A 60,467-nucleotide genomic window follows, 5' to 3' on the forward strand; every position below is an offset into this window, starting at 1 on the left:
TATTTTTAGGTTTAATTATTTAATAATCTGATGAGTTCGACTTTTGCTTTTTAAAACACCAGAAGAATAATTTTGAGGTTAAGTAGATATGTTCTGTAGAAACAAACGTGAATTCATATGTGAAGTGTCAGAGGATTACAAAGTATATCAACAGGGTATGATGGCAATTGTCATATGTATGATTGTAGTTGCTATAAATTTTGAAATGATAATACTGTATTGTTGACATTTTATACAATAATTATTGACATAATGTGAGCTTGTTTAAATGGCTGTGAAGATAGTTATATGGTTGATATAAACTAGATTTGTTCTATTTAGAAAGGATTGTTTATGTTAAACAACATATGACTGCACTTGTCATATATAGGGGTGTAGTTTCTATTAATTTTGATATTATATTACTGTATTGTTGACATTTTTATTGTACTTGCTTTTTAAACCAGAAAAAAAGAACACAACAAAAAGAAAAAGAAGTACATCAATTGATGAGGATGAGTTGATTACATCTGAGATTAGAAGTAAAAGAAAAAATGACAAGAGAAAATTAATTGTTTTTGAGACTAGAAGCAAAAAACAGAATGAAATGTATACAGAATCTAAGGAACAGAAAAAGAAAAGTAATTTCTTTTCTAAAAGGCTTCTAGTCAAAAGGAAGACGTGGTATTTTATTGAAACACTGAGAAAATTGAATGAGGCCCAGATTAATGCTGTCAAGGACATGGGTTTTGGGAATGTTTTTCATTTCAATATCGCTTACATTCCTACCTATTTGGAATTTGAATTGGTGAAATGTTTTGATGAAAAAGAGTGCATGATAAAGCTAAATAATAGGAGGAGTGTTAGTATAACAGAGGACGATGTGGAGATGGTATACGGATTTCCGAGAGGTAGGATAAATTACTCCAGAGATAACTGTAAAAGTAATGCGTCTTTCATGAGAGATATAGCCAAACATTGTGAAATAAAAGAAGGACGAAATGTTAGCCATAAAGCTGTGGAAGAGCTTATGTTAGAAGATAGTGAAAGAGGGCCATGGTTCAAAAGATTGTTCTTGTTACTATTAGAATCGGGATTGATTGAGCCATCAACATGTGGAACAATAAAGTCTAAGATTGGCGAAATAGTTGACGATCTGGACAATATTCGAAATGTCAACTGGTGTTCGTATACATTGTTTGTTCTGAAGTTTGCAAAGGAAAATTGGTCAAAGAAAAAGATGAATGCTTTTGCAGGACCACTTCCTTTGCTCATGGTATGTTTTACGTTTCACATTAAAGATTATTAATAGTGAATATAATGTAAACATATATCAACATATGTCGTGACATATGTCACTGATTTAGCATTTGTTGATATATGTTTCTCTTAGTTGACACTGGATTACTCCTACAGTTTACAAAGTAAGCACATAATGTTGTATATGTAGTTGATATAGGTTATAATTGTTATTGATATGTATTTTATATGCAGCTCTCCTACATGGATAGAGTTTTACAAGCCAAACGTTCAGTTCCTCGCACATTCCCATTAATGAAAGGCTGGACAAGCACACCTCTCCAGGCTAGGGAAGATCGGGAGATAGATGTTGGAATATTTGGTAATGGAGTTATGTTCAGAAGATATATCCATGAACCAGAGCAGGAGCCTCAACAACAGATTCCCCACGTAGTTGACAGTGGGGTTGGGTCTTCCCAAAGTGTTGTCCCAAAAGATATCATGCAGAATTTAATGAAATACATTCAAATCATGAACTATGGGAAGACCAATCTAGTAAAAACCTTTGAAGAAGTTCCTACACATGTCAAAACTAATCATCTATTTGGATTAGTGTGTGATATTGCTAGATCTGCAATTGGAAGCCCAACAACTTCCGTTCAATCTGTGGAAGACAAGTGTGCAAAATTGGCAAAGTCATTTGTTCAAGAAAAAGATGAGGCATTCGACAACTGTAAAACAATATGTGAATCACTAGTTACTGTCGAAAAGAAAAAGGAAGCACTTGAAGATTTGACAGAATTTCCAACTTTCAAATGGAGAGATTGCTATAACAAAGTAAGTACATCATTTTGTTTACATACATTTTCTCTAAGTTGAAATTAATTAATTTAATATTAATTATAAATTACTATTTCAATAGACTACTGAAGAAGAAGTACATGAAGAACAACAAAGTGAAGAACAAGAAAATGAAGAACGACAAGGATCAAAAGAGGACAACACATGTGGCGTCAATAATGAATCAGCGTCTCCTATATCACCACCTGTAATAGAATCTGATAACAAAGGTAGCGAGACAGAAAATCAGAAAGATCTTGAACAGGTAGAATTTACAATAACTATATTAAACTATAAAGATATTCTGCATATTGTAGGTAAAAATATAATTGACATAACGTAATATATTTCAATTGAAACAACAGGAAGATAAGGAGAATCAAGATGACACAAACGTTGAAACAGAGAGAGAAAAACCACTGGATAAAGAAGATAATATTGTTGAGGTAACTAAAACTAAAATTAAACAGTATATTATTTTTATAAAATGAGTGAAATGTTGTTGACATGACTTGATAGTGTAGTTGATATGAGTTATAATAATTAATGATATGGCTTCTACGTGTAGTTGACATAACTTATAAGTGTAGTTGACATGGCCTCTATGAGTAGTTGACATATTATGTACCGTAATTGACATAACTTATAAGTGTAGTTAACATGGCCTCTATGAGAAGTTGACATATTATGTACCGTAGTTGACATTACTTTTATGACAAGATATGAACCGTAGTTGACATGGCAAGAATTTGTAGTTGACATGAATTTTATGTCCACTGAAAACATAATATTGCTTCATTATCTGAGATTGCACTTCCAGAAGATAAAAACAAATCAGAACTCAACACAGCAGAAGTAAATGATGTTGATATACTGCCATACCTCGAAGTTCATGAAAGAGATCTCTACTACTACATAGTAGAAACTGGAAGAACAGATGAGTATGTATAATTTAGTTTTCTAAACAGTTGACAAGATTTATGATTGTTGTTCATATATTATTTTATAACTTCATTTCAGGAATACATGTGTGTATGATGATGATTTTACTTGGGCATCCAAGGAATTGTTCAACTCACTGAAGCCCCATGAAGAAATCAAATCTGGTGTTATTGACTCATGGGCTTCACATTTGAACAACATTGAAAAAGAAAAGCCAACAACTTCACCTGCACGCTTTTTCATGACAACATCTCCAACCGTAAGTAATCTAAAAATTTATATAAAATATTTGAATTACAGATCTCCTTAACCAAATATGTTAATTGCAGAATTTCAATGTTACAAATCGGCTAGATAGTTGGAATACTATGATGGCTACGAACAAATTCATTGATGAAATAGAGAATGAGATTCAAAAAAGACTAGAATTTGATTGGAGAAACATTGATTTGGTAATTAGATCTAACAATTAAATTTTTGAGAAAATATTAGGATGTGTTCTTTGAATGTAATTTTATCTTCAATGTCATATAGGTCTTCTTTCCAATCCGGGAACACCGACGTTACTACCTGGTAGTATTTTGGTTGAAACAAAGTAAGATTGAGATCATAGACAACAAAAAAGTTAATGGCATGGAAGCATTAGAGGAGTATGGACATGAAATTGGTTTACTGGTATGATTTTTTTTATATTATTGAAACAGTCTCTACATTCTGTTGATATAATTTATGCACAATGTTAAAATGTTTTTTATTTGTAGTTTTATTTATTTATTAATATATTTGCAGAAAGATATGTTGGAGACATACTACAAAAAGAAGAACTTGTTAGAGATATTCGAAAATATTAATAAGTCTTACATTGATATTCTTTCCTTGAAGTGGGCCAGAAGCAGTAACATAAAGGAGTGTGGTGTCTATTTAATGAGACACATGGAAACTTATGTTGGAAAAAAAGATAGTGAATGGAATGTTGGCTTCTCTGCACGCAACATAAAGATACTCCAGGTACTGCGTGGAAGATATTGCTACAACTTGATTGCATCAAGTTACAACAACCAGAGAGTGCCCATTTTAGAAGTAGCTGATGCATGGATGGAAGAAAACAAGCACAGATTGAATAGTTTAAACAACAAATACAAAAAGTGGTTTGTTAATAGAAAGTAGTGAAACAAAATTTGGGATGTATTTAACGTTTAATGTTGTTAGCTTTCTTGTTTTGGGATGGATTTCAAAACAGCTACTACTGTGGTTTCTAACTTTTGAACTTATGAAAATGTATATTTTCTGTTAATTTTGTTATGATTCACATGACTTATTATTATTGTTGATATGGCTTACAATTGTTATTGACATGACTCATAATTGTTGTTGACATGATTCTATAGATACTTAAAATAGTAAATAATATAGTTGACACGGCTTTAACGTGTAATTGACATGACATTTATGTATCGTTGACACTATATGCACCATAGTTGATATAATTGTTATTAACATGACTTATAATTGGTGTTGACATGGCTTATACTTATTGTTGACACAGTTCTGTGCATAGTTGACATGACTTATAATTGTTGTTAAAATGATTCTGTGCGTAATTGACATAGTATGTAACGTAATTGAAATGGGTCTATACGTAGTCGACATGACTGACATGATTCAATTTGTAGTTAAAATACTATGTAATATAGTAGACACGCTTGTATGTGTAGTTGACACGGCTCTAACGTGTAGTTGACATGAATTTTATGTACCGTTGAAACGATATGTACTAAAGTTGATATAATTGTAAAACTAATATAGTTGACATGGATTGTACGTGTAGTTGACATGGCTTAAAACATAGTTGACATGACTAGTATATGCCGTTGACACGAAGTTCACCATAGTTGACATAATTATATTAGTTGTTGACATGGCTAGTACGTATAGTTAACATGGTTTGTAACATAATTGACATAACTTGTACGTGTAGTTGACACGATATGTAGCGTTGTTGACATGACTGTTATGTGCCGTTGACACGATGTGCATCATAGTTGACATAATTATATTATTTGTTGACATGGCCAGTATATATAGTTGACTTATTTTTTAAGTGGTTGACATGTGCACATTAAAAACATGAAGGAGCATAAAAGCAAGGCATGTCCAACTTGTATTGAAATGTCAACAACTTATAACCAAATGTCAACACTTTGTATAAAGGTGTACAACTCAGAAAATAAATCTTAAAATTAAAAAAACAGAATCATAAATAGATGTCAATAGAGATTAAAATCAGATATAAACAACAAATGAGAAAATGTCAATAATTTGTAGTCTATGTCAACAAATAAAAAAAAACCCCTGACTATTAAAAAAAAAACAATCATGTCTCCTTTCTGCCACAACTTCTAGCATTATGATCAGTAACTTTGTGACACTTTCCACAACGCCTATGAGGTTTATTTGCTTTTTCAATTGCTTTCTCTATGATTGACTTAATCCTGCTTTTCTTGTCACTTGCACCTCCTTTTGTACTAACCACATCTGGAGCATGGACAGTTATTTCTTCAGGAACAACAATACCATATATGTTCATGATTGAATCATTTTTATCAAGAGAAGACGATCAAGCACAGTCATCTTTAAAGATTTGAGAACCAATACCCGCAAGCAAATTATCCAAAGCAATCAAATGATCTTTATTTCTAAAAGCACGCTGATATAGACCAAAGTAACGACCATGACACCTGTTAGGAATCTGTAGTTTGTCATCTTTGTTAGAACCTGCGCACATATAAAATGTTAACAGCATATATAAGATGTCAACAGTCTATATAAGATATGTCAACAACTTAAACAACACATGCTAAAACTTAAACTGAAATATGTACAGAAAACAGTTTGCATACCTCTGTCAGACGCACTTTCATCAATTGTGAGACCATGAACTGCCTTTAGTAATTCACTTTTAAGCCAACGGTTACCAACATATTTCTCTGGAATATTGTTGACATCTTTGTTTCTGAGGATGAAAAAAAGGTGGCTGCATAGATAACCACACCTTAAAAATAGTTTACACTCACATTCATATGACTCAGTCTCTATCTCATGTCTAACTGTAAAGATCTTCTTTCTAGCATCAGAAACTTTGAAGACCTCGATGTTCTCCAATGTGGACATAATCATCCGACAACTCTTATCAGCCTCAACAATCAAATCTTGTACCACTCTAAACATCCTATCTGTGTAAACAGATCCCAAATGCTTCTCAAATGCTAAATCAGTGACATATTTTGGAGTGATTACAGAATCATAATAGTCAAGCCTTTCAGTTTAATTCCTTTAAGCATCAATGGCATTGTTATACTGAAGAGTGAAGTCAGCAAAATTGAACAACGGTTTTGAGTACCTCTTAAAAAAACTGTTTTCAGATTCTGAAAAAGATGTTGTTCTCATTAAAGAACCCATAGTAACATCTCTAAAGAAGGCTGGGATCCACATCTGTCTGATCAAAAACATATCCTTAAACCACTTATGATCTTCTACACTATATTTTTCAACAATACTAGTCCATAATATATCAAACTCCCAAACACAAGACTTAAACTCCTTACTAAACTTTTCTCTATCAGAAATTGATTTAGGTATCTTCTCAAATAACTTGCTCATAATATGCCACATACACAAACGATGCCTTGTACCAGGTAATACCTTCTCAATGGCAAGCCTCATTCCCCAATCTTGATCAGTGATTATGATTCTTGGAGCAACACCCATGCATTCAACAAATACAGTGAAAAGCCATGAAAATGCATCACAATTCTCACCGGATACGAAACCAGCTCCAAACGCAATAGGACACCCATTATTGTCTTTCCCGGTAAATGGACCAAACACCATACGATACCTATTGAACAAATACATCAACACAAAACATCAATAATGTCAATTATAGGTATATGCTATGTCAACTATTAAATCAGAAATGATGCAAAGTACAAATGTATCATATGTCAACTACCATATCAACTACTATCTATGTCAATTACTAAGTATAATAAATAAACTACCTGTTTGTTGAATATGTTGTATCAAATGCTACAACATCTCCAAACATGTGGTAATGCTTCCGAGACTCAGCATCAGACCAGAATAAGCTCACTAACTTATTATCTTCAGGTGATAATTGATATTTGTAAAAAAAGCCTTCACAAATTCTCTTCTTCTCTTGCATCTGATTTAGGACCATTTGCACATCCACTTCTTTTAATTTCTCTTTAATATCACGTGAACAATTCCTAACATCAGTCAACGTACACCCAACAACATCATAACCACCGAAAAACTCTTTTAATAAGTTAAAAGTAGAGGTAGGACCGATGTTAGCTTTGGTGCAATGTTCAACAAACTTGTGATGAACATCATTCAAACTCCGATTACCTTTCATAAATCTCTTATGATCTTTGTCAACCATAGTATGATTGTATTCCTCAACAAACTGATGCACAAGGTAATACTTATCACTAAAATCAGAAAAAAAAACTTATAACTAATTCTCGCTCCACATCCACACCTTTTGGTGCCACGTCTACGTCTCTTCTTTGAAGATACTTCATCATCATCAGACACATTACCATCCTCAGATACATTAACATCAACATCCAACGAATCTACTGTATGAAATCCTTGTCTATTGCAAACAATGTACTGAAAAATAACAACACCACCACTAGACCTATTTCCAAATCTTCGACAATCAAAACAACACTCCTGAGCATACTTTTCATAAAATGAAATTCCTTCCTCAAGAGAAGAAAATTTTTGACCTTCATAAGGCCTCAACTCAGGCTTGCAAATTGGAATAACAGGCCCTACAACATAGAATATTTACCAAGGAACATAAATCATGTCAACAGATTTTCAAGTCATGTCAACAGAGAATAAATCAACAACATAACAGCTTTAGTTATCTTTAAAGAGGTGGCTGCACTCTTGTAAAATTCTTAGACAATTGTTATAAGTTATGTAAGCCAAAATATCAGAACAAGCTTCAAATTACCAGGATCAAAATGTCCAGTTTAATTAGAATACACCGATTGAAACAAAATATTTAACAAGTACACATAAATCATGTCAACAGAGCATAAATCACCAACATAACACAACAAAATAATGTTAATGAAACAGAATGTCCACAAAGAGCATAACAACAACACAGAATATTTACCAACTAACATAAATCATGTCAACAGATTTTCAAGTCATGTCAACAGAGCATAAATCACCAACATAACACAAAAAATCATCTTAATGAAAATCAAACCAAACTACCTCCACCATTCATAAATCATGTCATCAGATTTTCAAGTCACGTCAACGCAAATCAAAAGACTTACGTAAATTACCCCTATAGTTATCTCTAAAGAGGTGGCTGCACTCTTGTAAAATTCTTAGACAATTTTTATAAGTTATGTAAGCCAAAATATCAGAACAAGCTTCAAATTACCAGAATCAAAATGACCAGTTTAATTAGAATACACTGACTGAAACACACGATGTCAACATAATGATTAACAAGTACACATAAATCATGTCAACAGAGCATAAATCACCAACATAACACAACAAAATAATGTTAATGAAACAGAAAGTGAACAAAGAGCATGGCAACAACACAGAATATTTACCAAGGAACATAAATCATGTCAACAGATTTTCAAGTCATGTCAACAGAGCATAAATCAACAACATAACACAACAAAATAATGTTAATGAAACAGAATGTCAACAAAGAGCTCATAACCCATACTTTTCCCTTGAAAGCTCACAACTGATTAAGAAAAAAGGGTTAAACAGTCTACACCTAAAGTATCCATAGATTCCAAACTCAACCATGTTTCTGAACCTTCTAAGTATTTATGGTCTTTTGCTTAGCCAATAACTAACTGATTTTTTTAAATCAAGTTAAGGACTCTGATTATGGTCATATCATATGGACTTTTACATTAAAGAAAATCCAACCAAACATTGATCCACTAAGACTAACATTTATTTCCTCAGTTAAGAATTATTGAGCTGATTTCTCAAGTAGCTTCACATAAATCAGAAATAAATCAGAAAATTACCCCTATAGTTATATCTAAAGACGTGGCTGCACTCTTGTAAAATTCTTAGACAATTGATATAAGTTATGTAAACCAAAATATCAGAACATGCTTCAAATTAACAGGATCAAAATGTCCAATTTAATTAGAATACACCAATTCAAACACACTATGTCAACAGAATAATTAACAAGTACACATAAATCATGTCAACAGAGCATAAATCACCAACATAACACAAAAAATTCATGTTAATGAAAATCAAACCAAACTACCTCCACCATTCGTCGACGTAGACTCGGAATAAGATGAAGAATCCATCAAATAACACTTAGCTGTTGATTATGAACTGAAATCGAACCTGAAGATGAGAAAATAAAAAAAAACTAATTAGGAACAAATTTAACTGGGCATCAACAAATAAAGGATAAAAACAGAATAAAAGTGGGTATAATCGACCGAAAAACGTCAAAATCAACAGAGAAATCCGTCGAACAGGTCGTCTATTTTTCGAAAATTGAATCGCAAATCTGGTATCGTTGAAATCGTTGAAACCGTCTGAGTCTAATTTTGCAAATCAATTGAATCATAAATCATTAAAATAGATTCAATGAGAGATATGATTCAATCCTTAAATCTCACCAGAATCGCCGACGAAAAATAAAATCTGGTGAAGAACCCTAAATTAAAACGGGAAAAGACAGTTTTACCCTTTCATATTAAATTAATCTAATAATATTTATTGTTTGGCAAAATCTGGACCACTCATTTAATAAAAATGAGTGGCTGATATTGCATCTCATTTCTCAATTAGCCTAAATAATCTCAATTGATCATGATCCTATATATATATATATATATATATATATATAGGGGAGCATTAAGGTCCTATTTCCCCCTTAGTGTCTATTTCCTTCTTAATATCAACCATTAGATTAGAATGATGGACGGACTAGATGAAGCCTCACAAAATCATCCCGTGTTGCATTATTAGGTTCATTCTGTGCATTATATGGGTAAAATTGTAAAACAGCCATGAATTAAAACGGCAGGAGCGAGATTTAAGCAATCCTTCTATATGCTCACTCTCTCTCTCACTCCAAACGTCTCTTCCCATCAGCCCACGATTCTCAAATCGTCTCCCCCATTTCCAAATAGGAAAAACCCTAGCCGCTACTCAAATTGAAGAGACACCACCACTCCCGACGATTTTTCGCCGTGAAAAGCACCGCCGGTCGACGATTCATAGTTCTAATGTGATTCCTTCACCGCGCGATGATAGATTTACAGTTGACAACAAGGCGGGTTTCAAAAGTTCCGATTTTTGGTAAGAAACACTGCTAATCGTCAATTTTCGTCATTAAAACAGTGAAGATTTTGTCACACATTTGGTCGACACATTTAATGATTCAATTTTTCGTAATACCCACTGTTAATCACCTATTTTCACAGCCGACACACCACCTAATCGTCGATTCAATGTTTTCTCCTAAACAATATCACGTTTTTCACACTTGTTTTGGTCGAGATTTTCGTAAATCGTAAAATCGTGTTCATTTTTGATAGGGTTCTGTCCATTATTGAAGTATGTAGTGAATGACTGGTTTCCAATTGTGTATTGGGCGATTTGGTAGATGAAATCGTATCTGGGTTGATTTTTGGTTTGTCTTGTGTTTGCCTTTATATTCATTCGTGCATTATTTGATGCAATGTGTACATTATTGTAGGTAGTGGTGTGCATTACTTTTTTGATTGAATCTACATCAGTCGGTTTGATAAAATTCCTGAAAATTGAGTGAAATTTGTATTCATATTTGCATTATTTGTTGCCATTTGTACATTATTGTAGGGAGTGGTGTAAATTATTGTATGGAGTGGTGTACATTATTTTTTTTGTTTTACTTTAAATGCATTGGTTTTATAAAAAGGTCAATGGTTGATAGAATGTAATATTCATTGGTGCATTATTTGCTTACTTTTGTACATTATACAGTTAGTATTGTGCATTAATGCGATACATTATTGATTTTTGGGCAGCGGCGAAGCAACCTAGGTTAGATATTGACGAAGCGGTGGATGATGTTCTTCCACTTGCGATTGCGCAAAAGTTCAGGGAGAGGTTGGTTGAGCAGCAAAGGTCCTATTGCCTCCCGTCTGATTTCCAAGAGGGAAAAGGCTATAAAGGAGGCTACTAGGCCTCTTAGACGGTGCAAGGCTTGCGATGAGATGAGACATCACGACTCTAGAAACTGTCCAATGTTTAAAGAGATGGCGAAGGAGAAAGAGCTTCATAAGGGCAAGAGGAAATCTTGATGTATCTTGTACCTAAAAACATTATTAGTTCTAGTTTTCGGTTTAGTCTTAGTTATCATTTCGTTTTGAATGTTATTAATCCTACCACTGTCAACAATTTATGCATAATAATTTTACATTTTTAGTCTGTTAATGTACATTATTAGTAACGGAATTGTACATTATTGTCTACAAGCACTTAACTTTCTGTACGTAATTATTGAAGTAGAGTTCATTATTAGACACATTTTGTACATTACACATAATATAATTCCATTATTAAACTGTTAACATACATTATTATTCATGAAGATGTACATTATTGTACGCAATGACATAACTTGGTGTATATTACATTTCTGGGGCAGTTCATTAATAAGCACATTCTGTACATTATTCATGTAATTTCATCCATTATACAATTTCTTGTTATAGCCTAGCCCCATGAGTTGCTAAACCCAAGGGGAATGATTCAAACTCTCTGCCCTTTGTGATGGTTCTGTTTGTGAGTGGGTACTACAACCTACCCCCATGGATTGTTAAACCCAAAGGGCATGAATTCAACTTCCTTTCAACATTAATCTATTCAATCCGTACATTATTCACTGATCCGTGCACATTATTAGATACTATTGGTACATTATTTACTGTACCAAATCTTAAACGCATTAAAAAAATGAAATTTAACTCATGCGGTGGTGCTATAGCCTAGCCCCATGGGTTGCTAAACCCAAGGGGAATGATTCAAACTCTCTTCCCTTTGTGATGGTTCCGTTTGTGAGTGGGTACTACTAACCTAGCCCCATGGATTGCTAAACCCAAAGGGGAATGGATTCAACTTCTGTCACACATTAAACCCATTGTAATGTACATTATTCAAAGCTTGCATATACATTATACAACCATAATCGTACATTAATACAATCTACATTATATACTTAATATAGAACATTACTTGTCGAAAATTTACAAGCTGTAACTTACGACAAGAAAACACTAAAATCTGTAAATAATGGATGATTTCATGAAAATAAAACGACAATTGATGCAAATTAAAACTAAATACAACAACGAACTAATCACAAACAAATAGAGAAAACCATAGAGGTCAATTACACACTTAATACAATAACTTTCTACAAAAATTTATCAATAATCAATAATCAAAATAATATCAGACGTCTTCAATTGAAAAAAGACGACATCAATTTCTTGAGAAGTTCTTCAATGGAGAAAAAACGATGAGGGAGAGAAGAAAGATTGTAGCGTCGACTCTAGCGCCAACCTCGACGGCTTTCTTCCTTATGGAAGCGGCGGAGATATCATTTTCCCATTAAATTGGACTAGAACATTGAAATCAATGAAGAAATACTAAACTAACTTCTGGAATAAGAACTACATAATTGCTTCTATGAATTGCAGAAGATACCGTAAAACATGAAGAGAGAATATATTTAATTAAGGAAAATAGAGCTGATTATTATTTACCAAACTAGAAGGAGAGAATTAAGGAATGAAATTAACCGTGCAAATCTTTGCTCCCAAATATGCCCTTTTTGAATTAAATTAATCATTTTAATAATTCAATTTAACATGAAAATCAGCCATTAGATCTTGAAAATGGATGGTGGAGATTGAGAAGGAAATAGAACAAAAGATGGAAAAAGGATATGAATACATCCCTATATATAATATATATATAGGGTCTTGTTAGGATGAGATTTTTGAGCATAATTGAGAAATGAGGTGCAATCTCAGCCACTAATTCACAAGATTAATTTAATGTCAACAACTATCACATTATGTCAACACGTGGGTATAATTGTCTTTTCATTAAATTGTATTTGAAATCATTTTCTAAAATCCTTTCTAAAACTCTAGCTGCACAGTCTTCAAATCTTCAAATCTTCAAATCTTCAAATCTCCTCAATATTCAAATCTTCAAATCTTCGACATTCAAATCTCTTCAACATTCAAATCTTCAAATCTTCAACATTCAAATCTTCAAATCTTCAAATCTTCAACATTCAAATCTTCAAATCTCTTCAACTTTCAAATCTTCAAATCTTCAACATTCAAATCTCTTAACATTCAAATCTTCAAATCTTCAACATTCAAATCTTCAAATCTTCAAATCTTCAACATTCAATAAAATAACACTTATTAAAATGTCAACAACTAAAAAATAACACTTAATAATTCACATATCAATACCGAGAATATCGAATGTCAACAACTCGTATTAAAATGTCAACAATTAACAAATTACACTTACAATTCACATATCAATACCGAGAATATCCAATGTCAACAACTCGTATTAAAATGTCAACAACTAACAAATAACACTTATAATTCACAGATCAATATCGAGAATATCGAATGTCAACAACATGTATTAAAATATCAACAACTAACAAATAACACTTAAAATTTACATATCACTACCGAGAATACCGAATGTCAACAACTCATATTAAAATGTCAACAACTAAAAAATAACACTTATATTTCACATATCAACAACGAGATTATCGAATGTCAACAACTCGTATTAAAATGTCAACAACTAACAAATAACACTTATAATTCACATATCAATAGCCAGAATATCGAATGTCAACAACTCGTATTAAAATGTCAACAACTAAAAAATAACACTTATAATTCACATATCAATAGCGAGATTATTGAATGTCAACAAGGGGGTATTATCGTCAATAGACTACACATCAAATGTCAATAGCCTGCATCAAATGTCAACAACTTATAGTTGACATTATATGCGTGTAGTTGACATAAATTATATATGTAGTTGACATGGATTATATACATAGTTGACATTCGTGTATAGTTGACATGAATTGACGTAGTTGACATTATATGTGTGAAGTTGACATAAATTATATATGTAGTTGACATGGATTGTACACATAGTTGACATGAATTGTATATGTCAACGAGCTATATAATTAATGTCAATAGCAAAGTTTTACTTGTATTTAATGTCAACAACAAATATTTTAATGTCAACAACGTTTTACGTATAATTTATGTCAACATCAAACATTTTCATGTCAACGACATCTATAATTTATGTCAACACCAAACATTTTCATGTCAACGACTTATATAATTCATGTCAACAACAAACATTTTCATATCAAATACTTATATAATCAACCATCAGCTATGTTCAAACCTATTTTTCCCAACAAACTACTGCTCATTTTCAGTTCTCATTATTCTAAAACAATCACGAAGTCCTAAACATTGAAATTCATCAATTAAGCAACAGAGATCAATGTTGAGGGGATTAAATGGCAAATTAAGCAACAGAGATCAATGTTGAGGGGATTAAATGGCAAAATAGCATATGAGAAATTCATCAATTGAGCTGTGAGAACTAAAAACACAATCACATCTTCTACAAGTTAATACTAAAAAAACAGCAAATCAAAAATGATTAAAATTGGCATAATTTAATTTGAATCAAATGTTTATCCAACAAATTGAAACAAAAAAAGGTTTCGTCCCTAGCTATCAATATCATCACTACCAAATCCAAAAAATTTCCCCAAAACAGAGAACAAATTACCTGAATCCGAAAAATCACTAATTCCAGCAACGTACTCGTCCACCAATTCCTTGATAAACCTTGCCGACAACGGATGAAATTGCGCGCTCCGCCACAAAACCCCTAACCAAAATCAATTTCTCATCGTCGTCCATCCTACGCCACTTGCTACTGAAATCCTCTGGTTTCAATCCAGCGAAATCGGAGATCTCGGCGAATAGGAGCTCCTTGCTTTTTCTGATGGCGTCTTCTCGCTGACGTATTTCCGGATCGATTTGGACGGGAAAAAGCGTAGATCTGTGCCTATAAACTCAATAGAGAGGCCGATCTCGATTCACGACTTCGCGGTGATGGAGAAGTACGCCGTGATACCGGATATGCAGATCGTAGTGGATCCGTGACTGATTTTGAGAGGGAGGTCGCCGGTGGGGGTGGAATGGAGCGGTGGGGTTTAATATGCTGCACTGTGTGAATGCGTGGGATGAAGACAGCGGCGAGAAGGTGTGGTTGGTGGCGACGAATGCGGCGGCGGTGGATCGTTTGATAATTCGCTAGCCAGAGAAGCTTCGACGATGGGGATAAATAGGACTGGCGGATCTGGGAGGGATTCTCCTCTCTTTCCATTAAAACATGAAATTACAATTATGCCCTCTCATAATTAATTAATCTTAAAATAAATTTCATGTGGCAAAATCTGGAACACTTATTTTTATTAAATGAGTGGCTGATATTGCATCTCATTTCTCAATTAGCCTAATAAATCTCATTTGATCGCAACCCTATATTTATATATATATATATATATATATATATATATATTACTAAAATTTTCAAGAATTCAAACTAAATACATAAAGGCACGATTTAATAAATACTAGTACTATATGGTACACATGCACATGCACATACACATACACATTTACATTTACATAACTATTTATATATTAAAAATAATATATACATTTCCATTTTAACAATTCCTGCAAATCAAAACTATCCATATATTCGACTATATTGAGTCGGCATAACAATAAATATATTCTTTATGACACACTTAATATCTCTGTAGTAAAAATGACAATTTAATATGCAGTGGCAATATAATATAATAATATGCAAAATAATGCATGTTTCGGGTTAGGGATGTCACAATTCTTCCCCTCTTTAAGAATTTTGTCCGCAAAATTCATTTCTTTCTAACATCTGTCTCTGACTTACCATCTTTCTGATGGTGAAAAACATTACTAAAATATAATCATTCCTGCATAGATAGTAAATTGCGGACCTCTGCTAGACATAAAAGATAGAATACCATATAATCGTGTTGCATCTTTCACGTACTTTTCAGCTTAGTGATATAACAAAGAAATCCAACGTATAGGTAAGAAATGTGCTAACTTGGTCAGTTATGTCTACAATCATCCAAATAATATCATTCCTCTTTTGTGTGATCAATGACCCTGTAATCACTATGCCTGACTTGTAACTCAAAGTATTTGTAACAACATTAGCCTTCTTAAGATGGTATTTCTATGGTGTAATCATAATCTTTAAGAAACTCCATCCAATGTAACTGATAAAATATTTCAATCTCTCATGATCGGCTGAAATTCAAAAAGTCTCTCCATGCAGATAAGGATGTCAAATCTTCAAAGCAAAATAATGCTACTAATATCAAATCATGAACATAATAAGAAACTTCATGTACTCGTGATTGTCATGATGCATAAATAGTAAAATTCCATTTTGCATCCAAAGATAACTAAATTCCTGTTGCAAAGCATCACTGTAGATAATATAATATTATGTACCTGTGGAAATTGTCAATATAGGTGATATAGTCAATCGATGATTCAACTAATCAAAACTGTTTTGACATGCTTCATCCCATATAAGAAAAGAACTCTTCTGTAATAATTTCTTCATCAATTCAACCATAATCAAGACTCTCTAGTTGAAAACTACTTCAATATTCTGTATATCCATTTCTATTCTTCGACATGATACCATGTGCCCCAACAATACCACATGAGTTAGCTAGACTCACACTTACTCAACCTTGCAATAATTTGTTTATCTCGCAGAACTTATAATATTGATTGCAAGTGATTAACATGTCCATCTGTACTTCATGAATATAATAAGTCAATAGAAATAATCACTAACTGATCCAGGAAGAGTTGAGAGAATTTGTTTATCAATACCATAAATAATTGTAGGTGCAATAGTTAATACGAAAGGCATAACCAAAACTCATAATGGTCGTACTGAGTTCAAAAAGGTGTCTCTGCAATATTCTCTTTAGCTATCTTCAACTGATGGTATCTTGATCGAAAATCAGTACTCGAAAATAGTTGCATACCTTGAAATTGATCAAATAAGTCTTCTATTCTCGGTAATAGATATTTATTCTTCACTGTCACTCGATTCGACTTCCAATAGTATATATAATGTCGCAGTGTATCATCTTTCTTCTTCAAAAATAAAATTGGTGCTCTTCAAGGTAAAACATTAAGTCATACATATCTCTGACAACTCTTGTAACTGTTTCTTCAACTCTTGAAACTCTAATGAAGACGGTTGATAAATATAAATATAAATAAATGCAGTGCTCAATAGAGAAATATGTCTCCCGATAAGGTGAAAATCCAGATAAATTTGCACTTCCAATAAATCAAAAAGCCGATCTAGATAATATAAGAAAACCTGGAACAATATTACTCGATCCCGTCTCGATGATTATATTACCATTTCTTTAACTTGACAAGCTACCTTGGTTCGATGAAGTGAAAACCAATCTATACCCATAATAATATCAAATTTGTATATGAACAAGATAATCAATAATCGCTGGCAGTTCTACTGAATTAATTCGCACCACGCAGTCTAGATAAACTGAGATACTGAAATAATGTCAGCTCATAATCAACAAACATAGTTCCTTGATTAAAGATACAACCTTCTCTGCTTCTTATCACAATACACTTCTTTGCATATATTTAGCATTGAGTTCTCTAGAAAAATCGTTTGAACTGAATACCCAGAGGTTGTATCATAGCTTGTGGGACTGTTTCCCACTAAGAGTAAAGGCTTCAAAGAAGAGATACCCTATAATCAAAACCTTCTTCTGACATACAACGCATCTGATTGAACACCGGTTCTATCACTTTTAACTATATCCCAGCCTTAGTCAGATTAGTCCCATAAAACAACTTCGACTTTTCCGAGCTCTTTAAATTTTCTACCTCTTTACCTCATCATTGGTCCATGTACCAAAAATCCCAATATGATGCAACATGTATATGAGATGTTTCTACAATTAATTGATGATGCAGGGCGGCTGACCCTTCTCTCCTCAGTGACATATGTTCATGACAATACAAATGCAAATGAAACTTATAACCAAAATGTATCATATGATATGCACGAATGCTATGTCCCAGCGGGATTCTATCCCCGCTCTGATACCACCTAAACTGTCACACGCCAACCCTCTCTGACGTATGCACTTACTATAGATAAATTCAAATTTTTAAAAGAAATAATCCACATTTATCAAGTACATATTCAAAATATTTTGAACAGTAGTAGGACCCTCTCACCACTCTATATACTATACATTTATCTACATGCAAAAAATATGATGAGGAGGAGAAGGTTCCTAAAACGCATCAGCCGCTGACCCCGATAACATGTGCAATTCCTACGACCCATGTCAATGAAAAACTTCACTGATATCTTATTCCTGAAAAATATTAGTGGTTTATATGAGCCACAATTCAGTGTATATAAACCTTACCTTTAATTCCACTGCCCATCAATCAAACATATTCTTTAACCAATATATAAAACAATAATCAACAAATATTAAAAATAATTTCATATACATATGCATATGCCACTCTGTTCATTTTATTATTCTGTGACAGTTCAAGCCTGGTATCTGCCCGGGATTTTCAGTATGCTACTATGATTTGACCCGAAGGTCTCAATATGATTTGACCCGTAGGTCCCACTGTGAATTGACCCGTAGGTCCCAATATGATTTGACCCGAAGGTCCCAATATGATTGACCCGAAGGTCCCAATATTTCCACTATGATTTCAGATCCAAGACATCACTATCACAGATCCCCTTTAATGATTCAATTAATTCCAATACCATATGCAAAACATATTTATTGCACTAATCACATATCCATATCATATTCCACTCAATAATTTCAATTTAATATACTATTAATATATTTATTGCACCAAGCATACATCCCCATCATCACAATTAAACACATATCATATCAGTATTACATCGTATAATCCAATTATTCACTTCAATTTAACACATAGCAATTAATCATATAACGCATGTAAAATTAAAAGTGTGATTTATACACACCTGAGTATTCTAACCGAACCCCTAACTCCTCTTCCTGTTCAACCTTGATCCTTCAGACTATTTTTCTGCCTTCCGACTCCAAGTTCTCGTTTCTTTATCGAGCACCACTGTTTCTATCTTTTTTTATCTAATATTGTGATTTTTCTATCTCCTTTTCCATTCTTATGAAAGATAAAGATCCATATATATACAATTATATATATACAATCAGAGATTTTTTTTTGTTTTCGGTTCTTTCCCACTAAAATATTTTCCAAGCCTATTTGTATACATAACATCATATATTGGAATTGAGAAGATGTATAACATAGACGAGTGTTCATTTTATTAGCTAGGCCACGTATATAATTTTGAATTATTTTATTTTATTATTTCTTTAGTAATTAGTAGGTGTACTAAGCATATATATCCTGTATAATAAAACCATTTAAAATATATAGGAATTAAAGTTGTACGTACATGTAGTTTTCCATGTACACACTAGATTTAATATTAATATTTAACATTTATGATCACATATTACACTTATTATACATATATATATATATATATATATATATTTATATCTATTACTAAAATTTTCAAGAATTCAAACTAAATACATAAAGTACTAAAATTTTCAAGAATTCAAACTAAATACATAAAGGCACGATTTAATAAATACTAGTACTGTATGGTACACATGCACATGCACATACACATACACATTTACATAACTATTTATATATTAAAAATAATATGTGCATTTCCATTTTAACAATTCCTGCAAATCAAAACTATCCATATATTCGACTATATTGAGTCGACATAACAATAAATATATTCTTTATAACACACTTAATATCTCTGTAGTAAAAATGACAATTTAATATGCAATGACAATATAATATGATAATATGCAAAATAATGCATGTTTCGGGTTAGGGATGTCACAGGACGAGTACCTCCACATCGGTGAGACGACTGCCCTGCAGTGTCTGAAGTATTTCTGTGAGGGCGTCGTTAAAATATTCAAGGACTAGTGCGGCTATCAGGTAGTTGGCCTACGGAGGCGCGACAGACATGTGGGACGAGTACCTCCACATCGATGAGACGACTGCCCTGCAGTGTCTGAAGTATTTCTGTGAGGGCGTCGTTGAAATATTCAAGGACCAGTATCTTCTAAGCCCTACCCTGGCAGACTGTCAGGATCTGATGCAGATGCACGGGGAGAAGCATGGGTTCCCGGGGATGTTAGGCAGCATAGATTGTATGCATTGGGAGTGGAAGAACTGTCCCGCTGCCTGGAAGGGGTTCTACACCACCGGCTACAAGAGAAAGAATCCCACGATGATTCTCGAGGCCATAGCTGATTATCGACTGTGGATTTGACATGCGTATTTTGGGGTAGCCGGGTCGAACAACGACCTCAACATCCTCAACTCGTCGCCCCTTTTCAACGAGCAGTGCCAGGGCGTCGGTTCGGCCATCAGTTTTGTCGCCAACGGCAACCGGCATGATATGGGCTACTACTTGGCGGATGGGATATACCCTAGGTGGCCCGTCTTTGTGAAGACGATCAGATCCGCAAATGAGGACATGAAGGCTTACTTTGCGGAACGGCATGAGTCTGCGCGCAAGGACGTGGAGTGCGCATTTGGTGTGCTCCAGGCTCGATGGGCGGCAGTTAAAGGTCCAACGCGTTTGTGGCATGTCGAATGCATTGCTTCTATCATGTACGCATGTATTATCATGCACAACATGATAGTCGAAGATGAAGGTGTACAACTGACAAGTTGGACCAATGACGATGAAGCCGATCCAAGCCACGGCGTGGCCACCCCCAACGTACGAAGGGGGGTACCTCGCGATGAAATCGGCCGCCTCCAGGCACATGCCGACATGCGCCAAGTGGATGCTCATATTCAACTCTAAAAGGATTTAATTGAAGAGTTGTGGGCGCGGAGGACTGCACGGTGATAGTTTTTTTTGTTTTATTATGTACTTTTTTTAATTATGTAAATTTTTTTAGGACGCACTTTTTCTAGTTTAAATGAAATTATTGCATTTTCCCGTATATGTGTCGTAAATTTAATTTCGTATTTTGTGTTTAATTCCGTAAATTTTTAGTTGTTTTTTATAAATTTTGTTTGATGTGCTAGCCTATTGCTTGTCCAGTTGATTATCCTGATAATGTGGCAGGAGGAATTTTAGTACTGATAATGTGATAAGAGGTTTTGTGGGTAGCCTATGGCTGACCTATTGTCATTATGGATGCCCTTAGGACAAATGGAGTATTAAAATAGATGAATGAATATGATCACTTGACTCTGATTCTATATTTTAGTAGTACTGCAACACATTCGGTTACACGGTACATTTGACAAAATTAAATACCCATTAAAATATAATTTTGTATATGGAATGATACATAATAAATTTTATATAATATTATTAGTCTAAAATATCACAAACTATCACCTAATTTAGTGTATTTTCTAATGAATTTAAAATTTGGTCTATAAATTTATCAACTTATCGTTTGTTTATTTCCCATGAATTAGGGAAAAAAAGTAATTTTATGGAGAATTCATTATAAAATCAAGTTCATGATTGTTATGATCAATTTTAAAGTTATATACTCCTTCCAATCCATGATTATAAGTCCATATTTTATATGATATGAAAAAAGGTTAGTTGACGACGAATTCTATTTTTATATATTAATTTTGTATAAAATTAGTTGAATGTAAGATTCTTTATTAAAAATGATGAACGGACCAAAAGTACAGAATAAGATACCTATTAAAAGGAGGAAATACTAAATTTCGACTAAAAGTATTATTCAGGGATCGGTATTCCTTTTATTTTCATTTACAACTAATCATTGCTTGTATTGAAGTGTGGTGGGATTGGAGTTGCCACTCAACAAAAAAAGAAAAAAGTAAAATAAAGTAAAACAAAATGTCTTGAAATGTGAGCCGATACGAATAAATGTAAGCGTCATCTCTATATCCGAATACGGTATGTATTCGTGTCTAAATTAAACTATATACTCACGCTCTTAATTTTTAGATAGAGGCGAATAAACCTCGTATGGTTTCCTAATTGAGATTGACGAGGAGTGACGTGGAGCCAGATTACGATGCCAGGTCAATTGGCCAAATCTGAAAAATGCTTCGAGAGAGAGGTTAAAATTTGGTTTTTCAATGGGATTGGTCTGCTAGATAAAATAATATTACTATTATAAAATATAATTTAGGATAAAGTCTTGAAATTATTTTAGTCAGAGGAATTGACTATAACTATTTATCGCATAATTTTTCATTTTAGATTAAATGGTGAGATTTAATCTCATGAACCAAATATACTACATATTTAATCTCGTGATACAATCTTGCAAATCAGACAATCCATACAAATATAATTTTAAATCAATAGTATCAATATCTTAAAATTCTACTAATAGAATAACCTTATGAAATGTTTGCACAAATTCAATACTACTAGAGTTCTCTGGATAAATGGTCAATCACGTTTGAGATACTCCATTTTTTAACTGTTTTGGTACAATTTTACTCAATTCAATGAATATTTATCTTAAAATAAATGAACTTAAGAGAAAAAAGAGAATTGAGATGTACTATTAAACTGATGAGAGAGATAAAAATGGAGAAAAAAGAGAGACAACAGGAGAGAGCAATTAAATGTAAAAAGTACTACAATATCAAGATAAAAAGGGCTAAAGGATCAAAATTGTTTAAAAATGGTGCAAAAGATATCTCAAAATTGTGATTAATCCTTTGTCCAAAGACCTCAAATACTAGTAGTCTAGTACTATTGTATTATTTAATAAAATATCGTCAACTCTCCCAATTCTATCATCACTTATTCCATTAAATAGCAATCATTTTCCTAATGCTTAGTCGAATAGAATTAGGCACATTAATTATATTTGCTGAAATTAAACTTAAGCAAATAGTAGAATTTACAATAAAAGGATATCGTTGACTTGTATGAATTTCATTTTTGAGAACCTACCACATACTCTATGTTTGTAAATTGTAAATGTACTATTTTATGACACCAAGTTGATAATATACGACGCCATATATTTAAGATTGATGCCTCAAATTTGCCACTTGAAGCTTCATTTGCAGCGAAAATTTTAACTCATCTCAAATAAAGGACGACAAAATATATGCTGCATGTTGCCACAAACCTTTCAATTATTTCATTACTACTACTAGTTTTTTTTATAGATAAATTAATAGAAATTTACAGTGTATCACAGTGAATTCGCACCTCACACCTTTGTTTTGGACATCAATATTTGAAAAAAGTGATAGACTAATTCACACACATATTTCATTACTAGTTTTAATCGATACACATCCTTTTTATTGTTTGATACTCCATATACAAGTATATAACTATAACAATCTAAGTGATTGCTTGAATGTAATTAGGCGCATTAATTAATTTTTATGAAAAGTAAACGTAACCTACACTTTCAGAAGTTCATTAATAACTACTATTTGAAAAAAGTGACTGCTTATTTCATTTATCCCTTTTGCCCTAGAAGATGAAATTGATTTTGTGTTACATGCTAGGAAGGACACTTTCATGGCCACACATTTACCCCGACGCTGATTCACTTATATGCAATTTCACAAAATACATAATACTTTGTAACATATTTATGTTAATATTTGAAGTTACATATAATGCTTGAATAATAATAAAAATATCTGTCTTCAATGTTATAAAAAAATGGACGGCTAAAATAACGGTGTAGCTGCCTATGCATAGATCGACCATCGAAAAATTTGTCAAACTAAAATATTGTAGCGCAAAGATATACTCCTAATATAATATTAAAATCATGAGCTAACATTAAAATCATGGAATCATTTAAATGCTGATAAATCTACATAATTATAAATTAGTTTAAATAATAAATAATAGGAGTAAATAGTACTCCCTCCGCTGCAAAAAAATTGAGTCATTTTTTTTTCTCATTTTGAAAAAATCATACTCCCTCCGTTCCACAGTAATAGAGACATTTCATTTTGCGCACTCATTTTTAAAAAAATAATTATAAATAGTTAAAGTAGAGAAAAAATAAAGTAAAAAGAATATTGTGCACTCTTCTCTACGTTATTCTCTCTTCTCTCTCTTACTTTACTCTCTCTCCACTTTAACTATTTAATAATCATCTTTTAAAAACGAGTGCGTAAAATGAAATGTTTTTATTACTGTGGAACATAGGGAGTAATAAATAGTTAGAGTGTATATATGGTAAAGTAAAAGCAAAAATAATATAGATAAGACTCAAAATAAATAAAAAAAAGAAGCGACTCAATTTTGTTGGGCAAAAAAAATATTTTGTTTTATCTAGATATAGACATATAGTCCATGGACAATTTTATTTGAGTCCTAGAGTTATATGATCGGTGATTTTATTGCCCACATAACTCACTTCAATTAGTTTTTTTTATTTGAAATCTCAGTTGATTTTATTTGAATATATACGGAGATTTTGAAATTTAAAGTCAAATATTCAAACTGAGTCAGATTTCAAGGTAAAATGATGACTAGATCCAAAGGAAAAGATTATCCAAAGGAAAAGCTTTTATAGTTAGTTGTTTATGAGGTATGTATTTGTGTTATAAAAGGACCTCAAATATAACTATTAGAAATTCATTAGATACCGAAAAAATGAGGATTTATCTGCGCAATAACTATATTTGTAATTTACTCTTGAAAACAAAATACACATCTGGGAATTTTGGAGAATTTTATCTGTGAATGAATTGGATAGAGTATAACTTTTACAAAGCAGGTGTTATTAGAGGCTCTAATAATGATGGAATTTGTATTTATTTACTCCCTCCGTCCCCTATTAGGAGTCACTCTTCGATCGGGCACGAGTTTTAAGAAATGTAAAGAAAAGTTGGTTGAAAAAGTTAGTGGAATATGAGGCCTATTTTTTTATATTGATTTTATAATAAAATGTGAGTGAATTGAGTTAGTAAAAATATAAGACGTACTTACTATTTATGGTAAAAATGAAGTGTGACTCTTAATTGGGGACAGACCGAAATGAAAAAGTGTGACTCTTAACGGGGGACGGAGGGAGTACTTATTACTAAAGTTGACTGGATAGGCTTCAAACTTAACCATGGTTACTCTTTCGACTTGATACCGTGGTTAAGTATTACATCCACGTCCTATAAATTCAACAAACATAAACGCCATTTCCTCATCACCTTCTCCTTCATCAACTTCACTTTGATGATACACCACTCCATATTATTACCTCTTTCACATTTCATTTACGTTTTCCGTTTCCATCCCCTCCGATTTCTGGTGCGTTTCTCTTTCCTTGTACTACCTTTTTCCGGTTCAATATTTTTAAAATTATTATTGTTGCAGTGCAATTTCCGAGCTGAAAAAATGAATCATGAGCATGAAAGCTGTATCTAACTGCTAATGCATTAAATTGAAGTGATGGAAACCGCTTAGTTATGTGTAAATTTCTTTGATTGTGGTGCAGTGATAAACAATGGCGGCCAACGGCATGAATAACGGTGCGACAGGGCGGAACGGTCTGGCGAAGATTCACACGGAGAAGAGAGCCGACGAAGTCTGCCACGACGACAGCACGACGCCGATGAAGGCGCAGACGATCGACGAGCTTCATTCTCTCCAGATGAAGAAATCGGCTCCGACTACGCCGCTCAACGGGATCCAAGGCCCCTTCGCCGAGGAAGAGCGCACCAAGCAGCAGCTCCAGTCAATCAGGTGATCGATCTGATCTCACGCCCAATTTATGCAATTTTCCCTCTAAATTTTGAATCCGCAGCTTGATCTGAATTTTAATTTCACTTTTGTTGCTTCTAATTGTGATTTTGTTAATGTGTTTAAATCAGTGCGTCCTTGGCATCGTTGACGAGAGAAACAGGGCCCAAGGTGGTGAGGGGAGATCCGGCGAGTAAGTCGGCGACGCCGCGGGTTGTGAGCCACCACCACCACCATGTGAGCCCCACCATTAGCGTCAGTGACAGCTCTCTCAAATTCACTCACGTCCTCTACAACCTATCGCCTGCCGGTAATTTTTCAAACGGCTTTTGATTTTTATTTTGATTTTAAAAAAAAATTTATTGGAAAAGAATTGGATGATAATTTTGCGATGAATGCAGAGCTGTACGAGCAGGCAATCAAGTATGAGAAAGGTTCATTCATATCGTCAAGCGGCGCCCTCGCTACTCTCTCGGGCGCCAAGACAGGGCGTTCCCCTAAAGACAAACGCGTTGTCAGGGATGAAACCACTGAGCATGATCTTTGGTGGGGAAAGTGAGTGTTCTTTCTCTACCTTTCCCTCTAAAGTTATTTACTCCATCACTTTCCACAAAAAGTTGTACACCCAACGATTGATTAATTGTGCATGTGTAATGTGTTTTAGGGGGTCACCAAACATTGAAATGGATGAGCAGACATTTATGGTGAACAGAGAAAGAGCCGTCGATTATTTGAATTCATTGGATAAGGTAATCTTTTTCTATCATCTACTATTAGTTGCAGTTCAGAAAAAACTGTGTATCGTGTCTGTGCACTGATTTCTTGCATACCAAACTTTAATTAGTGAGATAAGTCCTTTTAGGTCCCTGCAAAGATACTGACTATTCACTGAACATATTTGGTATCCAATGATGTGTTGATTAATTAATTTAAATAGTACAAGCTTGTTGAAGCGTGTTAATGATCTGCACCTTCCATCAACCAGAGGGCTTAAATGAATTTTCCTATAAATGATTTTAAAAAAATGAACATTTAGTGCTGATTTGTAGGCTGTAGCTTCAGAAACCGTATAGTACTAATTATTAGTAGTAGAAAATTTTGTGTTGAAAGTCCGGAGAGAGTTTTGTTCTCTAGTGCTTTATTGCCATACTTCTATCCTTTGAGCGGTGGAGTCTCGGCCGTTTCTCTTATTCCCTTTCTGCCCCTTTTTTAGCTAACCATCTTATCTTTTAGATTCGGTATTATAAATTACGAAAATATTCAACTATAAGCGGCGCGGCGTCCAATAATTTTTTATTCAGTTCGATGATATGGAATTCAAGAATTTGTTTTTATATAAAAAATCTAATGTTTAAGTATATGTTATAGAAGCTGAAATATAAGCTTGATTAAAACAAAGTTCACTCTTTGATGTACAGGTCTTTGTGAATGATCAATTCCTGAACTGGGATCCTCAGAACCGTATCAAAGTTAGGATAGTGTCAGCCAGGGCTTATCATTCCTTGTTCATGCACAACATGTAAGTGAATGCAATTGACTCTTATTCTTTTTCATAATGATGTTCTTGTTTGCAGTTCTATGTGCTCATAAGCCCAACCAGATAAGTTTTTGAAGTTTTCTTTGAAAATATGAATGTGTGTCTTGAATCATGATATACTCCTTGATATTACTCTGTGAGAGGTATGAGAGAGCTGCATAAGGTTTAGCCGTAGCAGAAAGGTTCCAAAGTAAAATGATATACTTATTTGTACAAGTGGATAACTGGGTCGGTCGCAGGTGTATCCGACCCACAGCTGAAGAGCTGGAGAACTTTGGTACTCCGGACTTCACTATATACAATGCCGGACAGTTCCCATGTAATCGTTACACACACTACATGACATCCTCCACTAGCATAGATTTAAACCTTGCTAGAAGGGAAATGGTCATCCTCGGCACCCAGTACGCCGGGGAGATGAAGAAAGGCCTTTTCAGTGTAATGCACTATCTCATGCCTAAGCGTCAAATTCTGTCACTACATTCTGGTTGCAATATGGGCAAAGATGGAGATGTCGCTCTATTCTTTGGCTTATCAGGTAAAGTCTCATCGGGTCAGCATTCCGATGAGGGGCTTTCCCGTTGCCAAACCCCACATGTGTCCCCACTCTCTTACTCTGAGCTTGAGTTGAAACAAGATATTTGCTTCACTCTGTACCGAATGCATATTTATGCTTCTTTACATTCATGCACATTTTAGGCACTGGAAAAACTACCCTGTCCACTGATCACAACCGCTACCTGATTGGAGATGACGAACACTGCTGGAGTGATAACGGTGTATCCAACATCGAAGGTGGCTGCTACGCAAAGTGCATCGATCTGTCAAGGGAGAAGGAGCCAGACATTTGGAATGCTATCAAGTTTGGGACTGGTATTATTCCAATTCAGTTTTGTCATTTTCAAACCCATAAAAAACCTTATCTCTGCAGCACTTGCATAACCAATTATCTTATCTTTTCATTTGTCAGTATTGGAGAATGTGGTATTTGATGAGCACACTAGAGAAGTGGATTACTCTGACAAATCTGTCACAGGTAATAATACATCAATTCAGTTGGCAATTTTTTTGGAAGTGTCTGGATTCTGTTACTGATTTCCATTTATTTTGCAGAGAACACTCGAGCGGCCTATCCTATCGAATATATCCCCAATGCCAAAATTCCGTGTGTTGCCTCACACCCGAAGAATGTCATACTCCTGGCGTGTGATGCATTTGGTGTGCTTCCACCTGTGAGCAAGCTCACCCTGGCTCAAACAATGTATCATTTCATCAGTGGCTACACTGCTCTGGTAGGAACCTCGCCTATCCACGTTAAACTCGTTTAATCTTTCAGTTCAAATCACCAAATTGAATTTCTATACAGGTTGCTGGCACTGAAGAAGGGATCAAGGAGCCACAGGCAACATTCTCAGCCTGTTTCGGGGCAGCGTTTATAATGCTGCATCCTACAAAATACGCAGCCATGTTGGCCGAAAAGATGCAGAAGCATGGTGCTACAGGGTGGCTAGTTAATACAGGCTGGTCAGGTGGAAGGTAAAGAAATATATTATCACTAACTAATCAATCTCTGTCATTACAGAAGAATTTACAATCTGATGGTACTTTTGTTTATCATGCAGATATGGGTCTGGGAGCCGTATCAAACTAGCATACACTCGCAAGATCATTGATGCGATCCACTCGGGTAGCCTGTTGAAGGCGGAATACAAGCGAACAGAGGTTTTCGGGCTTGAGATTCCGACTGCGGTTGAGGGTGTGCCTTCAGATATATTGGAGCCCATGAACACTGTGAGAATAATTATAGAACTTTTTCTGTTTATAATATTTTGGGTTGGTTACTGATTTGTTTGGTGTATTGAATGGCAGTGGAAGGATAAAAAAGCTTACAAGGAGACTCTGCTGAAACTAGGTGGGCTTTTCAAGAATAACTTTGGAGGATTTGTGGCTCACAAGATTGGCAAGGACGACAAGCTCACTGATGAAATTCTTGCTGCTGGTCCTGTTTTCTGAGTGGCTTACGCATAAATAAATAAACAGTTATGAAGATGATCAATCCATGGGTTTCTCATATCATAACGGAGTTGAATCAATAAATTATGCGTCGAGTTTAAGCTGCATAGCTTTTTTTATCAACCTGTACCTAAAGCCCATGTGAGATTAATTATATGTGAGATTAATTATTTCATCGATTATGTGTACTAGTTAGAAGATGAATATCAATGTCTTGATGCTTCATATGTTGTACATTAGTGGAATATATTGGAATATTTATATACTCCCCATTTAATATCCATACACCATAGAGAATGTTGGATATGTTATTTGATTAAACCCAGTGAATATGTTTACGACATGGGTCAATACTAACTTAAAAATTATATAAAGAAGTAATATGAGGGCCACTTTGGTTCAAGATATAAGGCCTGATTATATTCCCTATTAAAGACTAGTCTCGGCCCATTTAAGCCCATCTATATCTATTCATTCGTTTACTGCATCCATATTCCATTCTCTCCCTCTATCCATGCTTTCTTTTTCTCTTCTTTTTTTTTTTTTCCTGTTGTTTTGCAAAGATGACATAATAAATAGTTATAACGAAGAGAGTAAGTAAAGTAAAATAGAGAATACAACGTTTGAATTGAAATGCCTCATTGGAATGGGACGGAGGGAGTATAATATTCTTCTTCCCCGTCACTCTTCCTCTCCATCTCAGATATATGGGTGAGACATGGTTCTGTTTTCGTCTCTATGAAATACGCAGACAATAATATCACTAAAAAAAACAATGTAGTTGGATTACTCAAGTGGTGAAAGTGGATGAGTTAAGTGCTTCTAGATTGTGTTAACTTGATTTTGAATCACATTCATGGTATTTCTCAGAGTTATATTGTTGATGTTCCACTGAGAAATTTATCTGATTTTGATTAATTAATATTGAATTAATTGATTAATTATTCGATGTTTAGTTAACTACTTAAGATTAATTATTTTAATAAAATTTAGTTTCTTTAATATCATGAGATAAATGTATTTATTTATGTAATTTAATTTAATTTAATTTTATCTACTAAACATTTTGCTAATACAATATTATATTTAACATAGACACCCAAACAACAATATAAAATTCAAATTTAAAATTAATATAATTATAATTATAATTAAAATATATCTTAATTTATTTTATACACCATATGACTATGTATGAGTCATCATGACAAGAGTCAGTAACCAGTTCAAGTTCATTACTTACTCTTTCCCATTCAAAATATCCATCTTTTTGTTTCAATTTGTCTCACTCAGATCATTCTCTCTTATCTCTTTATTAAAATATTTAATTATTTTGTTGCCTCTACTTATTCATCTAACTATATTTTATAAAATTCTGCGCCACTAAAAAATAAGACCATCTTGAGAGGGAAGGTAGTTTATATGAAGAGAGTAAAATGTGCAAAATGTAAAATGACAGCGTCTATACCGAAAAGTTGAATTATCTTCATCCGAGTGTTTCCAAAACTCACAATTTACAAATGCATACAGCTTCCCAATAGGGTACTCCAATTATGGAGATTCTCGTCACTACTTCGACCCCAAGATTTCCATTTCCCCCACACATCAGTAAAACATACCGAAGATGCTCTATGCCTCAATTCCTCAATTGCTCAAGGTACCAATTGTAGTAGTAATATTTCGCTGAATTATACAAATGCTTCCGTCTATTTCATATCAATTTTCAACTGAATTTTGATTACATCAAATCGCGAATTGATAATTTTGGCTGCAATTTGTTGCTCATCGCTTCCTTGCTGATAAAATGCGGTCTCATTTCTGTACTATCCTGCGGATTGTGATATCTCTACTGACAGCTTGTTGAAGCTCTAACATGCCACATGCTGTTGGTATTTGTATCGATTTCTTGTGTAATTAGCATCTAAAATGTTGTCATTTAGATAGTAATTTCTAAGATTTCGATTGTGGATCAGCTTAGAACTACTGTAATACTGTTTCAGGAACACTAGAGAGAGCAACGGCTTGTCTAAAGCTCCTATCTCGAGGGAGTAAGGGCTTTGTGCTAAATTACTAGAGACTAGAGATAACTTTTTTATTTCTTGATTTTTATTAGTCACCAAACTATTCATTCCTTTTACCAATTAGGTTGGGAAGCCTTGATGTCGATGATGATGGAAAGGAAGAGAGGAAGAGGAAAGACATATGGCAGCTGTTTGAAGAAGCTCAGCAGAGTATGTTTGGTCTACTTTCTTGTGTATATGTGTCACATTATCTTTGCCCAATGGGGATCTAATCTAGGTGGCAATATGTTGTGCCCAATGATTATCGTTCAGATATCATGTACTTGAACAAACAGCGTCTCCTGGCCATGGAAGAGCTCGGGAGGGTAAATAACGAAAGGAACTCATTGCTTCAGAGGATAGAGCAATTGGAGATGCAAAATCAGGCAACTGCTAGAAAAGGTTCCCACGCTACTAATGCATGCAGTTCTCACTTCACTGCAATGCTTAATCTTATTCTCAGTAATTCAGTAATTGCAATATCAAGCGGCAGGTGTAGGCATTTTTCAGAGTTTTACCTTGTGTTGGACAATGACAACTAGTTTTTAGTCAAATATTCAAAATGGGATTGGTCTTCTAGTGAAGCAGCATGAATGCGTATTAATCAGAAGAGTATGCTATAATATAGACATAATATCTTTAATTCTTTATGCATTAGGAAGGCTTAATTTTGTGCTATTCATGATAATTAATTTCTTAGAAGGAGAGAGGAAATGCTACTAAGCTAATCTAATGTTGCATTGCACAATAAAACAGATAAACTTATGATCAGCTCAGAGTTGCTTCTCAGAATAGATGCTTTAGTCCTTAATGGAGTGATTGGCAGTACGGAGGCATCTGATTTAAGAAGACTAGTGATTGACTCAAGGGTTGGTTTGGCTGATGATATACATGACATTATTCTCATGAACGATGCTGAATTTCTGGCTGAGCTGCGTCGTTTTTCTAAGACGACCAAAGGGTAAAGGATCATCACTTTCGGTGCAGTTACTCAGCTAGGTCCCTCATCATTTTTAATATAGATGTTCAAAATGTAATACTACGATGGAACAACTTATACTTCATACTCCCTCCGTCCGCGAATAGAAGTCCCGGTTTTCCATTTTGGTCTAACCACGAATAGGAGCCTCAGTTCATTTTTACTATAAATGGTATCATGGTCCAAAACTTCACTAACTCATTTCACACACATTTCATTTAAAACTAATGTACACAAGTGGGACCCATATACCACTAACTTTTTTTCACCCATTTTTCTTAACATTTCTTAAAACTCGTGCCGGAAAAAAATGGGACTCCTATTCGCGGACGGAGGGAATACAAAGAAAGCAGTTACTCTCTTGTATTCTTGAGTGGCATCTTTTTTTTTGCTAAATGCAAGTCCAATCGTTTTAAGTCACCACCAATGAAATTTAGAAAAATCAAAACTAGAAGTTCTTTAATGCTATAGTTCATTGTAAAGCATGTAATCTATGAAATAAAATGCATATACCTTTAGGCAATTTTGATACATAGTTATGCCTGAAATCATATTCAAAGGAAAATTTTGATATAACTAGTTTCTTATGTCATTTTGAATTGCAGTGGGGCTCAGCTCTCACTGTGTTCTCTAGACGTGACGACGTTACACTGTTACAACAGAAGCATCGCAATTTATAGAACACTGTTGATATTTCGTAGTTCTAAAACCCAATGGAATTATATACTCTAAAGTTCAGTATCTTCTCACGAATTTGTGAATTAGGCAGGACTCCTTTTTGTACAGAATAACAAGCAGCGGGTCAATTTTCATCAATTTGATCGAGAATGTGAACTATTCGTTCGATTCATGATCGCATCTGCAAACCTTATCCCGTGGGCCTTAGCGGACGTTTTTCATTCTTCACCTGGTCCTCGTTTAAACGGTCTTTTGATGTGTCTCATGATAGATAGGTCATTTAGGTCTCAAAGGATGGCTTTAAAGTCTCTGCATGTGTGAAAGAGTCTTGACCTCGATATTTCTCTGTATATCCTGTTATTTAGATCTCCATTTTCCCTTTTTTTGTGCTTGCTTGCATAATGTTGTACTTAGGTTTCAGTTTCCTAGTGTCTTGCTTTCTGCCCGAACAGATTTCATTCTAATAGTCATGATTCTCTTCTCTTTGCTTGAAGTTATAATTTCTTTTTGCCATTTGTGTTTCAGGAATGGGTTCCACATAATACATATTTGTACAGAAATGTCACCTGTGGTTTCTGTTGGATCTTTGGCACCATACATCACTGGCTTATCTTGTGCTCTACAAAGGAAGGGAAATCTTGTTGAGGTTATTTTGCCCAAGTAATCATGAACATTCTAGTTTGTCTTGGTTTAGTATGATCATTTTTGTCTTGTTGGGAGGTAGAGTCTGAAACCTAGTTACTCCTCCAGTACATCATCATTCTTTTGGGTTACTTCCAAGAAGTTCTTTCGGGAAAAATATTTAGACAATGTAGTTCTACTTCAAGAGATTTGTAAGGCTGGGGTACTGCTAGTGGTTAAATGATGTACATGTACGGCTCATAACTCATGCAAACCAAAACTCAGTTAATTCTTTTAAAAAATATCGCTGCAAACAAAAACAAGTCAGAATTTCAAAGAGATATTATAGCTAATTAACTAGAGATAGTTATCAATTTAGACTTAGTTTTCATGGCTGAAAGAAACATTGATAATTCGATAATTATCATACAATCTTAAGTTATCAGGGCCTTAAAATAATTGAACCTAGGGAAGCCCAAAGGTCGGACATATATGGACACCTATTTGCAATTTCAGCAGTTCAGGTGCTGTCTTCACTTCCAGTGGTAGTAAGCGCTTCCAGTGGTAGTAAGCCATGTTTTCTGTTTTTTTTCTATCAAAAATGTGTACTCAACTTTAACATTTCCATGAAAGTGTACTCGAGTCTGTTGGCTTCACTATGAATCACACCTTTCTTAACATTTCTTAAACAATAACTTTCTAGTAGTTAGGTACGGAGTATGTTATATATGGAGTTATTCCATTATGTCTGGACTCTGAGTTGCTGGAATAAATTCTGAAATAGGTATGCCTGCTTGAACCTGGATGAAGTTCACGGCTTACGAGAAGTTGAAGCAGAATTCTACTCATATTTTAACGGTCAATTGCACGGAAACAAGATCTGGACTGGGTGAGCATGCTCTTGCACTATGTTATGCATATTATACTGACAGTGAATAGGAACCTATGACTGCTAAAAGATTACACAGATTCTTCTTCTTTTTCTTATGCTTTGAATGTTTTGTACACAGGGTTGTTTATGGCATTGGAGTTACCTTCATAGAGCCCGTCTATTATTCATCATTTTTTAGCCACGATAAAGTATATGGTTACTCAAATGACTTTGAGAGGTTGGTGGAATTTGACCTCCTCTTTTATTACCTTCACAATGCTTATGATGTTTCAACTAACTTCTAATTCCTAAAAAGTCAAGTTTCAACTAAATTTTTTTTATCAAGCTGAGCTCTGAGTGTCTCACGAGCTAACTCAACTTACTTTACAACCCTTGTAAGTTGTAAGCTTGGTTTTCTAGTTACAACTTGGTGTAATTTTAGTTGTTTGTTAGTTAACTAAATGCACATCGGCCGTATGTCCGTTAGGTTCTTAACTCCAAATCACGCTATCTTTTGTTGTCAGATTCACCTATTTCTCTCGTGCTTCACTGGACTATCTAGTTAAATTGGGAAAGCGGCCTGATGTGCTTCATGTACACAATTGGCAAACCTCTCTTGTTGGCCCTCTTTTCTGGGATGTTTTTGTCAATCAGGTATGTTTTGAACAATCCGAGTCTTCTGAAACATATACCGAACAAACTAAATGCATTGTGCCAGTATAAGATCTTAAGATTTAGGTCCTCAACTCCCTTATTTCTGTTATTTTATCTGGGTTTCTTACGCTGCCTCAGTTATTTTGTTTCTGATGTATCACTTGATTTGATAATATAAGTATTATTCATTTACAGGGTTTTGAAAGTACTAGGATAGTATTGACGTGCCAAGGTTTTGATTCCCAGGTAAGCATCACCTATATTGTTTGGATTCTTAACCTTACTAGTTTGCAGGTTTTAACCTCTCAGTATGATATTGGGGATATGATCAATTTTAGGTTTAAATTATTATTTGCAGTCCCTTGAACAACCTGAAAAGTTGGCACTGTGTGGGCTCGATCCTTCTACATTGCTTCGGCCTGATCGCCTGCAAGATAACAACAAGTCTCATCTTGTGAACGTATTAAAGGTGACTTTTATGCCCTTTATTGATTATTGTCTGATGTCCTTTTCTTATCATGATTCTTTAATATAATGGACTGTAAATGCATAATTACATATGGTATCAGGAATAAACAAATTAAACTGATTAGCTATAGTTAAGAACTTTTGATACCACTCCGCTTGGTAACAGTATTATTTTAGATATGATTTCAACCTGTTTCATCTTTGTGCACATCCTCCCTTTATCTTTCTTCTAATTCTTCTCTTATGCCATATGCAGGGTGGAGTTGTTTACTCTAATAAAGTGATAATAATGTCGTCTGTTCATACAAAAGGCCATATTATTAGTGCGCTGGGACATGGATTGGAACCCACCTTGGCCATACACAAGTATGTATTGCTTTTTAAAAATTATGAACAATTAGTTCCTACATTTAAAACTTTACAACATTACTTCCCAAATCATCATTATGCTTCCTATCCTGTCCATTTTCATAGATCATAACTGAGTAAAATTTGACTGGTGCAAGTCTTCACAAGCTCCAATGTGTGTGATCTCAATCATAATCTCGGAGTTATCTTCTGGGTTTGGCTGCAGGGAAAAGTTGGTTATTTCTCCTTCTGGATTTGATAAAATGACTTGGGATCCTTCGCGTGATAATTTTCTTCCACAACACTACAGTGCAGATGATATGGAGGGGAAATTGATCTGCAAATTTGCATTGCAACGGCATTTGGGTTTAGAAGAAGGAGCATCAAACATACTCGTAAGTTTCAGCCTCAGTGGAATTGAAGTGCAAGTGGAACTCCATGAACTAGCCCTCGTTTACATTTATGGCAATAATGTGGCAATCTAAAATTTGCAAATTTTCAGGTTGGATGCATTTACATAGGCATGTCAGAGGACTTTGACAAGATGAAAAAACTTTGTTGGATGGCTTCCAGCAAGGGAGTTCAGGTACTTTCTCTAGATTTTGGATAATTTTATCTTAATAAGACTGAATGAGATGTATACTTGTATTAGCTTATGCCTTATTACCATATTTTTGTAGATCTGCTTAAGGTAAGATACCATTTAGCCAGCAATGTTTCCAACTACAATTGTCACTGACTCACTTGACCTTGATTGTTCCATATGTCTTATTCTTGGATGTCATTATCTGCAGTTCGTTTTCATGAGATATGGCCAAATACCCGGTATGACGACGTCATTTGAGAATTTTCAGGCTGAGGTGAGGGTAGATTCTTGGGTTACCCAAATGCATCTACTTGTCCATTGGTTCTGTACATTTTTTTGCATTCCCGCTTCCATACCAATATGATATTTTAATGCACTTTTGAACTGGTGTTATTTCAATGACGACAGATACAGTGAAACCTTTGTTCACCATCAGTGTCAGATGCATGTTTTATCCAATCAATTCCATCTTCCACCATTATTGATATTCGAAGCCACAAATTTTAGTTGGTATCCTGGAAATTGTGTTCCTTTTTATGAATGAAAGCAAATGCATTATGTTTGAATCTTCATTCGATTTAGTTACTTAAGTGATAATTCCTGATGCCTGTATAGAAGGTTATATAGCTGAACTGAATCAAGTTTTTGATTGTTGGCTCTTTAGCTCACCCGAGAAAAGGCTATGTTAAACCCTTAATCCCAATGACTCTCGCTTTCACTCTATGGTGCCTCCATTTTGGCAGATTAATATGATCTATAATTGATGTCTTCCTTTGTAACTATGACACATTGTCATTCTTTGAACTTCATTCACTATCTTTCCATCAATAAACTTCCAGTCTACCTATGTGAAATCAATGCCCAACACTACTCATTTTTGCAGGATAAAAATGTGAGGTTCATTGATGAATATGATGAGGGACTATCACATTTGATCATATCAGGATCTGACATAATGCTTTGCCCATCTCTTGATGATCATCTGCTTCAAGTGCCCGTAAGTGTTTCTTTCATACTTGTAAAAGCGTTACCCACAATGTCGAAAACTCATCTCTCATTTCCAATCCAATAGCTGAAGGCCATAAAATATGGAACGGCTCCTATACCTGTAAACTTCCCTGACAGCAGATTCAGGTGATGAGTTGATGCGTTACTGGTTAGATATACACTTGTTATGATGCGAAAATCTCACATTTGTGGAATAATCTTTCGCAGAGACTTTGGAAATGATAGTAGCAAAAGAAGTAGATTCGCACAGTATATCAACTCTACATTTGGGAATATGTCTCTTGGCCAAGCGTTAGATGAAATTGTTCGTATCTTTCTCTGAAATGGTTCATTCATGTCGATAGAGGATATATATCTTGATTCTTGACTCAAGGGTTGTTGTGTATCTGCAGAAGAACAATCCATTAGAGTGGAATAGAAGGATAAAAGATGGGATGAAGAAGGATTTTTCGTGGGAGTCGGAATGCGCGGAGGTGCATATTTCTGCATACGAAGTAGTGAAGAAGTTGTGACAGACGGTAGAGGCAGCAAAACAGATTTTAGAGCTGTGTAGATATCAAGGAGGAAAAAGAAGAGGATTTTCAGATAGAATTCAAGCTCTCTGCATATTCTATAGACAAAAAATGCTAAAGCAATATTTTGCTTTTCTCAATAAACAAGAACTTGTCTGAATTTTTGGGGTAATTACATGGTACATACAAAATGTTTCACCAAAGCTCTTCCCTAAGCATTATGAAAATTATTAGTAAGTTTTATTTAAAGTAAATTAATTAATTAACATAAATTAGTTGTAATTTGAATTGATCTTACATTAGATTTAAGGATTAATAGTCATTGAAATTATGAAATTTGAGATTCTGGTGAATCTCATAACCTTTGAGCATGAAAAATTAAATACTACTACGAAGTTTCAGTTTTTCTCTACGTCCCACTCTTGTACAAAATGTAACCTTTTAATACTCTCTCCGTCCCGTTTTAGGAGTCCCGGTTGATCAATTTTGGGCGTCCCGTTTTAGGAGTCCCGGTTGAGATAAATTAATAAAAAATATCTACAAAGTATTAAAAGTATTAAAAGTGAGTCCCAACATCCACTACAACTAATAAAAAAGTGTTAAAAGTGGATCCCAACATCTACTACAACATTTATTTATTGGACACTCAATTAAAAATGGGTCCCAACATCCACTACAATATTTATTTATTACACACTCAAACATTTTTTTCTTAAAACATGTGTCCGACTCAACCGGGACTGCTAAAGCGGGACGGAGGGAGTAGTGTTTAAAACGATATGTTTCACTAAAATAAGAGCATCTGCAACGGCGGCCGTCCCGGTGTGCCGGAAGTCCGCGCGGGACGTCCGCCATTAGACAGCAGGGAGGCGGACGCGGACGAGAGATGCGGACAGCGGAGTTCTGCGGCATTCCGGGGACGTCCATCGTGACGTCCTCCATTGCGTCGGACCGACGGACGTCGCCGGCGGACCTCTCGATGTTTAATTTTATATATATATTTTTATTTTTTTTAAAACTCTATATATATACGGCTCGTTGAACTTCATTTCATTCACACCACTTGTTTTAACGTGTTTCTCTCTCTCTACTTTCATTTCTTTTAAAGATAAATGGAGCACCACGATAGTGATTCCCCCACCACAAGCGAGTCACAAATGCCGATTTTTTCCACTAGAGTTGGGGGAAATGCCGGTGGAAGTGCACCGATGTCCGGGATGATGCCCGGGTACTACAATATGTACCCTTGGTGTGCAGGAATGGGTGGGATGATGCCCTAAATATCCCAAATGCCGGGGATGAGTGCCGCGATGCTGGGGATGATGCCCCAAATGCCCGGGATGATGCAGGGACCCCCTACCGCTGCGGGGGGAACAGGCAGGGGGCCTCCCCAATCACCTGGGGACAATGTCTATCGCCCCTATATGGATTTATTATCTAGTGATTCCCCTAGAGTACTCCTCTGGAGACTCAGTTCACTGACATCGAGACTTTCTCTTTTGAGGAGTTGGGGCTATCTCCGATCAGGGAGTCTCCCACTCAGATGCCAGGGGCGGCAGGGAGGACGCGGAAGCAAGGTAGAGGGAAGGGCAAGGGCATTACCTCGTCATCGCGTGCGGGGAACGAGGGTGGGGCGGGGGCCGAGGGGAAGGAGGAAGCCGGTGGGAGAAGGAGGACCATCTGGAGCATATGGGAGTGTGTCGCTAATAAGGCTAATTTCATGCATCGGTTATGTGATGAAAAATCACCAATTACTAGGTCTAACACAATTTTTAAGCCAGGTGTGTGAAGGAATTCGCTAGGTCCAGGAAGAACTGAAGGCAGTGGACCAGCGAATAAAGGAGACGAAAAGTGAGCAGAATCAAGGAAGAAAATGGCTAGACGAAGGGAGTCCAAAGCTGAGGGCAAAGAAGACTATTCACACAAAAGAGCCCCTGCTGGACCCACTTCCACGCCTATATAAAGAGGAGCATGCAACACACAAGATATACATGATTTAGCTCTCAGCTCACACACACACTCACACACTTGGGAAAAATGGGGATTTTGGGGTAGTTTAGAGGTTCATCTTCGGAAAATTCTGTTGCAACACCGTCCTCAAGGAGGGCGAAGATACAATTGTTTACTTTTCAGCTTTTGCGTTTTGATTTCCGTCGAACTTCACCGTTTTCGAAGTCGATTGCTCGTTTGCTACTTATCGTTTATCTATGAAGTTTATTTTACGTCACGATGGTGTTGATTTTGTGTTGATTTACGTTGATTCTATGTTTTGAGGTTTTGTTTCGGAGGTTGATTGTTATTCTCTGCTTTGGATGTTTTGTGTACTTGATCTGGGAAATCTGAGTTGATCTGTGGTTGTTGTTGTTAATCTGTGGTGAATCGGCAGTTATGGAGATGATTTTGATCGGAGTTTGTCTCGGATGCTTGGATCCGGAGTGGATTTAGCATCCGAAGTGTGGATCTGAACAGGGGAACTGAGTTGTGCATAGATCTTTGATTTTCTGCTTTCGTTTTTACTTTGCTTCGTCTAGTAGCCGTAGATCTGCCTTAGTTTTAACTGTTCTTCGGTTTTGTTGCTTTTAATTCCGTCTGCTTCGTTTTGATTTACGTTTTCGCTCTGTTTTTACTGGTTGTTTCATGCCAAATGTTGGAGAAGATGATGTCGCTGTTAGTTAGTCCTTTAGTTAGTTATTTTGCAGCTTTTTAACTGTACTCTACCTTTTCAGAAAATGGTCCCTATCTTCAGTTGTTTTCCCAGGCCTAGGTTACTTTTGGAAATAGTTCTTTCGATTGAGTAATTGTCTCGCTTAATCCGGTTTATATGCATGTTTTTAAGTTTCTGCCTAGATCTAGTTGTTAGAGTAGCATATTTCAATTACCAAGTCTAGTATAAAATAAAATAAAAAAACTCAACCCTAAAATTGCGTGGCAGCAGCCAACACAAAAATAGTCCCCAAGTCTTTGAACATGTTTACTTGCGCATTCATCTCTGTGGAATCGATCCCTACTTCCACGTACTAGTTTTTTTTTAGCTAAACGGGTTGAGGGTTTTTGAAGAGGAAGTTAAGGAAGTGATTGTGTGTCCGACGACAGGTAGCTTAAGGTTCTCTGAGTTCCTAGACCCAGTGTCTAGCGGATTTCTTGGACCGAGGGTTTTCTTCAGTGTTTTTAAGAACACGCTTTCACTAACCATCATTAGCTTCTAGACACACCAAAAAGAAGCTCGTCAGTCGCGCTGGTGAAGGCCTGAGTCAGTGTAGTCGAGGATCCCTATGTCGGGGCTAACCAACATATCGAAAAAATGTGGTGGCGCATTAGCCAAAGCTACCTCGAATTCAAACTGTCAGACGGGAAGCCTTACGATGGAAAGCAATGCCGGAAACAGTGGGAGCGGCTGAGAAGGCAGCTCAGCCGATTTGCCGGCATCTACCAAAACAACCTCCGCACGGCTACCAGCGGCATGTCCGCCGATGATGTGAAGCTTCAATCTCACCAGCAGTTTCCCCACAGTGAATTGGGTTTCAAAGAGTTCAAATATTGGGAGGTCTTTCTTGTGGTGCAGACTTACGCCAAGTTTAGAGCGGGTGTTGAAGCTAGCTGGCCGAAGCGAACGAAGACCAACGCTTCCGGCAGAGATCCCGACCCCTCAATCGTCTTCCCGCCGCCGTCGCCCGATTGGGTAAAAGGCCGCGATGCGGATGGCTAGGGGAAGCGCCAAAAGGTCCCACGAGGTCCAATCGGAAGCTCCTTGCGTGGTCACTCCCGAGCTCAACCATCTCGCCCGCCTGCAGATAACGCAGAGCATGCTCGAAACCATGGACAAAAGGCATGCAGCGACTGATCCCTTGTACAAGATGATGTTGAAGGACGCCATCGACAATCTGAGGCGCGATTTGGGGATGCCACCCCTGCCCAGTGGTGGCGCGGGGGCTGCATTTGTCGAAGCTTGGGGTTGTTTTTTTTTGTTGGTGAACTATGTATTTTTTAAAAAATAATTATGTATGTTTATTTTTTAAATAAAGTGGTTGCATTTTCTCCGTAATCGTGTCTGAATTTGAATTCCGTAAATTGTTTTAATTTCGTAAATTGAATAATTTGGTGAATTTGTGAATTTTTATTATTGTGGAAGTCCGTCGGGATGTCCGCCACTATGCAGTGAGATGTCCTTATGACGTGGCAGTGTAGTGGGAGGTCCTTATGACGTGGCAGAAGGTGTTTTTGGGAAGTCCGACGGGATGCCCGCCGGGACATCCGTCCCACTGCTGATGCTCAAAATACTTAGTACTACTATTTTTAATCTTATTTATTTATTAATTTTATTGAAACAATGCCTTTTTAACATCACAAGAAAATGTTGATCTGTTCAGGAATTGAATAAATTGGGAATAAGTAGAATTTGATTAAAATTCATAATTTAAATAGGCTGTTATTTCAAAATTTTAAATTAATGGTGTGAGTTTTTATTCGAAAAGGAAGAGGAAAACCCAGCATTAAAACCCCTGAATTGGTAAAGAGGATTTAGACAGAAACAACAATGGCTTCAACGACGGATTCCACGGACTCCTACAAACCCTACCGCCTCAAGCACACTCTCTCCGGCCACAAACGCGCCATCTCCTCCGTCAAATTCTCCGACGACGGCCGCTTCCTCGCCTCCTGCTCCGCCGACAAGACCGCCCGCACCTACGCTCTCTCCTCCCCCGAAACTCCCCACAACGAGTTCCACGGCCACGAAGCCGGCATCTCCGACCTCGCCTTCTCCTCCGACGGCCGCTTCCTCGCCACCGCCTCCGACGACCGCACCGTCCGCCTCTGGGACGTCTCCACCGGCTCCCTCGTCAAAACCCTCTCCGGCCACACCAATTACGTCTTCTGCCTCACTTTCAACCCTCAATCCAACATGCTCGCCTCCGGATCCTTCGACGAGACCGTCCGCATTTGGGATGTCAAGTCCGGGAAATGCCTCAAGGTGCTCCCCGCCCACTCCGACCCTGTCACCTCCGTCAATTTCAATTTGGACGGATCCATGATTGTTTCCAGCAGCTACGATGGCCTTTGTAGGATTTGGGATGCTTCCACCGGCCACTGTATCAAGACTTTGATCGATGATGAACATCCTCCTGTTAGCTTTGCCAAATTCTCTCCCAATGGCAAGTTTATTCTTGTTGGAACTCTTGATAATACACTGGTTAGTTTTCTCTTTTTCTCCTTGTACATGCAGTTTTACATGGCTTAATTAATTTTGCGTTAATCCAACAAGCTTGTAACTTTATCTCGAGGGCTTGTAACTTGTAAGTGTTGTGTGTTCTTGTTTGCTTGAGACTTTGTATCTTCTAGAGTAGGATGTGAATTGCAATGAGGGAATTTCTTGTTAGTTTTGCTCAAGTTGGACCGGTAAGAAATGATTTCTCAATGTGATGTAGTATTTTGAAAATTTTTATTTGGTTCTGTAATCAGGGTAAAACCAATTTTCGTATTTTCCCCCTAAATCATTACCTGTTTATGTAGTCTTGCTAACATTGTTAGTTGGGTACAGAGTCTACAGACTAATTTCTTTTAGAGATTTAGCACAATTGGTTAGGATGAAACTAGCATTTCATTGCCAACTTAAGCATTACGCTGAACTTGTGGGAGGCATGCTGCGTGTACTTTTAGAATTGTTCATATTCTTACTAAGGAGAAAAGGGTCTAGACATCAAGCATATTTTTTACATATGCTCCAAGATTTAAGTTAACCTTTTAAGTATTTTTAGATAAAAATAAACCCTCAAGCCTGTGCCAATGTGCAAGGCTGTATTTTCCTAATCAGTAATTAGTTGCCATGAAGTTTAGCATTATGTTTTTTGGGACCCAATAGGTGTTTATTTACAAGTTCGGTGAACTATCTTATGAAATGCTACTATGAAATGAATATGTTTCCTTCAAGATACAAGTAACTCCCTTGAGGAATTCTAGGTATCACCATACAAGTAACTTTGATGATGGCCATTAACATCAAAGCATGTTTCTTATGGAGGATAATGGGCATTACTGCCATCTTCCACCCCTTTCACACTCTCCAAACACTTTACATGCTCACCCCATCTGTAGACAAAGATACAAGAGGGAGAAATGCTGAGAACATTTTTATATGTTTGTGATGATTTAATATTAGTAACGTGTATGCTGACCTTACACTTGATGAAGATATGATACAAATTTCTTCATGCGTGGTGACATTTGCTCTGCTTAAAATTAGAAGATTGAACCTCCAAAACACAGTTCAAATGTAGAACACACAGTTTGTGTTGAAAATTAAAATATAAGTATTATAATAAAATTCTGTACTGAAGCTTCCATCATTAGAGACAATTAATGGACTTATTGACTCTTCTGTTTCCAAGTTCTTTAGCACTATGTTATTTACACTCTAGAATTGACTGATATGTCATATGTTACACACCTTTTAGTTGTTAAGTAAACCAGTCATATGAGCTTATGCAGGAGCTTCTTTGTTCTCATGAATTCTTGTTCTCATGAATTTGTGTGTGCTAGTGTTTTAATTATTTTAGGTAACATGCATGAAAGAAGAACATGTGATGATGAGGTTACAAATTCACTGTAGATCAGCTTTATAAGCAAGTTTTTGAAATTGATCACCCAAACTTTGTGTATGGTAACCTTAATTCATTGGCACTGGGTAGCTTGATATAGCTTTTAATTGAATCAACTCGCAGGATCTCATCGTTGTTTAGTGCTAAGGTCCAGTTTAAACAGTCATCCAAACCACAAAGAGGTTGTTTCCTACCATACCTTTATTTCCCAAAAAATAAATATGATTGGTTTTAGATACTTGATGAAAATATATGCTGCAAGTATTTTCCAAATAGCAGATGAATGCTGTAAGGTTGAATGTTAATTATCATTATTCTCACAGCCATTTCTCTTTTACAACCCTTCTCGTTTAGGAATCCATCAGCCATAGTATAATTTCAATCAACAAGTCAGTTCTATCAAACTTGCAAAGTACTCATGAACTCCATGAGTACCTTGTCAAAAAACACTCAATGGGAATTCAGTGAGAACATTTTATATGAACTCCTCAAATCGACACTGTTATTATGGATTTGTGGAGTGTGACCGACTCCTATGGCTTCTCAGGGGAGGGGCCTTATGAAGTTGCTTTTCTGCATTACTAAATTTCCCTGTCATTTGTTCGTATTTTACTTCAGAAAAGTTTCAGAAAGTGATGTTGATGAGGTCATTATAATAGTAGATGAATTCTGAACCAACCATTCTCATTTGTGTTTTTTTTTGCTTACGAGTACCGAGACATTCTCATTAAATGAATAGATTACATCATTACCAAGCTTATTAGATTCTTGTATCCCAAATTTGCTTGTTGTTTGATTACTGTGTTCCGATGAATTGATAATCATCCGATTGATATTAGTGCCTTCTTACATGTTCCTCTGAATCCATGGCGCAATATCTCATATGCACCATTCCTTAGCTACTTCATTTTTTGTATATACACAGTTGCACAGGCATTTAGATATAGATTTGTTATTACTCTCGCCCCCATTTTGGTGTATTGGTTAATAGGAAATCCTTAATTCAAACAATCAGGTCGACAACCCTTCATTTCCTCAGTTTTCACATTATTGTTGGATATCAGATGCTTGTTTGAGTTGTTTCGGGTCGAAAGGGTTATTAGATACAATAATGCATCACAAATACTATGTCTTTAGGCTCAGTCTGTTGGAAATACATTGCTATACAGTTAGGGGAAAACGAATACACTTTTGTTTGTGGAAACATGACACTTTTCAGTATTTAATTTCCATCATAACAAATTTGTGAACTAGTGTGTTGCACTCTGTTTTATTTCTGCTTATGCCTTTATTCACATTCTTCTGCTGGCCTCATGTTCAATCTTGAATGACTTCCACAGCGGCTCTGGAATTTTTCTACTGGGAAATTTTTAAAAACTTACACGGGCCATGTCAACTCGAAGTTTTGCGTCTCTTCAACATTCTCTATAACAAATGGGAAATACATAGTGAGTGGATCTGAGGATAATATGCTGTACTTGTGGGAGCTCCAGTCTCGGAAGATTGTTCAGAAGCTGGAAGGTCATACAGATGCAGTAATATCGGTATCATGCCACCCAACTGAAAACACGATAGCATCGGGCTCTCTGGGAAACGACAAAACAGTGAAGATCTGGAGCCAGGAGGAGGATTGATATTTTTGCAGCCAACTGTATGATCATTCCTAGTATAACTTATTCCGATTTATTGAGGGCAACTTTATGATGAGTAGTAGTCTGAAGCAAGTCTGTGATATGATATGCATTCTGCTTCTCTCTTATCTCTCTTGTGTATGATGACAACATTAGTAGTATAACTCTGGCTAATGTATTGAATTACTTTTGTGTTAAATTAATTTAAATTTCTGAGTTCATTTACGCATTAAAACAGTTTACCTTTCATGTCACCCTGTAGGGGACTTCAGAAATGTATGTGGAAATAAACTACTCCCTCCGTCTCATGCTACTCGCATGTTTCACTTTGACAGCGTAAATTTGAACATGAGTAATTAGTGTAATTAAAATTAAAATTTTAAGTATAATAGAAAATATGAACGTACTCTAATATCTTAATTAAATACCATAATATTTATCTAAAATAGAAATAGTGCAAATAGTTTGGGACCATCCGAAAATAAAATGTGCAAGTAGCATGAGACAGAGAGAGTATCAAATACTATCAACGATTCAACACTGGTTTAGAAATGCGGGTAAGGAATTTCTTTCATACTACTAGTATTTATTTTATAAATTTGTCATCATTTCAATTATTTTTTCCGAATATATTTTGTTATTGCACATGTTTTTTTTTCAAAAAAAAAAGTTTTCTGAAAGGAAAAATAATTGTTGTACCTAAAAGTAGGGAGTACTATTTTTTACCAGATTAGTGTAACATGCATTGCGTAATTTCCCAAGCTAAAATTCGACAATTATAAAAAGTGGATTTAATCATATAATAATGATTTTCTTTGTGGAAGTCCCCCTTAGTTTAATTACATACTAAACGTATTTGTCCTTAATTTCTTTCCTATTCGGTGATGGATTAATCGAATAATATTCAATTAATTGAAGACCTCGTGATGTGATGAGTCATGAGTGTCAGATTTGCAATACAGTATTTTCTTAGGGGTAATTCCTAAAATAAAATATTTTCTTATTTTTTAATTTTCTTATTCCCACATACACATCGATTATTGCTGATCAACTGCGTTCTCAAAATCTTATCGAATCTCTCTTTCACGATCTACACGGAGGTATTTTCCTAACATTCGATTCGTCTCGTATTTCTGTTTTTCGATTTACTGGTTTAAACATTCGACGAAACCGGATTAAATTCTCGTTTTGATTGATTTCTGACCGTTTTACTGCTTCGAATCAGGTTTTTGGTTCATTGTAGAGATTCAATAGCAATGGCGAACAAACCTCAGATCCGCACCAATAGTTCGGCGCTCATAGCTATGATCGCCGACGAGGTATCGATTATTTGTTATTTTATTGATCTGTTCGATTTATTTTTTAAATTATCTAAAATTGTTTCATGAATTTCGATTTGCGTTAGTTTAGCAAATTCTAAGTATAAGAGATGGAATCCAACCTTCTAAAGAATTTCCATTAGCATACCATCTTACTTAAGTAAATTTGTAAGACCAGAGCTTCAACTTACTCATGTTCATGTTAGTTAAATTTGCATTCGTTTATAGCATCAAACTGCTCCATTAGTTTTGAATTTTATTTACTGACTCGAGCTTAATGGTGCATATGCTGTCAATGGGTCCTATAGTGTATGCATGCAGCATGCTTGAAGCCAGGGGAGTAGCCAGAAAATCATACTGGAGAGGGCAAAAATATATAGGGTAATTTTGAGAATTTAACAGGGGCATTTAGTGAATAACTTGTGCTATATTTAGAAATTAGTTGTATAAAAAATATAGAAGGGTGAGGGGGCATTTGCTCCACCTAGCCAAAAGCTGGCTCAGCCCCTGCTTGAAGCAGAACAATAGTTGCATGTCACTCCTAAAAGATAATATTAGGTATTACTGTTATTAGGCTTAGGCAGCAGTCACCTATGCTTTTAGATGAAATGCTTTTTGTGTTTTACTGGGATTCTGTCCCTTTACTGTTTGTTTTTCTATATTTCTAATGTAAGAAAACCTGATGGAGGAATTTATGTAACCAAGTCTGTTACAATTACTGCTATTTCTTTTATCCAAGTATATTGACAGATGATACCCTTATTAATGTAGGACACAATTACTGGATTTTTGTTGGCTGGAGTTGGTAATGTTGATTTGAGGAGGAAGACAAATTACCTCATAGTTGACTCAAGTATGTTTACTGCCTGTGTTTACTTATACTACTACTTGTTATTTTAATTAGGATATAATGACTGCAATAACTCAATGCCAAGTCATACTTTTTTAGTCTATCATATTTATGTTTGTATAATTGCAACAAAATGTGTAAATAAAACCTTAAATTTTTGGAAAGAAGATGATGTACAAAACACTCTACATAATGCTAAATTACAAAAGAGTTGAATCTTCAGTAATGTGCCTTTTCGATGATAAATGTTGTTTATGATGAATTATATCTTCTGGTATTTTGATATACCGTTTCCATTGCTGTATGGATATGGTGTTTGTTAATACGCTGTACGAAATAAGCATTTTTGTTGACTGAATTTGTTCTTATTCTGCCTTACAGATCTTTTTACAGATTTCTTGTTATTATGCAAATAGTAGTTTTTTTATATATGTTGACCTTTTTTGAGTATCAATGTGGACACCATTCGAGTGTTCTGAAGCATAGGTTTCTTTTTGTTGGAACTTGTATAAGATATTTAGTGCTTTGGATTTTGGAGGGACTTTCTTACTGTGGAAAATCTGTTTAAATTAGTGTGTAACTGGAAGCCAGAAATGTGCTTGAGTTGGGAATCATATTAAAAATCTTTTATAAGAATCATCTTCACATGGCTAATCCCTGTGATATGGATAAATATATGGGGTTGATTAATGGGGGAAGCTTTCCTTCTGAGATCAGAATAAATTGGTTATAATTCTCTTCTTATAATGAAGATTGTAAATGACCCAGTATGATGTCTGTTCTGTGAGTGTGTTCATGCTTAGAAAGATTGCCTTTGCATTTCTTTTCTGTGAAGTTGTTAATACCATTTAGGATTCTTATTGAAGATCATCGCTTTTTGGTGTAGAAACTACTGTGAAACAGATTGAAGATGCCTTCAAAGATTTCACAGCAAGAGAAGACATTGCAATAGTTTTGATCAGTCAATATGTAAGCTGATGATTTCTTTGCATACTCATTACTAAATAATGCATTCATATAATCTCAGTGGCAGTTGGTGCAGTCTTGTTTATTCTGGAGGAGGGACCAATCATGATATTGCTTATAGTAGAAGAGATTTACAATCTGTCTGAAAAGCTTGCACTTGATTGCATCTATTGCTTTGTCATTTCAGGTAGCAAATATGATACGGTTTCTAGTGGACAGCTATAACAAACCAATCCCAGCCATCTTGGAGATCCCATCTAAGGATCACCCGTATGATCCAGCACACGACTCCGTTCTGTCAAGAGTGAAGTACCTATTCTCCAGTGAATCCGTCGCCTCTGACAGGCGTTGAACTTCTTTGAAAATATTTATGTTCGAAGATATTTATTGTACCTACCAAATATTTGTGTCGATTTGGTTTATTTGCCAAAAGTTTAGTCTACGAATTCCTGTTGACAATTTGTAATCCAAAGATAATTCGTGCTTATGCTGCGATTGGATTACTTTCAGAGTGCAATAAGTTGTGATTTTCCATGGTGGATTTGTTTGACTTTCCACAGCAAGTAAAGGTTACCTTTTTTGTTTTGATTCAAACACCGTATCTTTTGTTGCGGACTAGTTTTTAACAACTACTATTATATGTCGTTTTGTTGTGATGAATTTGTTACACCTTAGTTGTAAAAAATCTAGTGTTTTTATTGTGATTCCACTGCTACAATTGTTGTGATTTTATGGCAATGATTCATATGATTGAACTCGCATCTTAAAGGATGCTGAAAGATGCAATTTTGACTTCTTTATTTATTTGTTGAATAGAAATCAAACCATCCGACCTTTTGGATAAATAATTGATTGTTCAACATGTAATAATGTGCAAAAATATGCAATCTAATTTTGATATAAAAAGGAACCAACTACTAGCAACTTATAGTCTCAGTAATTAGAGAGATTATGTGATGTTTGTGATGGACAAACTTTATTTGCAGTATTTAGAAAGATCATATGGAAGCTTACATATGGAGATATGTTTGCAATAAAGGAGTGATAGAGTAGTTTTGTGACATCAAATGCTTTTATAAAAAAAATGCATGTGATTAGTTACTTTGAACAAATGCATTCAACAATTGAGTGAAAAAATGATGTTTTTTAAGCCTAAATAATTTTTACAGGATAATGCATGTGACACTAATTATTTTCTGAGTTACAAAGTGATGCTTTTAACACCAAATAATTTTCACAGGATAATGCATTTGAAATCAACTACTTCCTGCAAATGCATGGTATAAACATAACGTGCAATAAACGAGTGATGAAGTGATGCTTGTGATACCAAATGCTTTTAATTAAGCATGTCATGGTCCTAACTTCCCTTTTCATGTAACCTCCTATGATTTTAACATAACACATTCTAATAATGAATCCCAAACCATCAATAGAGGTCACACTCTCGTATAAGTATTGTGGATAATGTGATTTCTTCCTATCTTATTAGTATACTACTTTGGAAGGAATGATGCAATTCTAGAGACATGGCGAGGCAACCTAGGAGAAGTGGTGGAATGATGGCACATGTAGCCAAGGTTATGACTTATGGTAGAAGATGGAAATGAATGATCCCTCTTGTAGAGGAAGAACAAAATGAAATTTGAAAAATGAAAAATGAAAAATGAAAAATGAAAAATGAAAAACAAAACTAAAAAAACCCAAATATCCTTATTTATGGATAAGGTAATAAATAAAGTCTTTAATCCTAAAGAATAACACTTGTCTTTCTTCCCAAACTAATTCCTCCACAGAACCCTAAAACTAAAATAGTGGTGCCATGGCGTTAAAGCAAACTCTGATACCAAACATTAACACTCTTCTTCTCCACCGGGACCCAATTCGAATTTCCTCTTTCTCTTCTCGCTTCCTAAACCCCAACGCCGCGCGAAAATTGGCTCCCGCTCCACTAATTAAATGTTCCTACGATTACGGCGCCGCCAGCAGTAACAGTGGGCTCTATGAGTACGAACGTTATGCGGCGCCGGGGCCTCAGTATCCGAGGCCGCCGGAGATTCAGTGGAAGAAGGAGCTCTGCAATTCGGTGCAGCTTATCGGCGTCGTTGGGGCTCCGGTTCAAATCAAACACCTTGCTTCCGGAAAGGCTGTGGCGTGGACCCGCCTTGCCGTTAAGAAATCGCAAACCGACACCACTTGGTAAAACTTCACTTCTGCTTCTTCATTGTATTGAATACCTTTATTTTTCTGTTTCAATTGGAAATTTATGCATAAGTTTACTGAGTCTTCCTTCAATTGGTTCGGATTTGAGAGCTGCATTTGGTAGAATTGGATTACCAGCTGCGTTTGATGGAATTGGATAATAAATTTTGGAAAGTGCTGCGAAAAAATGTGTATCAAAGGCTGATGGAAATGGTGTCTTTGGTTTTCTGAAGTAGATTAAGCTATAGAAAATTAGTAAATGATTGGAGATGTTGTGGTCAGCCGGTGCACCGACAGCTCTAGGTGTCAATTGGATATGCGTGAGCAGTGTGACCAGCTATATATTTAGGTTGAAGTTGGCAGTTGGCTTGATAGTTGATACTCCTAAGTCCTACCAAATACATTACATGGAGGTGGGGAATACCATTCTTGTGAATTTTGAATGGACTCTAATAGGTGTGTCATCGCGCTTTCAGCATATTACATAGATATCAGTATCACTGGGACTTTCTGCATACCACATTGTAGAGGGAGTAAGAAGTTATACACTTATGTGCCCTTGATTATCCGAATCTTTTTAACCACTAACCAGCTATTAATATCCAGCCACTTCACTTACACAGTTGCACCGGCTCCGTTTTGAATCTTGCTTGCTGTGGTAGACCTGCTTATGACTGTTATGAGAAATTTGGCAGGGTAGTTAAACTTCCTACCTTCCATTAGAAGTTTCAGTGTCGGTGTTATGAATACATTGTATCAATAGAGAGAGGAGATCAATTTTCCTCAATTATGAACCTCTTTCTCAAAAACTTTTGTGACAGTCTCACAGACCTAAGTCCATGAAACAGAAATCCTAAGATGAGTTAGTCCATTCCTTTCTGAGAAAAAAGTTAAACTAGCCTATAGAAAGGTCATTTTGAAGGTTGATTCCCTTCACTTGTTCAGACTGACAATCAATATGATGCCGTTAAATATCTCTGTTCTAGCTGCAATGAAACATCAAAACCCAATAGATAATAGTCCTTAGAGGAGCTCTTGTGGTGATTAGGATTTGGGCCATTGATGAATAGTGTGCTCACAATTTTGAAATTGCCAGCCATATCTTTTTATCCTAGTTTAGTTAGAACACAATTATCTTCATTTACAAAGGGTAAATTGGTTTCCTGGTTGATACTATGTAATTTCATGTGCTTGGACAATATTTATGCCCTTTGCTGTGTTAAACATTTATCCATGTGATGATTGCCGAAAGATGTAAAATTTTGATTTTTATTGATAATTCTCAGGATTAGCTTGACTTTCTGGGATGACTTGGCTCATATTGCTTCTCAGCATGTGGAAAAAGGTCAACAAATACATGTTTCTGGTCGCCTAGTTTCAGACACTGTTGAAAGCGATGACGGGAAGCAGCAAGTCTACTATAAGGTTTCTTGCCTGTTTCCAAGTAGACCAAGATTTAATTGTCGAGAAAAGCTTATTTGCATTTACCAATATCTTTTCCAGGTAGTTGTTCAGCAACTAAACTTCATTGAGAGGAGCCCATCACCTGTTCCATTGTACAATGAGGATTCTAATTCTGCTACACCTGGTAATTACACACAATTCAAGGTTTATGATTTGTTTGCATTTAGTTGAAGTTTGGATTTTGTTTTGATTAATCTGCAGGCAAGAGCCAAAGCGCGTTTTCTGCAAATTCTACTGGTACCACAGAAGAACTCTGGCAAGCCTACTTTGCTAATCCAATGGAATGGTGGGATAATAGGAAGAACAAGGTAGACTTTCTACATAATGCCTGAAATGGCTGTGCGTGCGATACCATTTTATTTATATACAATCCTAATATTGCACTTAGGTATCGCGCACATTAATCCCCCAGTATGATTCACCTTCCTCCTAAAAAGATGAATCTAATTGAGCAAGTTTCTTCCTACAAGAAGTAACACCTGACTTTTGAACTGAATGTCGCATTTATCTCCAGAATGATATACCTTCATACACAAACAACGTATTCTGCAAAGTGTAGCATGCATATAACACTTATGAATGATCTGTTACTGCAATCATGTTATCTATTTGTGATGTAGGCTAGTTTAGTTTACTCAGATTCTTTTTATCTTGAACAGAGAAGCCCAAACTATCCGGATTTCAAGCACAAAGATACTGGTGAAGCATTGTGGGTGGAAGGCAGGTACAACCCGCCATGGGTTAAATCACAACTTTCTGTACTCGACTCAAAGATGGAATCATTCAACGAGCAAAGTTCTAGCATGAATGTGAGTTTTATGAATGCTGATAGTCTCGGCTCCTTTTAGCTATTGACCATATCTATATGTTACATCGTTCAGCTACCACCCTCATTTTGTACAATACTGCTATGGTATGTATTGTTCAAGCTTTAGTCTATTTTATTAAGAATCCGTGTTATGGTACTTGCCTTGATGAAATTCTTGTCCAGTTTCCACCATTTCCTAAAAATATATGATAAAGAAAAGAGGTAGAAATTAGAATTTCCTGTGAATTGTTGTTTATAGTATGATCATTGTACATGATATAATTGTATAGTTGGGAAGTAAAAGAGAACAAATAGCTACATCTCTATGATTTGTAATGTGAAATATGTCTAGAGGCATCCATTTGCAGCTTCTTCTCCTTTCATGATCCTCAATCTCTTGCAAGAATTGATGAACATCTCCCATGGAACATCTCCAGCTAGCATCCAATCCCCATCTTTGTCTTCATAAGTCGGTCTATATTCCGACCCCTTGTACCCTTCCCTCTCCGAATAAACTCCCATCCTACACTTGAACATGCTCTCCAACGCCCTCACAAGATCCGAGTAGTTGTTGTACTGCTTCACATCTATCTTCCTCAAATAAGGAGCTCCGTCCATGCTCACCTTCACATACATCCCCGATTCCCCCTGCACCGCGTTTCTCCGGTAAGATCTCACTGGTGGCCACCCGACTACTCGAGCTTGGTCTTTGTTGGAAGAGCTCTCCATATCGCATGAAGATCTCTTCTTGCTCTTCACTTGAGAAGAGGATGGCTGCTCCGATTCGTCTCTTCCGGGAAGCCCTAATCTTAGATGCAGATCATCATTCTCCAAAGCTGCTGAACATCTTTCCATTTTTTGAAGATTGATTGCGGGTTGATTGTTGAAGATTGAAACAATAGATAGTTAGAGAAGATTGTGAATAAAATTAGTGGGAAATGGGAACAAGTTTTATAGGAAAGGTGGGTGAGACAGTATCTGTGGGGCTTATTCTACATGTACATGAATTTCATGACAGCTATATTCATGGTCCCCTCTGTTTCCTTTCCTTTTCTGGTAACTCATTTTTTTAATCTCCAACTTATAGTATTTTTTATTCTTCATTTAATATATATGCATTTCTCGTTATAAAAAAGCGCACATTAAAATTTTAAATGATAGATTTGGGTATCAAAGGGCACAAATACAATTATGGGTCTAAGAGAAAGGGTAATTCATTCCTTTACTCGGCATGAGATTATGCAATGTTATTTTATGAATTACATGTAGAGAGAATAAAGCAAGAGAAAAAAATATAATATCATTTAGAATGAAACATCTAAAAAAATGCGTCATTTAAGTGAGAAAAATGGAATATAGGGAGTATCTTTTTCTATTGATAATGAAAAGTAAATCATTAGAACAAAAATCAATAAAATGGTGATCTGCTTTATCAAATTTTTTTAATCTCATGCATTACTAAATTTCTTAAATCTATTGCCTAAACAAAACGTTTCAACTTAGGAGGTAGGGAATTTATTTGTGATGGTTCCTAGTAATATATACTAGTAGTACATATCTTGGATATCAACCGACTCAAAACAACAAAGAATATTTTCTTCGAATAATTTTATATTACCAATTATTTTAATCAGCAGTTGTTTCTATCATATGATCTCGAATATAATCTTACATTACCACTTAGTAATAAGATTCACACGTATAAGTACACAATAATTAGATTAGGTCGGGTGTAGAAGACATGTGCGCGTGTGAGTAAGAAAGAGGGGACATTGATTTAATGATGCTAGTAGGCAGAGTAGCAACTTTCCGCTAAAACACCAACACACGCCTAACGCCTTTTATTTCATGTCGACGCCTCTGATTTTCAATCATAAATATTCCCTCTTTCTTCATCAATATAATGTCTACTCAAATTTTGGAGACACTCTATCTTATCATTATTCAATTTAAAGATACCCTTTTTTCAGTAGATAAATTAGAGCCACTTTTTATTTCATGGTTTGACACGACTCTAATTATAGCGGTAACTTCACTTGCCCCTCCAATATTTTTGGAGCCGGCCGATTTAAAGTCATGTCAAATCCTTTTCACTTATCCAAAGTAGAGAAGTTGTTTGGTTCGTCAGTAGATTTTTTTTTTCTTTCATAAGTATATACGACTAGTATTTGACCATTTATTTTCATTCAAGGGACTATAAGATATTTAAATTTTGTAATGTTTGGCTTTTTTCATAGTTAAAAAAAAATCACAAACTACCAAAAAGTGACGAGGCAAAGCAAAAAATAATTAAAGACCACTCACAACAAAAGAAGAAAATACAAATTGACGACACATCAACCGCAAAATTAACTCAAAAAAAAAAAAGCAACAAAGAAAACAAAGACAAAGAAAAAGAGACCAAAAGCTAACCAAAATAAACCACGCAGCTAGCTACTATGAACATCAACCAAGAGCCATCGAGACTAAGACAAACAACAAGCGAATAGCTAGACAAGAGGTAAGCACTCCCCCAACCAGGCGATCATCTTTTGTGTGGGCTCATTACTGTAGCCCACGTTCTGATGTCATCGAAATTTTTCCACAATTTGTCCAGGCGAGAACGGAAACTCCGGGTACTATCCTCTCATTCAAGTTTCAAGGTGTCAAATGGAAAAATGTTTTCTGAAGATTAGTAGCTAGGTTGTAGTAATTTATAAAAAAAATGAAGAGACAGATTACTGTTCATTCGTCCTAAGTAATTCTCAACTATAATTAAATTACAGGATTTGACTTTCATTATGAGAATTAGATCAAATGTTATTGATTATCTAATTTGATTCACATTCTTAAGTCGTGTTAGTTGTGACTTGTGAGCTCGAGCCATACATATCCTTGTTTCCTAGTACATCTTGGCGGATTATATTTACTGTTTTTAAAAATATATTTTACTTGTAATAATGAAAATTTAGTTAATTATATTTTACAAAAATAAATTTACCGTTCTTGAGTTTTAATACATAATTGTCCCTAACAAAGTAAAAAAGAAAAAGAAAATAACAGTAATTGATGATGGAATTGATCAAATAAAAGAGAAGAAAGAAAAGGCTTTCACAAAAAATTGTGGATTATTTAAACGGATGAAAAAAGAATTCAGCCAATTTTTAAAATTCAGAAAAAAGGTAGAAGGGTAATCGTAAAAAAAAGGAAATAGAATGAACAGTCCATGTGAGGCGGGTTCGGATCTTGTCGGTGGATGAGTCTGACAGAGCAATATGGTTAGTGGGTCCTACCCGGAACTGGGAACCGGCACACTCAGACTCAGTTGCATGTGCCTTTGCCCAACTCATGCACAATCCTTTCATATGACTAATTTTTAGATATTTAATCTCATAAATATGTAGTATCTGTCACTAAACAAAATCCAACTTTAGACCTAATTGTAGGCTGTACATGTGGTTTTGGCTCATAAATGTTTCGCACAGCTAATTGTGTAGTGTTTATTTGGTTTTTGCATTATGATAGTAATAATACATAGGAGTATTAAATTAGGGATATCATAAACTTCGTCTAAAATTTAGTATTTTCCACGAACTATAAAATTAGTCTAGAATATTACAAACTATGAATATATTGATGGATTAAGCTGCAAATATAAAGGAGAAAGGAATCGGAAATCATTTCTTGCTGATGAGCTTCAGGAGCTGTTGGATCAACCTCTGATCCGAGAGATTAAATCTCGACCGTTGATCACTAGTTACCGTTAGATTTGAAATGTGTATAAATAAGTTTGTTGTTTTTCAGTTAGTAGTAAGACATCCTCTTGTAGCTCATTTTTCTCTCGCTATTCAATAAGAAATTCTCTTTCTCAAACCCTCGAATCATCACTCTCTCTTCTCCGATTACAACACACAATCGATCTCTATCTCTAACAATTGGCGTCGTTCGGTGGGAAATCGATTTGTTTGAAAGACAAAAGGAATTCTTGAGGAGACGAATCTGCGACGACGATGGCATCAAGATTCGAGGCGGAGAAATTCACGGGGAAGAACGATTTCGCACTGTGGAAGATGAAGATCCGTGCGATGCTCACTCAACAAGATCTGGCTTCCGCTTTGACGACTAAGGGAAAGGAAGCCGAGACAGCGGATACTAGTGAAAAGAGTATTCAACTACGCGCAGAGAATGAGGCGAATACGTTCAGCACGATTGTTCTCAGCCTTGGGGAGAAAGTCCTGCGAGAAGTGGCGAAAGAGACGACCGCTGTAGGTATAATGGCTAAACTGGAAGATCTCTATCTTACTAAATCGCTTGCAAATAGATTGATTATGAAGCAACGATTGTATTCATATAAGTTCTTGGAGGGAACGGGGGTGTAAAACTGTCGATGATCTGGAGAATATTGATGTGTCGATTGGTGATGAGGACAAGACGATTCTGTTATTGAATGCCCTCCCATCAAGTTATGACCAACTTCCTGATGCGATCTTGTATGGCCAAGAGAAAACCGTGACATTCCTTGAGGTGTAGGCTGCCTAAGGAGCTGCAGAATATGGAGGCTAGGTCAGGTAGCTCAATGTTTGAGAGCTTGAATGTGAAAAAGTTCAAGGGAAAGAAGTTGTTCAAGAAGTTTAATGAGCCTTCCAAGAATGTATCAAATGATCAAAAGGAAACTCTTTCTTGCCACTGGTGCAAGAAACCAGGGCATTTGAAGAAAGATTGTTATGCCTGGAAAAGAAAGCAACAAGAGAATGGTGGCAAGGCAATGAATTCAACCGAGGAGGTTGAGGAAGATGAGGCTCCAGTGGCCTTGAATGTTATGGATAAGAAGGAGGATGGATCTTGGATTATGGACTCTGGCTGCAGTTTCCATATGAGCTACAACTTGTCTTGGTTTGAAGACTTAACAGAGATCTCTGGATCTGTTATGTTAGGAATTAATCAAATATGCTTGGTTAAGGGTGTTGGCTCCATCAGATTGAAAGTAGAGGGTGGATGCAGCATCTTACTCAAGTCTGTTAGATATATCCCAGAGATTAAAAAAAAATTGATATCACTTGGCTCTCTTGAAGAAAAAGGGTGTAAGTTTGTGTCTGAGGCTGGAGTAATGACTGTTAGCAAGTCAGGAAAATTGTTAATGAGAGCAAGAAGAAAGGGTAATTTATACTACATGACTGCCACTGTGTTAAAAGCCACTTCAGAGGTGAATTGTGCCCTTGTTACAGAAAGTCTAAGGGTGTGGCATTCTATGCTTGGTCATCCAGCTTTTGGGACTGTGAAAGAGCTGATTAAAAGGGGCCTTGTGCTCTGTGATGAAGCTGATGATGATGATTTAGTGAGATGTGAAGAGCGTGTGTTAGGTAAGGCCAAGAAATTGAGTTACCCGAAGACCATACACACATCATCAAAACCACTTGACTATGCACATAGTGACCTATGGGGGCCTGCTCAAGAAAAGTCCATTGGAAGTGGGAGATACTACATGAGCATCATTGATGATTTCTCCAGGAAGATATGGCTCTACATACTCAAGGAAAAGTCAGAAGCCTTCAGTATATTTAGAGAATGGTGCATTGAGGTGGGGATAGAGAAAGACACAAGTTTGGGATGCTTGAGGACAGACAATGGGATGTAGTATTTGTCAAGAGAATTTGATGAGTTTTTCAAGTCTAGAGGAATTAAAAGGCACCGGACTGTCCCCTTGAATCCACAACAAAATGGTGTGGCAGAGAGAGCAAACCGCACTATCCTAGAGAGAACAAGGTGTATGATGTTATCTGCTGGCTTGGAGAAGAAATTTTGGGCAGAAGCAGCATCCACTGCTGTGATATTGATGAATAAATGCCCTGCATCTAGCTTGAATGAGGACATACCAGACAATAGATGATTTGGAAGGAGTAGCAGCTATGAGAACTTGAGAGTTTTTGGCTGCAAGGCCTTTGCACACATCAAGCAAGGGAAGTTGGAAGCAAGGGCAGTCAAGTGTATCATGTTGGGCTATCAGCCAGGTGTGAAGAGCTATAGACTTTGATGCATTGAACCTGGAAATGGAAAGATTATTATCAACAGAGATGTCATTTTCTAGGAGCATGAGATGTCTTTCAAGAAGAAGGCAGATACTGAAACAAAGAATGACAGTGAGAGGGTGATCATCTCTGAGATTGAGGTGGAGCATCAA

At 35.7% G+C, this 60,467-nt stretch overlaps 5 protein-coding genes and 1 pseudogene across 6 annotated transcripts; 5 read left to right on the plus strand and 1 right to left on the minus strand.

Moving 5' to 3' along the window:
• Positions 1–25,591: 25,591 nt before the first annotated feature.
• Positions 25,592–29,975, plus strand: LOC125200807 (phosphoenolpyruvate carboxykinase (ATP) 1-like). The gene is made up of 13 exons (XM_048098580.2): positions 25,592–25,710; positions 25,898–26,145; positions 26,274–26,452; positions 26,544–26,697; positions 26,807–26,891; positions 27,561–27,661; positions 27,919–28,217; positions 28,379–28,552; positions 28,650–28,715; positions 28,793–28,971; positions 29,046–29,215; positions 29,302–29,470; positions 29,549–29,975. The coding sequence occupies exons 2-13, from the start codon at positions 25,907–25,909 to the stop codon at positions 29,690–29,692; spliced, it is 1,959 nt and encodes a 652-aa protein (XP_047954537.1). The 5' UTR covers positions 25,592–25,710; positions 25,898–25,906; the 3' UTR covers positions 29,693–29,975.
• A 1,152-nt stretch (positions 29,976–31,127) lies between these two features.
• LOC125211448 (UDP-Glycosyltransferase superfamily protein) lies at positions 31,128–38,637 on the plus strand. Of its 2 annotated transcripts, XM_048111360.2 has the most exons (19): positions 31,130–31,349; positions 31,693–31,740; positions 31,838–31,923; positions 32,026–32,154; positions 32,509–32,713; positions 33,935–34,069; positions 34,815–34,919; positions 35,041–35,139; positions 35,426–35,555; positions 35,751–35,801; positions 35,914–36,024; positions 36,280–36,389; positions 36,598–36,766; positions 36,874–36,957; positions 37,166–37,231; positions 37,841–37,954; positions 38,030–38,091; positions 38,173–38,269; positions 38,358–38,637. In XM_048111360.2, exons 1-19 carry the CDS (start codon positions 31,246–31,248, stop codon positions 38,475–38,477), a joined length of 2,025 nt encoding a protein of 674 aa, XP_047967317.1. In that variant the 5' UTR covers positions 31,130–31,245; the 3' UTR covers positions 38,478–38,637. The 2 variants fall into 2 exon arrangements, with proteins under 2 accessions (XP_088922042.1, XP_047967317.1); XM_089065916.1 differs by lacking the exon at positions 31,693–31,740 and having other exon boundaries at positions 31,128–31,349.
• Positions 38,638–42,962: 4,325 nt separating this feature from the next.
• WDR5A (Transducin/WD40 repeat-like superfamily protein) lies at positions 42,963–46,922 on the plus strand. The gene is made up of 2 exons (XM_048099678.2): positions 42,963–43,665; positions 46,411–46,922. The coding sequence occupies exons 1-2, from the start codon at positions 43,012–43,014 to the stop codon at positions 46,702–46,704; spliced, it is 948 nt and encodes a 315-aa protein (XP_047955635.1). The 5' UTR covers positions 42,963–43,011; the 3' UTR covers positions 46,705–46,922.
• A 728-nt stretch (positions 46,923–47,650) lies between these two features.
• On the plus strand, positions 47,651–50,370 carry LOC125201527 (vacuolar ATPase subunit F family protein). Its single transcript, XM_048099681.1, has 5 exons — positions 47,651–47,801; positions 47,927–48,020; positions 48,792–48,873; positions 49,757–49,839; positions 50,024–50,370. The coding sequence occupies exons 2-5, from the start codon at positions 47,958–47,960 to the stop codon at positions 50,186–50,188; spliced, it is 393 nt and encodes a 130-aa protein (XP_047955638.1). The 5' UTR covers positions 47,651–47,801; positions 47,927–47,957; the 3' UTR covers positions 50,189–50,370.
• Positions 50,371–51,590: 1,220 nt separating this feature from the next.
• Positions 51,591–54,482, plus strand: LOC125201525 (protein OSB1, mitochondrial-like). Its single transcript, XM_048099679.2, has 5 exons — positions 51,591–52,035; positions 53,325–53,463; positions 53,542–53,626; positions 53,704–53,810; positions 54,162–54,482. The coding sequence occupies exons 1-5, from the start codon at positions 51,659–51,661 to the stop codon at positions 54,348–54,350; spliced, it is 897 nt and encodes a 298-aa protein (XP_047955636.1). The 5' UTR covers positions 51,591–51,658; the 3' UTR covers positions 54,351–54,482.
• Positions 54,483–54,533: 51 nt separating this feature from the next.
• LOC125201526 (auxin-induced protein 22D pseudogene) lies at positions 54,534–55,228 on the minus strand (annotated as a pseudogene).
• Between the last annotated feature and the right edge of the window lie 5,239 nt (positions 55,229–60,467).

The sequence above is a fragment of the Salvia hispanica genome, chromosome 2 (assembly GCF_029641045.1).
Source record: "Salvia hispanica isolate PSC_SH4W2 chromosome 2, Shi_PSC_v1, whole genome shotgun sequence".
NCBI classification, from domain to species: domain Eukaryota; kingdom Viridiplantae; phylum Streptophyta; class Magnoliopsida; order Lamiales; family Lamiaceae; genus Salvia; species Salvia hispanica.

What these genes read in the sequence shown, in the direction of transcription:
- LOC125200807 (XM_048098580.2), top strand. Translation starts at nt 25,907, where the DNA reads ATGGCGGCCAACGGCATGAATAACGGTGCGACAGGGCGGAACGGTCTG. An exon ending in CAGCAGCTCCAGTCAATCAG is followed by an intron (nt 26,146 to 26,273) that starts GTGATCGATCTG and finishes TGTTTAAATCAG; the next exon opens with TGCGTCCTTGGCATCGTTGA. An exon ending in TATTGGAGCCCATGAACACT is followed by an intron (nt 29,471 to 29,548) that starts GTGAGAATAATT and finishes ATTGAATGGCAG; the next exon opens with TGGAAGGATAAAAAAGCTTA.
- LOC125211448 (XM_048111360.2), top strand. Translation starts at nt 31,246, where the DNA reads ATGGAGATTCTCGTCACTACTTCGACCCCAAGATTTCCATTTCCCCCA. An exon ending in CAATTCCTCAATTGCTCAAG is followed by an intron (nt 31,350 to 31,692) that starts GTACCAATTGTA and finishes ATACTGTTTCAG; the next exon opens with GAACACTAGAGAGAGCAACG. An exon ending in CCCACCTTGGCCATACACAA is followed by an intron (nt 36,390 to 36,597) that starts GTATGTATTGCT and finishes GTTTGGCTGCAG; the next exon opens with GGAAAAGTTGGTTATTTCTC.
- WDR5A (XM_048099678.2), top strand. Translation starts at nt 43,012, where the DNA reads ATGGCTTCAACGACGGATTCCACGGACTCCTACAAACCCTACCGCCTC. An exon ending in GAACTCTTGATAATACACTG is followed by an intron (nt 43,666 to 46,410) that starts GTTAGTTTTCTC and finishes TGACTTCCACAG; the next exon opens with CGGCTCTGGAATTTTTCTAC.
- LOC125201527 (XM_048099681.1), top strand. Translation starts at nt 47,958, where the DNA reads ATGGCGAACAAACCTCAGATCCGCACCAATAGTTCGGCGCTCATAGCT. An exon ending in TAGCTATGATCGCCGACGAG is followed by an intron (nt 48,021 to 48,791) that starts GTATCGATTATT and finishes TTATTAATGTAG; the next exon opens with GACACAATTACTGGATTTTT. An exon ending in TAGTTTTGATCAGTCAATAT is followed by an intron (nt 49,840 to 50,023) that starts GTAAGCTGATGA and finishes TTGTCATTTCAG; the next exon opens with GTAGCAAATATGATACGGTT.
- LOC125201525 (XM_048099679.2), top strand. Translation starts at nt 51,659, where the DNA reads ATGGCGTTAAAGCAAACTCTGATACCAAACATTAACACTCTTCTTCTC. An exon ending in TCGCAAACCGACACCACTTG is followed by an intron (nt 52,036 to 53,324) that starts GTAAAACTTCAC and finishes GATAATTCTCAG; the next exon opens with GATTAGCTTGACTTTCTGGG. An exon ending in AGCAGCAAGTCTACTATAAG is followed by an intron (nt 53,464 to 53,541) that starts GTTTCTTGCCTG and finishes TATCTTTTCCAG; the next exon opens with GTAGTTGTTCAGCAACTAAA.